This window comes from Microtus oregoni, unplaced genomic scaffold (assembly GCF_018167655.1).
Source record: "Microtus oregoni isolate MIOR12 unplaced genomic scaffold, Mior012 000004F_ref0000308, whole genome shotgun sequence".
Taxonomy (NCBI): Eukaryota; Metazoa; Chordata; class Mammalia; order Rodentia; family Cricetidae; genus Microtus; species Microtus oregoni.
The window spans coordinates 32,454,873-32,522,944 of NW_024543063.1; the positions used below are offsets into that span (position 1 = coordinate 32,454,873).

At 52.8% G+C, this 68,072-nt stretch overlaps 1 protein-coding gene across 1 annotated transcript; it reads right to left on the bottom strand.

Annotated features, from left to right (window-relative positions):
• Positions 1 to 7,855: 7,855 nt before the first annotated feature.
• Jph3 (junctophilin 3) lies at positions 7,856 to 60,125 on the bottom strand. Its single transcript, XM_041650136.1, has 5 exons — positions 59,126 to 60,125; positions 39,244 to 40,021; positions 17,068 to 17,192; positions 13,707 to 14,590; positions 7,856 to 9,284 (listed from the first exon to the last, which is right to left on the bottom strand). Exons 1-5 carry the CDS (start codon positions 59,505 to 59,507, stop codon positions 9,204 to 9,206), a joined length of 2,250 nt encoding a protein of 749 aa, XP_041506070.1. The 5' UTR covers positions 59,508 to 60,125; the 3' UTR covers positions 7,856 to 9,203.
• Between the last annotated feature and the right edge of the window lie 7,947 nt (positions 60,126 to 68,072).

The window sequence follows — 68,072 nt, forward strand, 5'->3', positions numbered from 1 at the left end:
TGTTTAAACAAAAAAAAGGCTTTAACTTTAACATAGCAAAATTACATATAACAAAACAGTTATCAAGTAAAAGTTACAATAATCTTTATCATAACTAAGGAAAACTATAACTATTATTAACTCCATCAAAGACTCCAGAAAGATATAGTATTACCTAAGTAAACAAGAACTAAGAAACTTCAAACTCTAGAAATGACAAAGACATCTCGCTGCCTGGACAGTCACCCAAAGTTCTTTTGTACCGTTGGGGCATCCATCTTCAGCCTTCAGGCCCATAGTATCCAGCAGACATTTTCATCAAGCAGGAAATTCCAAAGGCAGTCACTATCTGCTTGTCCTGAAGAATGTCTCGCAGACTCTCTCATGAATCAGGAACCCCGAAAGATCATCTCACCTTTAGGCAAGTGCAAGTTCAGTAGTCCTCTCTCTCTGCGGGTTCTCTGTTTCCAGTTTATGCAATAGTCCAGGCAAGAGCAGTTTCTTGCCCAAATGGCTATCAAACTCCATAAGGATCCTCTTCGATGCCCATCTTCCTCTTGAAGTAGATTGGTGATGCCAGGAGCAGAGTGTCTCATTGTCATGAAAAGTCCTAAGTTATTAAATATTTTAAATGCCATATTCTGCAGCCTTTGAGAGATATGAAGAATGCCTATCTGAAATATATCTCTATATGTCTAGAAAATCTAACTAACATGACTACAAGCTTTACTATTATCGATGATTATCCATTAACCTATATTTCTTAATTATACAGTACATATTTAAATGAACTACACAATCACAATATCTTAATCAAAATCAGAAACACTTATACATATAACAAAATTGACCTTAAATCTCTATCAATAAAGCAAAATCTATACTAATGCAAATTATTCATACCTATATCATATCCCCCTTTAAATGTAAAAGAACGTTTATAAACCATATTTGGGAACATGGGCGCAGTTTTTTCTCTCCAAACTGCTTCCTGCTGAATGGGGGCATCGTTAATTAGGTCTTTCATGGTATAACCTGTGTGCTAGTTTCATCTCAGTTGGCAGTTGAGCGAAGCAATTTTCTGAAGATGTTCACTGCAACCCTTCAGGAGGGCGTGGTCCATCATACCAAATCGGAATAGAAGAAATGAACAGCGTCTCATCCTCTGTGAAAACAAAATAAGAAACTCCTTTCCAAAGCATCATGTCCTTAGATCCAAATTTCAAACTCAAGGCATCAAAATATCTATGTTGGATTAGTTCAGCAGCATTTATAAATAAATATCTTTTAGCATCTGTTGCTCCTTCCTCAGCATTTAAATAATTTTTTTTTTTTTTTTTTTTTTTTTTTTTTTTGGTTTTTCAAGACAGGGTTTCTCTGTGGTTTTGGAGCCTGTCCTGGAACTAGCTCTTGTAGACCAGGCTGGTCTCAAACTCACACAGATCCGCCTGCCTCTGCCTCCCGAGTGCTGGGATTAAAGGCGTGCGCCACCACCGCCCGGCCAGCATTTAAATAATTTAAAGAGAGCATAATAGCATACAGTATCAAAAGTCTCTGTGTATTTTCCATCTTTGTGCAGCTTTGTTTTAACCTCTATTTTGTTTATTTTTACTTTTAACTTTTTGCTTTTTGAGCGTGTATCTTTGATCTGGAATAACTCTGTAGACCAGGCTGTTTTTGAACTCTCAGAGATCCGCCTGTCTCTGCCTCCCAGGCATTGGGATTAAAGGTGTATGCTATTACACCTTGAACTCACAGAGAACTGTTTGTCTCTGCCTTGTAGGCACTGGGATTAAAGGCGTGTGCTACCACACCTTGAAGTCACAGAGGTCAGTCTCCCTCTGCCTTTCAAGTGTTGGGATTAAAGGTGTGTACTACCACACACTACAACTCTCTTCCTTTTCTTTTTTTTTTTTTTTACTTTAAGAACTTCAACTTTTAGCTTGCATATATTTTTAACACACAGTAAACCATTTAGAAATTTTTTTTGTCTTTGAATCTCTCTTTACTGTATATCTTTCTTTTTCTGACCACAAGAGCCTTTAATTTACCAAGCAATCTCAGTAGGACTAAAGCCGTGGCTTTGCCAGCTAGATCCAGTCCATTCCTTAGCTTTCCACCCTCATGGTGGATATACAGGCTGCAGCCATGTTTATAGTCACAACTCTATGGCGTTTCAAGGTCCCTGCCAGCCAGCGAGCTACAACAGACAACACTCAAGTCCTCTCTCGGTAGCCGGCCCTCCTGCCTCAAATAGTCAGAGTTTGCCCTGGCAGGACAGCCCAGAAAGCTGGCATTTTTTTTAATATTTATTTATTTATTATGTATACAATATTCTGTCTGTGTGTATGTCTGCAGGCCAGAAGAGGGCACCAGACCTCATTCCAGATGGTTGTGAGCCACCATGTGGTTGCCGGGAATTGAACTCAGGACCTTTGGAAGAGCAGGCAATGCTCTTAACCACTGAGCCATCTCTCCAGCCCAAAGCTGGCATTTTTAAATGGCGCAGCTTTTTTCCTGCTACGGCTGAAAACCGAAAAGCATGCGTTCAGCTTTTCGTCAACACCATTTAAGTGTTTCGTGGCAGGACCTCTTAATGAGCTGCAGGGTTTTGCAGCTAAAGCTGAGTCAGGAAGCCTCTATTAAATGAGGCACTTGCTTGCCTCTAGCAAGCAGAGTAGATCTGAGAAATTGTCACTATCAAGAAAACATGCTTTACTCTTTCCCAAGCTTTTTCAGGCTTTCTGTGGATTCAGTTGTCCACGTGGGCGCCAATCTGTAGTAATAAGGGCGGCGGGGCTGCGTTCCCAGCACCCAGGCCGCCTGCTCGGCTTATGCCCAAAAAAACAACACACAAACTGTATTCATTTAAACACTGCTTGTCCCTTTAGCTCTAGCCCTTACTGGCTAATTCTGATATCCCGATCAACCCATCTCTAATAATCTGTGAGAACCGGTCTTACTGGGAAGATTCTAGCCTAAGTCCATCCTGGGTCAGAGCTTCATGGCGTGCATATTCCCTGGAGCGGGGAGCATGGCATCCCTCTCTGAGGCATCTGCTCCCGAGAGAAGAGCTGTGGAGTCTGAGCTCACTTCCTCTTCCTCCCAGCGTTCTGTTCTGTTTACTCCTCCCACCTCTGTTCTAACCAATAAAATGGGCCAAGGCAGTTCCTTTATTAGCCAATGACCTTCCTCCATCACAGCCTGGCTGCTGGAGCAGGGTCACCTGGAGTGCATGGCACCTGTGCCTTTTTGCCTCCTCTTGTCAGTAGTCTGTGGCCCCAGGTGGGTTTTGGGGGTTTGGGAATAGTATCCCCAGGAGCAGCTGAGCAAGTCGCCCACCTAATTCATGCCATTAGCTGAGGCTGGGGATCACTTAAAGGCCCTGGATCTTTTGAGGTTGGTAGAGTTGAATCATAACAAGGGAACCACCAAGCCGGCTGGAAACCCTTTTTTTGTTGTTGTGTTGTTTTGTTTTTTTGTTTTGAATGCAGGTTCTCGCTATGTAGGTCTTGCTGTTCCAGAACTCACCAGTTAGATCAGGTTGGACTCACAGAGATTCACCTGACTCTGTTTCCCTAGTGCTGGGATTAAAGGCATGTGTCACTACATTCGGCTGGAAACCCTTATTCTAAGTATGATTTTTTTAAAAAATGGTTTGATAGTTATTTATGTTTATTCTGAGTTTTCAGAGTGAATTGCTACATACAGGTAGCAAATCAGTATCCAGATGATGAAACAGAAATATGAAGATGTCAAGGCTAGAAGAAGCCTTCCTGCTAGAGCAACCAGTTCTGGTCAGAAGTTACAGTCTTGCAGGTAGAACCCCTTTCTGACATACTGTAGGAAAGAGACATGGGTTTCCAGGGAGGGACAGCTGGTCCTTTATATGAAGGAACTTTAGGTCAGTGTGCCGTCTGTCACTCAGATCCGTGTGCCAGTGAACTGAGTCCTGCTGCTGTCATGGGTCGGTTGGCACTGTAGAGCAAAGCGCTCCCCAAAACAGAGCACTCAGCATTTGGTCACGCAGTCTGACCCAGTGTTCTGATCCAGTCGTGTCTTGTGGAAACCTGGGTAGCTGTCAGCACAGGCACAGTGGTAGGCACAGTGGAGCATCTTTTGAGCTTGACTATTGGTCTCACGTGCCAGAGGCAGGACTCAAAGCACTGGGGCCTGTCCAGGATGAGGGAGATGGGTGCCCTGCTCTGATGGAGGAAGCTCAGGCTGTAGGAGGCCTCAGCCCTGTCTTTACCGTCTTTCTGCCCCCAAAGGTGGAGTGCATCATGAGCGATTCCAGCACCTTGTGCTCCCACCTGGTGCTGGAATGGGGTATTAACAGTATAGAACTTTCAGGCAGGGTGTTCTGTCTGGGATCCTGTTCCAGGCTGAGAGGGGCTGCACCTGTGGCTGGGGGGGAGGGGCTCGGAATGGTTTGTACTGAAATGAGATGAGCTTCCTGTGGTTTCAGATGAGTTTATTAAGTAAAGGAGCAGAAACTTGTGACTCTTTAGTGTTCTTGCTTCCTGTGTGAAATCTGATTGAAAGTTACATTCGTTAGGATTTGTTTCCAGTTTCTGATTAACCAAGCTGTTTCCAGCTGAGGCGGCCAAGGCCAGAACAGCCTTGCCTGCAGAGCAGTTGCATTAGCATGGTCTGCATGCAGCAAGGAAAGAGCAGAGAAAGGTAAAGCGGATGAAGACTGTTGCTTGCCTCAGTCACAGAAAAGTCTACACCAGTGTTGTGGTCTCGTGAAGCTCAGCACACAGTCCTCAGGTCACCTGGGTGGCTTTCCTTTCGGGAGTGCTGAATGGTGCAGTTGGCCTGCTGGAAGGGAGGGCTGACCCGTGGGCAACAGCAGGCTCAGGAGTGCCAGCCCAGAGAGCCACTGTGTATAACGGTGTTGTCCGTGGACCTGCGTCTACAGCATCTACAGATACCTGGGCCCCGAGTGGGGCAGTGAGCGGGCTGGCGGCGTTTGCCAGCCATTGGGTCTCATGGTTGGAGGAAGGAGTGATGCTGTATACACCTGGTGCCACCCTGTGCCCTGAGTCTTCAGCCTCTATTCAGTGTCTGCCCACCCACCCTGGATAGTAGTGGACTCAGAATGGCCTGTGGTGGGAGGGAGAGAACAGAACCCTTTGATGGGCAGAGTTGAACTGTGTACCCCACAGACTGTGCTTGTTTCTGTTTCTGCACAGTTCAGGGGAGGCTGCAACATGAAAGCTACTATGTATGCCTTTAGAACATGATTCTCAAGAGCCTCAGAAGGTACCCATAGAGAGCTCTGGTGCTGGGATGACCTTCACCAAAGTTGAGTCAGGGTCACCAAGGTAGACAGAAAGCCGCATGCTAGCAGGCACTGTCAATAGGGAAGGGGACCAGCACCTGAGACCTATCTGCAGCTGGGTGGGTTAGGACAAAGGGCAGGATGAGTCAGCCTCAAGTGTTTACCCTACACATGGGTGTCTGCATCTTGACGTGCCGTCTGGGGTGGATGGGCTACAGGCCAGCCCAGAAGTGACATAGATGTGTGTGGCCTCACCTATTCAGACAACCTTGGAAACCTTCGACCCGTGTCCCCACAGTCCAGCTCCTGTGGTATGTACCCACCCCCACCTTGATGTAGTCCCAGTATTTCTCTGAGGCTTGGTAAGGAACTGAGCATTTTAGCTTGGCCACACTGGGGGATGGGTGGGTGAAGAAGCAGACTCCAGAAGCAGTGCCTACTAGGGCTGGAGAGCTCTTGGCCACATGAGGGCTGCCAGTGCCCTTGAAGGGCTTCCCTTCCTGCCACATACCTGGACCCTTGTTCTCATGCTACCATGAAGGCCTCGTGTAGCTCCCCAGGGAGAAGGAGCTTGGGTCTTGTGGGCATGTTTCCAGAATTCACACTAGAATGCAGCTTAGCTGGCTTTGTAATTTCAACAAAGGCAGCTATACCTTTTCTTCTTTAAAGGCCAAGGTACATAGGACAGATAGTTCTTGGCACTTGGGGACATTTGATTGTCCTGGTGAGTGCTTGACTTGCAGCTGATCTCAGTGAGACAGCATAGCTAAGGGCTCACAATCCCTTCTTTGTCTGTATGCTAACTCACTGTTATGGTGAAGTAAAGATGCAGAACCTCTGGCTGTCCGTTGCTCGCCAAGTGTGGAGACATGTTAGACTCTAGGAGGTACTTTGTGCTGAGCTTCCGGAACCGGAGGCTGCAACAGTGGGAGGACAAGAGCGGGAAGTAAAACTGAGCTTAAGCTGGAAGAGAGCAGAACGTCCCACATTGTCTTGAGGACGGTTTTAGGGGACAAAACAAACAGCTAAGAGACCCTTGGAGCAGGGCAGGCGCAGATGTACGACAGGGCCTGTCTGATGTCAGTGGAAGGGTTCCTGCCTAGAACTGCCCAGCCATTCAAGGGCTGTAGAGGGCTGTGCGGGGCAACCAAGAGTCACCCCAGAACCTCTCGACTCCCTGAATGTTCATCTCTGATGCTTACTCTGTGGGCTCCAAGTAATGTCTTCAGTATCCCTGACGGTGGCCCTGTGTTCTGTCTAAACTGGACCTGTTTGGCCAGTGAGCAGGAAGAAACTGGAACTGGGATGTGTGGCTGTGCTCTGCTTACCCTGGGTACCGACCTGACCATAGGTAGCCATGGCTGTGGTTCCCGGGAGCGGTGTGCATGGGGAGGAGCCTGGTGTCAGGTGTTTGTCAGTAGTTGGGTTCAAGGCAGAAATTTTCATGGGAAACAGTCTGCTGTCTGTGCTCCCTGAGATCCTGTGTGTGACCCTTGCATTGTGGGTGCTGTGTGGGATTTCTGGTCATCACCATCATGATCAGTTATCCTGGGCTCTGTGCTGTTGCCTGGTCTGTGACATTGGGACTCCTAGAACTTGGTATTGTGATGCCAAGATTCATCCATGTACCCCATATGTGCCAGCATGAGCCTTCAGTGTACAGGACTCAATGCTCCCCAGCCGTACAGCCTTGCTACAGGCATGAAAGACCTTGAGTGTCTTCTGCCTCCTCCAGGAAGGATTTCTCATCATTCTGGAAGGAAGTGTGCTTGTCTTCTGAGACTGAGCTGGATCTTAGTTAAACCCCATCACATGCTGTGTACCCTGGGAGCCAGAGCGACATGCTGTTCTGTCCCCACCAGCCACCATCCTCTTGCTCAGCATGCTGCATCCCCTCTGCCTTCAGGGAGGAGGTGGGCTCTGCACAGAGGGGAGAACAGTAGCCTTAGGTGTCTCCTTCACTGCAGGGCGGCTTGCTAGAGCCCCCAGGACCCAGTGTGCATCTCGGGCTCCATTACCTCTGCCTAGAATCCACCAGGACTAGAGAATTGACTGTGCTGCGTGTGCTGCAGGCTGCCAGAGGAGTGCCAGGCTGTGGATTTGCTTCTGTGGTAACATTAGTCACAGCGGATGCGTGGATGAGTGCTGTGCCCTGGGAGAGCCTCTTAGGCACGTGCAGGCTGTGCATCTGCCAGGGTGACGTGAGTGACCATGCCACCTTCATGAGTCGGCACCCCTCTGGGTCATGTGGCTCCTGGGATGCACACTGAGCCCCTCACCTCAGCAGACAGAATTACGATTCACATAGTCCAGTAGGGACAGCTCTCGTGGCTGCAAAAAGCAGGAATCTTTATTTGGTTCACGCCAGATCTGCAGCAACCTCTTGATATTAAAAAAAGTGAATGGAAAAGTAAGCTGTACAAAAAGATGGAACCCTTTAGAAACACAAGAAATGCATCAGGGCCCCTGCTGAGCTTCTTCCCCACCTCGACCCCTGACCCCTGATCCACACCAGCCTGGAAGAAGGGACAGGCAGTGGCTAGGGAACAGGGTGGATGACGGAAACAATAAAGCTGAGTGTCGCTGGAACATGCTCTAATCTGTAGTTTATTTCTGGTTAAAAATATAGCAATCCAGTGCACTGTAGTAAAGAAATCTGCTCGAAAGGTAGCAGAGAACAGCTGAACACGAGCAAAGCAAGGCAGAGTCCATAAGACAGAGGGGCTGCACCCAAGAAGACTGACGGAGCCGCGGGTACCAGTCAAGCTGGCATCCCTTGTTCGTTTGTTTGGATGAGGGAACAACCCTGGTAGAGAAGGCAGAGACATGAGGAACCTGTTGTTTGACTGAAACAAGTTACATCGTACATCCGGGAGTGCTGGGTATGCAACAGTCTCCAGGACATTCAAGCCACTGGCTTCAACCACATTCCTGTCCCGGGACCAGACTCGCTCTGGAGTAGCACTGAGGCATCTGGAGGGAATATGCATATCTGTCGGGGTAGTCGAGGCAGGCACAGTGCAAAGATGTGAGACCCCGTGGAGGTCAGTGAGAGGTGACGTCCTCCATGGGGCGTCACTGCCAGGGACACGGAAGCCTGAATATACATCCTGCATACTAGGTGCAAAACGCCACATGCTCAGCCCAGGCGTGCTGTCAGGCTGTCCGGGGCATGTGGGCCACAGCCCCTTGTCATCAGGGCTTAGATGTGCCTGGCAAGATCAGGGTTAGCCCTGGACGTCTGCAGCATGGCCTCCCAGGGACTGGAGGGAGGATGGCTGGACAGGGCCAACAATGAGTGAGCAGAGGACAGCAGGGGAACAGACTTTGCCGTAAGACTCAGTGTGGGGAGGCAGCCTCCTTAGGAGGGCCGTGGGGCAGTGCCGAGAAGAGGGATCATGGTCTGTTGTGGGAAGAAGAGCAGGGGCTTCCCTCTCCCTCCACAGGTACGCAGCACAGACTCCATGGAGACAGGCCAGGATACCCTGTCCCTGTCCCTGGGCCCGGGCCCACACTCCTAGCAGCTACTCCAGAGAGGAGGGCAGAGCCACTGGCTTTCCACAGCTGTGCTACCTTGCTGCCCTCCCCCTCCCCCGGCTAGACGGGCACCCTGGTGAAGGCGCCCCCTCTCACACCTTCCACACCTGGCAGGAAACACGAAGAAGATCCCCGGGACCCTTTCACACCACACTGGAGGGATGGCATGCCGGCCTCCTCCTGCCATGCCACACAGCATCGTGTTATACAAGCAAAGAATTTTGGCTAATATCCAAAAAACATTACCCAGAAAAAAAGGCATACTGTGAGTGATACCCAGTCATGTTGTTCTTCCGTGGAAAGACAGGAGTCATGGGGCTGTCTGAGTCAAGATTCCCCTTTCTGTTTTGCTTTTAACGTCCCTTTTTACATCATTGCTTCCATGGTCACAACAATCTTGTCAGATGAAAAAGTTGATAAACAAAATGGCGACTCCAATGTTGAGCAGGATCACCATGACGACCAAGATGGGAGCTGAGCCCTGGAACAGAGAAGACAGGTGAGAGCAATGCCAACACGGGGCCTCCTTCCACATTGGTGCCTAAATGGGAGTAGCCCACAGCCGTGGTCGAGAAGGCTTACCTGCAGGGCTGCTCACTGGTACCCTTGCTGTTTACACTGATCTTTCTTGTGAACCTGGCGGGAAGCTCTCCAAGGGGTCACCTGGAATCTTCACCTGCTCTTCACCTATAGTACCTAGTTTCCCCCAGCATTTCCTGAAGCCCTTAGCTCCGCCTTGCTCACTGTCACCCCCATCACGCTGCCTGCTCCTGCACCTCGCCTCCACAGGCCCATCCTAGAGGAGGCTTTGCCTCTGCCCTGGACAGCCAGCAGTTGAGAGAGAAGCGCATTAGCCAGCACTGCAGAAGTCTCAGCCAGGCCTGCTTGTGCGAGGCCAGCACATCTGGCCCCACCCTCCAGCTCTGCAGTTCATCCTCTTGAGTAGACCGGTAGGTACCCAGCCTGCTGACCACACGTGCACCTTCTAGCTCACATCCCAGACCCACAAGACTCCACACGAAAGGGGTATATACGCTCCTTGCCTGCCAGAGACATTGGCTTATAATAGACCAAGGAGTTTTCTCAACTAGACGGTAGGCTTCAGGGCGCTTTCCCCCTTATTTTTTGCTGAACAGCTAGAGTGAACTCAAATCTTGAGTCTCCTGGCTCAGCCTTTTGAATGCTGGGGTTATTGGTGTATGCCACCTGGCTGGCCAAGTAGAAGGTTTCTTAAATGCATGTTTGACTTTGTGATGCTAACGATCACATTAGACAAGTGCTTTACTACTGAACCACCTCAAAAAAAAAAAAAAAAAAAAGCAAGGGCTTTAAAAATTTCCCTGGGGAGCCAGGCAAAGGTAATGCACGCCTTTAACCCCAGCACAGAGGCAGAGGCAGGCGGATCTCTGAGTTCTAGGCCAGCATGGTCCACAGTGTGAATTCCAGGACAGGCTCCAAAGCTAGACAGAGAAACTGTCTCAAAAAAAAAAAAATCCAAGTATTCGGTAGTGGCATTTCATTTGTATTTTAATAAATAAAGCTTGCCAGAGAATCAGAGAGTAAAGTAGCCATACTGTCCAGGCTTACAGACCAGGTCACAGTGACACACACCTTTAATCTCTGTAGCCACACTAGCTTGCCATAGAAACCAGGTGGTAGTGGTGCACGTCCTTAATCCTAGAACAAGAGAGGATTATAAAACGGGAGGAGACAGCTCTCACACACAGTCTCACTCTGAGATTCCTGGAGGCAGGATCGCCATTTCGGACTGAGGTTATGGTAAGAGCCAGTGACTGGCTGTTTTACTTTTTTGGCTTTCAGGTTGAACCCCAATTTCTGTCTCTGGGTTTTTATTAATCATGTAACAATAGTTAGTCCTGCCTGAGTTCAGTGCCCAGAAACCCAGCCCATTGTCCTGTTACCACCTTGCTGAAGACTGGATGGAGACCCAGGCTCTGCATGGCAGGAGGGGACAAGAAGGCTTGCCTGTCCTGCAGGACCTTGTTTTTGCTAGGGTAGAGTCACCTTTGAACTCTAGTGTTTTTATGACAAGGACTTACATGACATCTTGGCTGAGCCAGCCTTGCAAGGAAGTGGGAAAGGCCTTAACATTAGAGTCGGCCAAGGGTAGGTCCCACCCCGATGCCAGCCCACTGCTCCACATCCTTCTGGGATGTTTAGCCAAGCCCCAAGCCCATAGGTGTGTCACAGGGCAGAGGTGAAGGACAGCTTTGGGGCCAGCCCATACTCATCAACAAAGTGACTTGACCACCAGGAGTCGCCTGTAGCTGCTTCCAGGAATGTAAGTCTAGATCAGGAGACTCGTATTCTGCCTATCACTTCAGAGGAGTGTGAGGCTTCTAAGGTCTTGGAAGGTGTAGAGAGGACCACAGAGTTCACCAGGGCCAGGAACTTTATGAGCCAGAGCCCTGGGTCTCTCCTACCCATTCGCCACTGCCAGACAACTTGAAGGAAGTAGTGATGCTACCAATCAGAAGGCACCTTTCCAGACCAGAACACAGGATGTGCCATACTGTACAGAGCCCTGCGCTGGGAGGGGACATCCAGGTCTTGAAATGCCTGACAGTCAACCTCCCAGAGGCCACTCACAGTCACCACTGACATGTTCACCTTCCATCTGCCTTGCTTGACCTCCCTTCAGGCCCATAGGACAGCATGGCACCTACAGAGACCCTGCCTACTTTCTCACAATGTTGGGACCACAGAGTGGGGCTGAGTTCTTTCTTCAATTTCTACCCTTGGAGTGCGGGTGGCCTCGGGCAGTGAGAGAATGTCCCAGATCACTCATCCCAGCTGGAAGCCCTAGGGTAAAGGGACCCTGCACTGTAAGCCTCTGGCTGTCCCACCCCACACTTAAGGCCAGCCTGTGGCTAGTTCCTATGTTTTGCATATCTAGGGAACTCTGGGTACTTATTTTGGTTGTGCATGTATATGTGCATTGTGTGGATGTTCGCATGTGTGCATGTATGCGTGAACATCTATACATGTGTGTATGCATGAGTGAACATGTATTCACATGCATATGGAAGTCAGAGAACAATCCCAGGTTTCTTCAGGAGCCTCCCACCTCATTCTACTTGGACATAGGCACTCCCTGGCCTGGAGCTCACCAAGTGGGCTAGCCTGGCTGGCCTCAGAGGATCTGCCTGTCTCTATTGTCCCCAGTGCTGGGGTTACAAAGCATGTGCCACTGTGGCTGATGTTTTAAAAAACAAAACAGAAAAGACATCATTCCAGGGATCAAACTCATGCCCTGAGTCTCACGCAGCATCTCCCATGCTGGGCTCCCTCTAAAGACAGCCGTATTATGTAGCCCAGGCTGGTGCTCCTTCGTAGCAAGTTCCAGAGTGCTGTGGTTACAGATGTGGCTAAAACTTCGCTTTTCCTGTTCAGTGGTGCTGGGGCCTGAACTTAGGCCGCATGTACACTGGGCAAATGCACTCTACCATTGAGATATGTTCCCAGCCAGAGGCTCTGTCTTAAAGCACCCAAAAAAGCCGACACAGTGATGTGGGCTAAATATAGAACTACTCCTGAACCTCCCACCCCCTGCCCACTGCTGTGCTGCTCCTGAAATAGCCACACACTCCGCATGCGCACAACTGCGCAGACGGCTGTATGCCGGCAGGGTGAGGCCCAAGCTAGTGCTGTGGTCCCAGCAGCAACCAGAGCAGAGGAGAATCTTAGAATCGCAGCGGTGAGAAAGACAGTTAATCGGTGACTTCAAGGAGAATCGAGGGCCACAGAAAACACCTCACATGGGGCAAGTGACTGCTGGGGCTGTCAGATGAAACCACAGCATCCCCAGGTCCCTTGAGAGGGACAGCGGCCCCTGCTGCAGCAGCAACACGAACCCTGCAGTGGGTCCCTATGGGTCTCTGTGTGGACCCATACAAATACATCCCACAGAGCACTCCTGTGGGGAGCGCCTTTGCAGTCTCTGCACACACAGCCAGATACTCAGAAACCCAGTTTGTCACATAAAGCCCAGGCACCGGAGGGTGGTCATCTGTGTCACAGCAGGTAAATGGGGCCCTGTCCGCTGAGGCCACTGGTGCAAAGGGCACCAAGCTTCTGTGTCGCCATCATCCCTCCCATGCCTTCAGTCATGGAGCCAGTGGTGGGCTTAGCGATCCCAGGAGGCCCCTTAAATGTCCCATCCTCTCTGGCCCAGGGGAGGCTGCTGTTTTCCTTCAAAAGGCCAATCCTAGGGCAGGGAAATAAGGGGGTGTCTGGCCAGGCAAAGAGTTGTTCTTGGGGTCCAGTGAAGGGAACTCGTTTGGGAGTCTGACCTATATATAACTCATGGGATATGGATAAACCTCCAAAGGTCATGGGGCCCAGGAACCTCAACGCTATGGCTTCCTAACAACCTCCTACTGCTTGGATAAATTCAGGCCTACAGAAGCGGGGACCTGAGGGCCTGGCTGCAGGGCAGGCTTGCAAGGTTCCATCCCACTGTCCCACGTGTAAATCATCTTCTTAGGAGCTGGACCCTAACCAGTTTTGGCATCTGGCACACATGGAATATGCTCGGGGAAGAAAAGATGTCTGGACAGAGCATCCTATTCTAGTCCAGGTCCAGAGAACAAGCCACCGACAGCAGCAGGTCTGAACAAGTCAGGGGCAGGATGCCATCCCAGGCAGACCGGTTCCTCTTCAGGAGCTTTCCAGCGCCCACACTGCTTCTAAAGGGTCGATCCCAGGAGGAAGGAGCCTTCTCAAAGTAGACGAAAGCAAATGGGACCCCTATGACAGAGTATGTCTGCTACCTGTAGGTGCCCACACTAGCTGCATCCCAATCCCTGGACAGGACATGCACACAAAGCAGAGTGACCAGGAGGTGGCCCGCCTCTGTCCTGCGAAGGCGGGCAGCACTTACCGTACTGGACTTGAGCTCGTCCCCTGTCTCCTCATCAGACTCGAGTGCAACAGGCAGGGACTTCTGGGGTGGGGAAAAGGTCAAGTCCCAACGCAGCAGACGGGGCTCGGGCCGGTCCCCCAGCCGCAGGCTCTCTAGTTTCTGCACCGTGGGCTCTGCAGAGGAGGCTGGCCTGAGGTTCTCCTTATTTTGGGACTTGGACCTCAGTCTCTGCAGCCCAAAGCCCCGGTCCTCGGAGCGCCGGTCTCCCCCAGCACCCCGACTGTGACGCCGTCTCTGGGAGTGCGTGTCCTGTGGACAGGCGTCCATCCTTAGCAAGGGCTTCATCTCCAGCTTGTAGTTGCTCAGCTGCTCCTCGTCTGGCTCTGACAGTTTGGGGCCCCCAGAACAGGGATTGCCTGCCCGGTGGTGAGAAGTCCACGAGAACGTGGTGGGGGACTCCGTCCGCCGCTCCCGGGGCTTGGGGTTCCCAGGCTGCTTGTGGCCCGAGCCCCGGGTGCGGAAGTCCTCAGTGGGCTGGCCGCTGCGCAGCGCACCACTGCGGACACCCCTAGAGGCCCCAGCCTTCTCCTCGCCCCAGCTATTGCGGGCATAGTCCCCTCCGCGGCCCTCAAGAAGCATCTGGATGTCCCCGCTTCGCTCCTCATCTACGGAGACCTGCCTGGAGAAGTGGGCCATCTTGTTCCTGGAGGCAGGAGCTGGCGGAGGGGTGGCCGTGGGGCTGGCGGGAAAGCTCTGCAGGGGGCTGTCGTCTGGGGTCAGATCGGAAGGGGTAGTGCCCTTGCGGTACAGCTCAGGGCTCTCCTGCTGCAGGGGTGTCCCGGTGGAGAGCACCTCGATGTCATCGCAGGACATCTGGTGCTTTGGCCTCTGGTACTCAAGCCCTTGGGTGGAAGACAAAAGTACATGGGGTTACACGGAGCCCATTGCAGAGAGGCTTTGTGCCAGTGTGGATTGGGTCGCCCAGCAAGGACACCTGGCAGGACCTTAGAACCTGGGCACTTCTTGTCACCAGAGTCCCTTGGCTGGACATCAGGGACCTGGAAAGTCAGGGCAGGAGCCTGCAGGTGGCCCTGTGGCCTTCCTCACAAGGGTGAGGCCGCCTGCCCATTAGACCAGCACCTCAGAGGGAAGCTCGTGCCTGGCTGCCAGCACCACAGAGGTCATTTTCAGTTAAAATTAGCTGCAAAGCATGTGCTGTCCCTGGAAGACCATTACGAAGACCAAGAAGGAACCTGCGGCAGCCGCGACATAATCCTGGTACTTCTCTCCAGCCTGTGTCCTAGGTACATGGATACGCAGGCTTTAGGGATGGGTATCGTGGGTTCTGCTCTGGTCCATCTTGTACCCCCTTCCATCTCAGTGGCCTCAGGCAGTCTCAGAGGGACTAGTTAGCAGGGTCTTCCCCAAGCAGCCAGCCCATAGGAGGGTATCCTTCTGCCCCGAAGCACTTTGGTAATGTTTTTAGAACTAGAGGCAGCCATAGCTTGTGAAACAAGACCCATTGGAAACGTCAGTTCTGCCACCGTCTTCACAAGACCTCAGGCAGTCAGAAGCTTTATCTTTGTAAGAGAAGACAAGAGCTGCTAGCCTTGAGAACCAGGGAAGGGGACTCAGCACCCAGTCCCCTTCTAGCATGGACCCCACTGGCTGATAATGTATTCTTGGAAATGCCCCGATGTGGACAAGTGGCTCCCAGAAGGGATTTAAGGGCACCTGGCAGTCACACAAGCCTGGAGAGGTAAGGCCATGGCAGCCTCCCAGGCAGCAGGCGTGGCCAGAGACCACAGAGAGCAACAGCCAGGAAGGGGTCCTGCATCGGCCAAGTCCCACGGTCTGGTCCCATCCCAGTAAGGGGCAGCTGAGGTACTGCGAGTTGAGGCCTTCCTCATAGATGTTTCTCAAGGAGGCTGAACAGAGAGTCAGACAATCTCAGCTGAGACCTCCCTACAGAAGCAGCACCCTGGACCCGCCAGCTGAGTGCTCTGAGGCCCCCATACACGAGCGTAAAGAGACAACACATCTGGTCCAGCTGGGGCCAAGGCGGACTTCAGTGGGCTTTGCCCAGGCTTCTCAGAGCATCCAGTGGACAAATCCCCTGGTCATCGTTCCACACACAAGTGCCCCAGACAGTACTGCCCTCCCTCCAACCAAAGCTCCTTGGAGCAGTACAGTAGGACCCCAGGAAGGAATCAGCAGCATTCAGGGCCAGAGCTGGGGACCCATGGGAATCATTAGCACGCTTGTCCATCTACATATTCTACACGTGGCCCACCTGGCGTGGGGGTCAGTCAGGTGCCTAGCAGTCTGAACGTGGGCTTGTGGCCCGCCAACTTAGACAAGAGCCACCTCAGTCTCAGGTGGCAGGTCCTCCACTGGGGACCGTGGCTTTTTCTGACTTTCTCTTGAAGCTGGGAGCAGCTGGGTGAGAAGACTATGCAGAGCGTTGATGGCCACCTCCCCCTCTACATCAGAAACACCTGAAAGAGGAGGTGGTGGTCACAGCTGGGTACCAGAGTGGATCCTGGGTAGAGCCTCAGACAGAGCGGACAGCAAGGCTCATTTGACCTAGCTAGGCCCAGTACCTCTACGTGAGCTTTGACCCTCAGCCTGGACCCAAAGGCCTCTTCATGACTGTGTGAGAACACAGATGGGCATGACACACCCGAGTCCATAGCCTCCCTCATCTTTCTATTCCGACCCTTAGTATACAGGAGCTGGGAGCAGACAGGAGGGACCATGACCTCAACGCGGCCTTCAGGCTCAGTGGGACCAGGATGCTTCCCAGTGAAGTGGAGAGATGTACCGTAGAACTGGGTGTTCTGGGGATGGGTGCGCACAACACAAGCTCTGGGGCAGCTGACTGTCCCACCCCAGAGGCGCTGCGCCTCCATGTAGTGTTCACACAGCTCCCAGACCGGAGGGGCAGTGACTTCCAAAGGAAGCTCCTACTCAGATTCTCTAACCTGGAAGCCACCGGCCATAAGTCAATGTCTTCACTTCATCGAGTGCACATGAAGATGAAATAAAACTCAGCCCAGAGGAGGAGGAGGAGGCAGGAGGATTGCGATGGGCCAGCCTGGGCTACAGAATAAAATCTTGTACTAGAAACAAGCAACAATAATTGCTGAATGAGACTAGATTCAGCCCTCCAGCCACCCTTGCAGATGGCTATAGAATCGCACCAGGGACCCAGAAGAGGAGCGGCAGTGTCCACACTGCTGGGGGCTTGGAATCAAGACACTGACATCCACACACACCCACGTGTTTGCTGAATCGGCTTCAGCAAGGGACATCACAATCAGCCCTCCGGTGGCACCAGGCCCTGCCCCTCAGAGCCACCGGCTCAGGCAGAACTCACCATTTTCCCTGTGCTGGAAGGAAGGCGAGAACTCTTTGGCAGTGATCCTGGCGATCCGCGCTTCCTCCTGGGCTTTTTGAGCGGCCGTGAGTGCTGCCTCAGCCTTGGCCCGGGAATGGGAGGTCCTGGGGGAGACAGGAGGCAAAAGGTGAGCATCGAGCGGCGGCACAGAAGGGACCCTGTGCAGTGATCCGAGGTGTCTACCCTTGGATCCTGTTCATTAAGTCACTCAACAAACATGGCTGGCACCAACCAACCAGCCTTCGTGCAGCAGCCTCTGGAGATAGGGTGGCATATTTCCTTTTCATTTTTTATTTTATGTATATGGGTGCCTTTTGTGTGTGTGTGTGTGTATGTTGTGCATGTAGTGCCAACAGAGGCCAGAAGAGGGCACCGGATCCTCTAGGGCTGGAGTTGCAGGCACCTGTGAATCATGTGGTTGCTGGGAATTGAACCTGGCTCCTCTGCAAAGGGCAGCCAGTGCTCTCACCATCCAGCTACCCCTACATCCTGTTTTTTTACATGTGTGTATGTGTGTCTGTGTGAATGTATGCTGCATGTTGGGGAGGGCCCCTGGAGGACAGAACAGGGTGTCAGATCCCTGGGGCTGCAGGTGGCTGTGAACTGCTAGACATGGGTGCTGGGAATAGAACTCAGGTCCACTGGAAGGGGCAGGACACATTCTTAAGCACATATTTTTATCAACGAACACGCCACACTGTGGAAAGCTAAGCTGGGCAGCTCCTGTCTCAGGGTGGAAGTGGTAACAGGTCACCAGTGAGTCCATGTGACATGAACCGTTTGCTCCCGCTCCAGGGTCCAGGGGTGGGGAAGCTCCTGTTGTGGCAAAGAGGACACAGGACACTGGGGATGGAAGACCAGGACCTGTATCTACTCCTCCAGCTCTGCTATGCTCTGCTGAGTCCCACAGGGCCACCCTGTCCTTGTAAGAGCAGAGGCTGGAATTCCAAGGCAGAATGGAGAACTCCTCATCACCTCCTCCTTCCTCCCTTCCGGAATACTGACTCTAGGGCTGGATCAGGCCACACATGAATACCACCTCCCCAACACTGGACACAGTGGTCCCTAGTCCCTGAGATAAAGGTGGCATTCTCCTCACATGTCTCTGGAGCAAGCAATAGGGGACAACGGCTTTCAATCAGAGTTAACTTTCTGCCAGTTCTGGGGCTGTATGTCCAAAGTTAGGATGCTATCGGGGAAGACCCACACAGATGGCACCTTCTGGCTGTGTCCTTGAAAAAAGAGAAGGTCCCCTCATGCTCTGTCCTAATGCTGTTCTTGATGGCCCCACCCCAATAATCTCATCATCTCCCAGAGATGGGCGCCCAGAACAAATGCATGGAAGACAGCGTTTCCTCACACAGCTCTGGGGGACAATCTCTGTTCAGTAGCCGGGCTCCCATGTGTTACACACCGCACCTGTGCCTTGGAGCCTCCACGCTAACTCCTGAAACACTCAAAACGTTTGCAGCTTGATGCTTCATTTTTCAAATGATTGTGTTAGAAGAAAATGTGCTACCCAGATACAGACGTGGAAGGCCAAGCCATGAATACGTGCCCAAGGGAAGCAGGCAACTTGGATGCTAATCCTGCCCATAGGTTCTCCTCTAATGTGACTCCAGAGGCATTACGACCTCCTGCTCTCTGCCATACACCAAGGAGCCTGTGCAAGGCCAAGAAAACCCACCATGCTAAAATGTAGTGTTAATAAAATTCTATCCCTTAAAGCACTTTGGTTCCTAGAAGTGGGAAAAAACAATTGTTTCTCAACAAAGCCATGACCTCATATCTCATGGAACATAAGAAAACTACACCTTCTAGAATATTACTTGGGTATCTGGTAATTGTCATTGCAACCGAGAAGGACCCACTAATATAGTATAACATAGTATATAATAACCAACACCTGATTTATTACTAACAATGGATCAGGACAGCTGCTGGCTTCAGGACTCTTTTGCAGAAACTGCCCAGGGACCTTGGAGGACAGCCTATGTCCCCTAGCTAGGGTCCCCTTCTGTCCTGTTCTGTGATCCCAACATAGCTCGTGGCACTCTGGAATGACCTCCCCGAGAATCTGTGCAACCTTGGAAACTGTCCCAAATTCTCTGCAAGGTTCCCCCAGCTCCCACAGAGGGTCTGCAGTGTCCCAGGGCAGAACATAGCCTCGACAGAGCAGCTGCTGAGTTGAGGTGTCCTGGGGAGCAGGGGAGAGTGCCTACCCCCAAGGCCCACAGAAGGCAGCTAGGATACGGGGCTCACTCTGCGCAGGTGCAGCTTCTGACAGCTGTAGTTCAGAGCTTGTCGTCCAGTAATGTTGGCACTCACAACACAGCTCCATTCACCCTTCTGGGCTCACAGTGCTCCTCTGGTGATGCTCAGTTTCCTGACATACCTGTGGGCTGTGATTGGTTTCCACATCCTCACTTAGTAAAAACACCATTAATTCACCAACCGTGTGAATATTTACATATGTATGTCACACATACATAAAAAGAATATACCGTGCCAACCCCAAAATAAAATCAATTGGGATGAGCACCGGGTAGCGAAGACTCCACCCCACGCGGCAAAGGGTAATTTTAAATAAGACTCGCAGGACCTGGCCCTGAGGGAGTACTCTAGGGGACAGCAACCTCCAAAGGGGGTTCCCACTGTCTAAATTCATGCCTGTGAGGTCTGGCTGCAGTGTCAGGATAGGATGCTCTCAAGCTGTGAGGGGCTCTCCTGTACCCGACATCACTTGCTGGTCCCTCTGCATGGTTGTACCCACATGTCCTCAGCATGGGTGCCCTGTGTATGGGCGTAGTTGTACCAGTGGCCCTCAGCATAGGCTCAGACACCCAGAGAGGAGGTGGCAACTTAAAATCCAAAGCAACTGAGAGGCAGCTAATGTGATCCAGGACTCGTGAATCCAACCTGGAGAGAGGAAACCAAGATCGACCAGAAGCCAGGAAGGGCCAGTCATCTGACGGAGGGGCCGGTGAGGAGCTAGCTGCAGGAAGGAGGTGGGGTGGGGATCGAGGGAAAGCCTTGGGACTGAGGGGCAGCCAGCAGGCGATGCCGGACTCAGGCCATTGAAGTAACAGTTGTAGGGCTGTGCAAGCTGGTGGCACACTCACATTCCTATCACAAAAAACATGTATGATGCTGAGGCAGGAGGATCACCGGGTTACATGGGTGAGTCTCTCTTAGAAAGAAAAAAGGAAGAGCGGATTGCCAGGAGACCCAGGCCGACCGAAAGATGCAAACCCTTTGATTCCTCAGCACGTGTTTCAATAAGGCCTTTGACCCTCCCCTAAAGGCATCTTTGGAGCCTATGCTGGGTGCCCAGGACACACAGGTGATCAGTCAGATCACTGATGGTTATCCATCCAGTGTCACGAGTAAAACATGCCTCTCCTCTCCTCTGGCCAGACTCATCATGGATGCTTGGACATTGAAGTCAGACCCTGGAAGGGCCAGGCAGGCTTTTGGGGACCACAGAGGGAGTGAGGGGGAGGGGGAGAGAGAGAGAGAGAGAGAGAGAGAGAGAGAGAGAGAGAGAGAGAGAGAAAGCAGCAGGAAGGGCTCTTATTCTGTAGCCTAGGCTAGCCACAAATTCATAACCTTCCTACCTCAGTGTTACAACTGCTTGGCTTACACAGGTGTACCGCTATGCTGGGCTAACAGGGGTGCGCCCACCATGCTCTGAGACAGAAGGCCTCTGAACTCTGGTCCTCACGATAGAACAGGAAGTGCTCTTAGCCACTGAGCCATCTCTGCAACACCTACACTTGGTTTTATGTAGTACGAGAGGTTGAACCCAGGGCTTGGTGTGTGGTAGTTGGGTTGACTGTCTGTCTGATGGTGTGCTGGTGTTTGAGCCCAGGGTTTTGTATAGGTAGGCACACGCTCTACAGGTGAGCTGTATCCTCGCCTTAAACAGGCTCTTGCTTTGTGGCAAGGATCTCGTTGGTCTCCAACCTGCAGTCCTGCCTCAGCATCCCCAGTGCTGAGACAAAAAGTGTTCACTGCCACGGTCGGCAGTTTGAATTCGGAGCTAGGCTTCATGTAGTCAAGAATCGAGCTCTTTGTGCTTCATACACAAGCATTGTGCACACCTGGGGTTCACTTCTGAGTGAGGTGTGAGGCAGAGATTTCCATTTTCCTGTGCCCCACATGGAGCCCAAATTGGCCCTGTCAATGAACACCATACATGATCTGCATCAGCTAAATGCCACCATCTGAAAGTCACATCCCCATGGCCTCCTCGCTTTCCCTATTAGCACGGCCTCCTGTGGACACCTCCTTGCTGTCTGGAATCTCACCAGTGCCACTGATGCCGAGATGAGGAAGACCAAGGCTGGCTTCCGAGGTGGGCTTAGAAAACCAACTTTATATACACAGTCCAACAAGAGAGGACAAGGATTTACTGGCAGGAACAGCAGTTAGCGGCTGTGAGGTTCCTCGTGGGCAGGGCTCTGCTCAGAATATTGCTGTCATAACACACAGGCTGCAGGGGTCACCCCGCATCACAGGCAGAGAAACAGTTACTAGGAAGGTAAGCTGGGCCAAGGCTCATCCCCTCCAATGCTGAGTCTGCCTGGGTCAGAGAGCTCTTGGCCAGTCAGAGAAAAGGCCCCACTCACACCAACCAGTTTCTGTGTGTGGGGAAGGATGGAGAGGATGTATCTCAGTTGTCATGACAACCCCAGGGCTCTAGGAGCTCGGAAAGCCTGAGAAATGCAAAGGCAGGTCGATTTTTAAGCATTCTTTCACCCTCCTTCCGGTGCCTCCCCTCACCTTCAGGCCTCCTATCTATCTTTAGATCCAGCACCCCCTCTTTTCCCTCACCCCACAGCCCACCCCCGTGCCCAGGAATAGCAGGAAAACCATGCAAACTGTACGAGGAACAGCCTAGAGACCCACTGAAGAGGGCAGTCCTCCCACCAGGCTGAGCTCAGGGTCTTCCCCCAGGGGACAGCTAGGTGGATCCTGGACGCAGGAATACAGGGGAGGATCAGGCATGGGCTTACGTAAAAGCAGAAGCCTCACGTGTGTGGACGGAGCCACAGTAACCTAGACCTGTTTCCAGCCATTTCTAGTGCCAAGTGTACATCTAATCTTGGGTGACTCTGCTCTACTCAGTTAAAAGTGGAATCGTGTGTCAGGAGAGAGTGTGGGGGGGCAGAGGGGAGGGGGAAAGGAAGGCAGTGCCCGAGCAGGACTGGAAGGCCTGTGGCTGCCCTGGGCTCCACCACTCAGATCTGGATTTGAAACACAACTGTTGACAGAAGAAAGGAAACCAAGGACCTCAGAGGACCTCAGGTTATAGCAGAAATGTCTATCAAAGCTTTGACTCTGTACCCAGGCTTCTGGGGAAAAAAAAAAAAAAACAACTAATGTCCTGAACAGGGTTTGCCAGAGACCCGGGCCTGAATGCCACCTGGTACCCAGTTCTTTCACCATCGGAGCAGCACGAAGCAGGGACAGAGCTCCTGACACTTCCAGTAGTGTCAGCTTGAGTACCGTGTCTGGGTCACCCCAAGAACTATAGGGGATCAACAATGGCTCAGATGGCAGACAAGTAGCCAGAGGGGGATGGGGCTGGGGTCCAAAGTCCCAGAACCCTGCTCCCACAGCACAGGTGTAGCACTGAGTAGCCATTCAAATGTGACCAAGGCCTTTTCCTCATTGACTCCTTGCCCCACAGCTGGACATGGAGGTCATTGTCCCTCCTGTGTAGGACCTCAGCTCCCTGCTCATCCCACCCATGAGGTAGACACTCAAACACCAAGCCTCACCCACATGGAGCTTCCTGAAAGAGGAAACAGGGGCTGCCAGGAGCCATTTCTTTGTGATTTTCGAGTCCTCCAAAGGCAAAGTCATGGCGGCCTGGCCTCCAGGGGCCTCTGAGAGGATTAATGAGGTGTTTGTAATGTGCACGAGGTCTCTGGAGACCAGAACCCAGAGCACACTGGAGTTCATGCCAGAGTTGAACTTGACATCCAGGGAGTGGAAGGAGTGGGGTGTGGAAGCAGGGCCGGGAGGCCCAGTCACAGCCCATCCCAGTCTACTGGGCCAACGCCAGAGAGAGGGCTAGGGACCATGGCTGGGAACGACTCCAGCATCACTAGGTGTCACCCCATGCCCACTCTCCTCATTCAGTTCCTACTTGACACCAGACGAGGTGGCCCCCCAAAAGATACACCTTCCTCTTCCCCCATCCCTGCAATGAATGACCTGCAGTATTCAGAAGAGAGTTTGTATATATGATTAAAGGGAAAACCTAGAGAGGCCAGAAAGATGGCTTAGCAGGTAAAAGGGGCTAACTGTCAAGCCGGATGACCCAAGTTCAATTCCCAGAACCCACATGGTGGAAGGAGAGAATCACCTCCTCCAAGCTGTCCTCTGACCTACACACACACACACACACACACACACACACACACACACACAAACAAATACAAAAAGGGAGAACCTTAAGGTGAGTTCACCACCAGTGTGCTTAAAAGAGACAGATTTCATTCCAGGCATGGTGACACATACCTGTAATCCCATCACTTGGGAGGCAGAGGCAAGAAGATTAGGAGTTCGAAGTCAGCCTCAGTTACAGCAGAATCTGGTTAGCCTGGTCTACACGAGACCTTGTCTCAAAACAAACAACAGAAAAGAAGGGAGGAGGAAGAGGGTGAGGAGGAGGGTACCTTTCAGAGATAAGCCATGTAAAGACAGTCGGAGACTGGATTGGTATGGCCAAGAGCCAAAAGATGCCAAGGATGCTATGGATGATGCTGGAAGAAGCAAGAAGGACTCTCCTGAAGCCTGAGAGGAGTGTGGTCCTCTGTGGACCTGCATTTCCTACTTCAGCCCTCTAACTGTCCAGACCGGTTTGCACTGAGCCTTCGGCCAGCGAGCCTCTGCTACAGAGCCCCAGGAAACAACAGGGACAGCTGTGGGGTCCCTGGCACAGCACTGGCTGCTGCAGTGTGCACTGGCACTGCCAGGCTGCAGACGGGCGACCAGGTGCATGCCTCAGCCTTCTAGCTGGTGTGACAGGCAGATGACGAGGCAGCCTACCTCACAAGGCCTTATGGGCATAGGGAAATCAGGGGTTTCTACACACTCACACAAGACGAAACTCACGTTCATCAGAAATCAAATTATCTGGCTTTCCACGTCTGTAGACGCTGCCTCTGTCTGCAGATCTGAGTTGGGCACCTGAGGATGGACCAGGTAAAGAGCTGAGGGGTCAGAGACATGAGTGAGTAGGTACCCAGGGCCACTTCAGAGCTGATGATAGCCCCCATGACAATCAAAATCCACGTCCACCGACAGGGATGGAATTTAGGCTTGGGGTTCACAGGGGTAAGAGCTGCTGTGGACTGTGTGACAGGGTGGGGCATCAGGCTCTCCGTCACTGAGTCAAGTCCAGTTTCTGCAGGCCCTGCCCCTGCACATGATGTCTGAGCCTAGGGGAAGAGGGCTGGCTGGGTTCTGCCTCTCTGGCTGGTTCAGCATCTGCAAGGTGAGGCCACCTGCAAAGTCACTGGCAAAGGAAGCTCAAAGAAGGTGTCTCAGAACCCGATGACATGAGCTGGCTGTTGGGGCAGCACTCTGAACGCAAAAGGGACTCCAAGGGGGCCCCGGGGCTCACCCCCCCCCCCGAGACCTTATGTGTGGGACCAGTCAAAGCCTTCCTGGACTTTGTGTGGTCACCAGCCAAAGTCATCCAGGCAAGGCAGCTTTGCAACTCACAGGCCTCGGGCAGCTAGTTGACTCAGGTGTCCTGGATAGGCACCCAAGTATTACCCTGGGGAGGAAGGTTCTAGTTGGTCCACTCTGCGTGGGACGAGATGAGGGCCAGACGGGGGCAGGAAGCAGAGCAGCATTGGCTGCTGTGTGTCTGTCTGAGAGGAACGGCATTGGGCGCCACCTGCTTGCCAGGGTCAGCAAGACAGAAGCCCAGAGGGGCTGATGTGTGAGTGTAGGTGACACCTGGAATCCCTCAAAGTGCAGGTCTGGACTAAGACTCACCCTGACACACAGCACTCAGCTGGCTGCCATAAAGCGCACACAGACACCAGGCAGGGGTCCAATTATGCCAGTGAGGAGCTGCGAGCCTGGCTAAGCCACGGTTCTGCCCTGGGAGTCCTGGCTTCCCCATGTGTGATGGGAGAGACTGGAGTGAACAGAACTTAGGGGTGCTGCACTGGACTCCTCCCCGCAAGCTGACTGGCCAAAGAATGACTGTCAACTGACTCCGCCCCATCCAGCCACGAGAACACTCTCAAGATTCCTGACCAGGCTCCACTCTTCACCCCTGCCTTCAGGAGACCTTCATTTCCAACTTGACCAGTCTGCAGGTGCCCACCAAGCTGCACACCCAGTGATGGGCAGAAGATGAAGATGAATGACATGGCTGTAACCATGAGCAACCAAGACTCAAGCCACCTTCCTGCCCTAGCTGTGTGTCTGCCTCTTTATCTACACAGGACGCAGGACACACACGGAGGAGTGGGGAGAGCAAGCGCTTGCCCGAGATGGGTCTTAGACCCTACAGGCCCATGCAGGATGTAGGGGTGCCATAAGACACAGACGGGGAACCTGTGTCAGAGCCTGGGGTCCCGGTTCTGTGGAGGAGACATGCAGTCCAGGCTAGATGAGCACCAGCTAGGTGCCTGCCAGCTGAGCTTGCCATCTCCTGGTCATCCGTTAACCTCGAGAAACAGCGTAAGGACCCGCCAGGTGGGGGCACTACTGAGCCGGCAGAGGCAGGGAGGCTGGCTTTATCTGGTTTTGTCTGTGTCTAAGAAAGTTTAACTCCTCTATTATATAAAAGAGCAGAGCATCTGGGAGGATGAAGGGAAACATCACAAAGATTGATTTTGACAGCCAGGCATTCAGGAAGCTGAGGCAGGAGGATTACTGTCAGTTTGAGGCTGGCCAGAATGACATGGCAAGAGTCTGTTTCAAAACTTAAGCAGCTAACAAAATGAATGAGTGGACACAGGCTTCAGGTGAGCCCCACAGGAGGAGGCTGGGAGGTGTGGGGAGGGCCCAGAGTGCCAGACAAGGTCTGGCCCTTTACCCCAAGCTCAGCCTTCACTCCCCGCCAACACATGGACAAGCCCAGGCAGGCGAGGGAAACAACCTTCCATGGGGTGTATGCCTAGGGTAAGCCCAGTGACAGGCCCTCACCTCCCTGCCTCATCAGCCCACCTCCACCTGCCTCCAGCTCCTCATCGTATCCCTCAAGCGCTCCAAGACTTGGAAGGAGTCCAGGTCTGGCCAGCACCCAGAGTTCAGGTCCCTGTGGGAGGCATTTCTTTTCAACCCCTGACACTTCCATGTGACTTTACAATGCAAGGCCATTCCCCCCACATGCCACAGAACAGGGACGCTGCTAAAACAGATGTCTGCACATCTGGACATCACAGCATGGACAGGTGAACAACACCATTCAATTACACGGCTGTGTGGATGGGGCTGGAGAGACACAGGAGGGCAAGGAAGCTGATAACAACACAGCAGGGTCAGCCAAGTGGGGGTGGCACACACCTTTAATCATAGCATTTGGGAGGCAGAAGCAGGCAGATCTCTGTAAGTTCGAGGCCAGCCTGGTCTACAGTTCTGGGACAGTCAGGGCTACACAGAGAAACCCTGTATGGAAAAAACAAAAACAAAAACAAAAAAATCCAGCAGGGTTAGAACACACCCACGAAAGCAGCCACGAACTTGGAAATGACACTGGTTTGTGGGGGCTGCTGGGGAGCTGCTGTGACGGGGCTAGACGGAAAGCTGGGCTGGGTGGCGAGTCCTAGTGCCACAAGAACAGGGTGCAGGAAGCCAGGGGTGCAGAGGTAGTGAGGGACTGCTGGAACTTGGACATGGGAAAGGCCAGGATTCTCTCCTGTCTGAGCAGGTGTCCCACCAGTCATGACTGAAGGGAAAGAACATTTTCCTCAACCCTGCCATCCCATAAGAACCAGCTTTATGATGGCCAGCAGGTTGGGAGTGAGAGGGGAGCCATGTTCCCTGGGCACAGAGACGCCATTCTAAAGAAAGATGCTGGCGATGGTTGCATGTATTTGACATCATGAACTTAACAATGGCTAAGAGGATAATTTTGTTCTGTGGGTTTTATATTTATGTGTACGTGTTCACACATGTGCACATGTATGTGGAGGCCAAAGATCAGCCCTGGGCCTCGTCCTCAGTTTCTGTCCACCTTGCCTTGTGTGTGTGTTTGTCTGTCTCAAGACAGGGTCTCTCTGTGTAACAGCTATGGCAGTCCTGGAACTAGCTATGCAGACCAAGCTGGCCTCAAACTCACAGAGATCTGCCTGCCTCTGCCTCCCAAGTGCTGGGATTAAAGGCGTGTGCCACCACCGTCCAGACACCTTGTTTTTTTGAACAGGTTCTCTCCCTGCCCAAGAGTGCAGATTAAACTGGGCTTGCTGGCCAGTGAGCCTCAGGGACCCCAGCCTCCACCACCCTTGTGCTGGGAACAAGTGTGAGCCACCACGGCTGCCTTTTTAATGGAGCTTCTAGGGATTGAGCTCAGGTTCCCGAGCTTGCGAGGCAAGGGCTTGGCCAGCTGAGTCATCTCCCTGGCTGCTTTCATCACAATCTTTAAAAATCGCAAACAAAATACCATAGAGTTAGGGAGATGGTTCAGGGGTCAAGAGCAATGGAGGAAGATACCATTGACCTCTGATCTACACACACACAGAGGCATAGATGAGCACACTTGCATATACATGTGAACACACATGATACTACACACACACACACACACACACACACACACACACAATGCTGGGGCATCTGGGAAAACCTACCTCCGGAGCTTTAAGCCAACAAAGTGCAGACAACAAACAACCTCCCCTAGAAACAGGTGAACCTGTAACAACAGAGGCCCACCTCCCACCCAGATCTGGCCTTCTAACCCTTCTCTAACCAGTGCCTTAGGCAGCCACTGCCGTCCAATCAATGATAGCCTTGAGCCCAGCACCCTAGCCTCCCCAACAGCTGGTCTCCACAAGAGGCAGGCTGCGACGCCAGGGCGGGGTGTCTGGGCCTGCTGTGGGCGCTCCAGCTGGGCACAGCTAAGTGGCAACTGAGGTCACAGCAGCTGTGGCGCCCTGCCGGTAATAGCTCCCTTCCTCAGCCACTTCACCTAATTGCTTCTCAAGGCACCAGCCATCAGGCTGCCCTGCTGGGAAAATCACTAACAGAGCCTTGGGGCTGGGGAGGGGAGGCCTCGGGACTGTGGAAGGTAGCGGGCTCCCATGGCAGCCCAGTCCTGTCAATGGGCCTCAGTTTGGGGGCTGGGGAAGTGAGGCCGTCTCTCAGCCAATACAGAGGTGACACGTTCCTCCACGTGCTGGGAGCCGGTACCTTCTAAAGGCCCCGCATGTGTCTGTCAGTCGGGTGGTAAAGACTCTGACTTAGTTCACTGTGTCCACCCTGGTTCCATGGCGGGAATCCACAGGTAAAGAAAGAAGGAGAAAAGGAGAGGGAATGGAGGGACGAATTGACAGAGAAAGCTAAGGAAGTTGGGATGAAGAGTGCAGAAGGGAGAGAGGGAGATAAAAGGAGAGAGAGGCAGAGGCAGACATGAAGAGACACAGTAACAGAGACAAGGGTTGGTGACAGGCAGAATATCCTAACCGCCATACTCAGAGGGAAAAGCCAGAGTACAGAAGGCCTCAGCTGTTCATCTGCCCTAGGTTTGGGGACAGCAGGCCTTGGCTGTCCCTTACCTCTGTGATTTGGAGAAATCTAATACAGCCACCCACAATCACTCCTCACTGTGGAACATCTACCTGATCCGGTCTGGACCAACCTGGAGGCCCCAGGTGACATATGGGCAGACTCTGCTCAGCGAACAAGGGGGCTCCACAGGGCAGCTGCCATGCAGAGGTGTGGCAGCCAGAGACCCAGGGGAGACGGTGGGCTGAGGGACACAGGCCCTGAGAGTGACTGCCCCAGTCAGGGTGCAAATGTGGCTGTCGATTCCCCATTGTGCTGACCCCTTCTCTCTCATTAGACTAAAGCCACCAACACTTATTTGGGCCCCGTGGCCCGGATCAGGACCATGTTTCCCAGCCTCTCTTGCAACTGGGTGTCCTCTCAATGTGACTGTGCCTTCTCTCTCCTCCCTCTTGAGAGCACGGCATGAGCTGAGATCATGTTTAGTGGGGGGCTACTGAAGACCTGGGCGCTCAACCTCAGTGAGCAGCTCTGCCCAGCACGAACAGGTCCTGCGCTGAAGCAGCCTTGGGCTGCTGTAGGAATGGCTCTGCCTGCTGGAGCATCTGCCTCCTTCCCCTTGCCTCGTGTCTCAGAGGTCACTAAAGACAGGCCTGCATGGAGGGTTCCGAGTTAGGTGAGTCAACACGCGGGATCAACTGTATGGCTCTGTTCCTGAAGGAGCCCTCCTGCCAGTGTCCTCGTGTGTGCTCCAAGGCACCATCTTGGGCAGCACTGTGCTCTTGAAGAGCTCAGCCTCATGCCAGGGAGCCTAGCTGCAACTTGCATGGATTTAACGTTCAAAGGCTGCAAATATTTACTGAAAAACCAAACTGAGCGACTCCCTCAGGTAAGGTATAAAGTGATCCATAAACACAGAAAAAGACTTAGCACCATCTGTTATCAGGGATGACGAGGAAAGCTGAGGGATGAGGATCACAGTTCAAGGCCAGTCTGAACTACAGACCCACAGAGAGACACCACTTCCCAACCGCTGGAATGGTCGAATAGAGGAGACAGCCAACACCAAGCGCCGGCAAGGAATAGAGAGATCCACGCCACGTCACCCAGCAGCTGTACAAACAGATCAGCAAAGTCACCACGGAACTCGGGAAAACGGCACATAGGTCCATGAGCATCCAAGTCAGCCTTATCCACAGCAGACAAGAGTGGAGACACACCAAGCATCCACGGGATAATGAGCGGGTAATTAAACACATGGACTATCACCTGATCACCAACAGGAATGGCCGCTGAGAGTGTGATAGGAACGGAAGGCCTCGTGGGGTGGGATGCTGGTTATGTGAGAAGTCCAGGGACAGGAAGCAGATTCTAGTTCTGCGCTGAGGACTGGGAACAGAGAGTGGGGAGGACTGGGAACAGAGAGTGGGGAGGACTGGGAACAGAGAGAGAGTGGGGAGTGCTGCACCTGAGGTGATGAGGTTGTTCTGGGAGTGGACAGTGGAGGCAGGACGCACTGACACCATTGACAGGGCACTAAGCAGGTGGGTTGATGGCCTTGGCTTTATCTCAGGGTTGGCTGAGGTGCTGGGTTTTCATCAGGCCCCTGGACAGGGCACTTCCCACTCTGCCTCTCCCCCCCTTAGGACACTTGATCCCTGCTGCTTGGGTACTTGGGTTGTTTTGGAAGACTGTGGAACCTTCAGGCGGTGGAGCCTGGCCTGGGGAAGTGGGTCACTGGTGATAACTCAGCCCCACTTCCTGTCTGTAGACATGATGTTCCCCTGGCAGCCTCAGGCTTTTGATAGCTACCACCACCATGACAGACAGTGAACTATGCAACCAGCTCTTCTACCCTGGAGCTCTGGGAAAAGCGACTAATCCCAGGCTGTAGAGGAGCCCGGGAGCTTCCAGGTGATGTCTCTAAGGCTGCTGGGAGTGAGCGGGCATCTCCTTCCTGCAAAGGTTGAGAACTCTCAGGTGCATGAGCAAACACACCTGCCAGGCTCCGCTACTTCCCGCTGAGAACTTTCTGGATAGTAACATCGAGGACAGAGGAAAGCAAGACCATGGGGAGAGAGCCCCAATGCTGTCTGTGCCTGCTGTCCACTCCAGCAGTGGGAGCTAGCTCAGGGACATTTAGATTGAGCTAACCTTGCAACCACACCTGACTCCATGGTGGGCTGTGTGCTACACAGACTGGAGAGACCCCAAGTTATCAGTTATACTTCAAAACACCCTAGAATCAGGCATTACACAACACACACACAGCTTTAAGCCTTGGAGGCCAAGGTCGGTGAGCTGTTTCCATATCCTACTCGGCTCCTTTTATCACTGCCTCTGTTTCTCCCTTCTACCTCCAACCTGGGAAAGGGAAGCCTACGCTTGGCTGCTTGATTCCAAGGCAAGAGGTGGCAGTAGGTATCCCATAGGGAGCAGAGCCCATCCTAGTCTATGAATGACAACACAGGCCCCAGCGTTGAACCTGGAGGGGGCAGGAGCACTAAAGACACAGAGGGTGGACACTTTCAAAGGCCAGGACCAGAGGCAGTGCTGCGAAATTCCCAGGGCTGAGCTGAACGTGCTTCTCACTCCACTGAACCATCTGTACAGCTGCAGACACACACGCACGCACGTACGCACACACACCTTCCGTAGGGAGATTATCATGGAATTCCACCAGCAAAAATTCCATGAGTAGAAACCCTGCATGCTGGAGCCCATGCTGAGGACACAATCATGGCCTCCTGTAGAGTGGAAGGCCTGGGCCAGTACCTGGCAATGAGACCTAGGGGTCACTGTTGTAACAAGCACCTTGGCTGCAGAACTCAAAGCCAATGGTGGAGGGTTGGCCCTCTGCACAGAGGAGTGCCTTGGCTGGCCATGGAAGAGTATCAGGCAGCGGGCAGGCTCCATAGTGTCCTGCTTCCTGCCAACCTGCAGTCTCAGTTCAGTCTTCCTGGGACACGGTCCTTGTAGAAGTTACTAAGGTAAGATGAGGCCACTATGGACTCCAAGGGCCCGTATTCAATGGCTAGTTTTTTGTTTTTTGTTTCTTACAAGGAAAAGAACACAGGGCTATGACGGCTCAGCAGGTGAAGGCGCTGGTCAGATGGTCCTGGTGACCTGAGTTCAAACCCCAGAGCTCACGTAAGGGCAGAGGAGAGAACTGACTCCACAAAGCAGTCCCCTGAACTTCATACATGCACCACGGTAAACTCTCCATGAAGGGGGAAAAAAAAAAGGAAGAAAAGAAAGTAAACACAGAGGGACATAGGCAGAGGTCAGAGTGATGGGACCACAAGACATGGAACTTAGGAATTTCAAGAAACCCTACAAGCAACCTATTGGGACAGAAGTTTCTACCCTGGTCTTGCGGAGGAGAAATGACTCCACCCACTGCAGCCTCCAGAATCCCACACAGGACAGATTCTTGCTGCTGTGACTGCCTGGTCTATGGCACTTTGCCACAGCGGCCATGAGGCTTTTTTTTAGCAGGATGGAGAGGTTCCCAGAAGAGTCAGTGTGGCTGGAGCCATGGTGCATGGGAAGACCACAGGACCAGGCAGCTATGTCAGATGTCACAGCAAGGTCTAGCATCGACCTCACAAAGAACCAGCGCAAAGCAGTGGGTGCGCCGAGCCCGGCAGTGCACACCCATCACTCTGGAGACTCAGGCCACGGCAGGAGGCTCGAACACAGCCCCTTTCTCGGGCATGTGAACCGCCTGAGCAAGCAGGCGCTGTGAGCTCCCTGCAAAAGGTACAGGTGGGCCTAAGGAAGGCAGAGGAACAAAGAACAAAGACAGCCCGCTGGGATGACAGCCTGTCACTGAAAGATACAGAGACCCTGTACATGCATCCACCGGTGGGAGCAAGGGGCACAGGAGCTGAGGCTAGGATAATAAATGTCTGGATACCCTAGGCTGAGTCTACTGGGGTCAGCTTGACCCTGGGATGGTCATGCGGACACACTAGCGACATGGTATATGTACGGCATGTGGTACAGGACTCCACTTGCCATCCTACAGACTTTAGACACCTGCCGAGGTCACAGACAGCAGAGCCACTTAGCACTTCTGCAAGAAGATGGGGAAAGAGTATTTAGTGAGAAGGTCAGACTGGATTCAGAAGACACACCATGATGTTGCCAAATCCCAGGACAGACCACTAAGATCCCATGGAGGCCCATTCCAGGGATCTTCTAAACAGCAACAGGCTCATTTAGGGAAAGGAGAGTGCTATGGGCCTGAGTCCCACAGATTCTTCCCCTGATTGGGACTGAAGGACTAAGGCCCAGTGAGCTGTGGACACAGCAGGCCCCAGCTGACTTGTTTCTCTTCTGAATCCTGCTGAGCCTCTTAGAATCCAGGTGACAGCTGCCTGAGACTGTGCAGCCATCCTAGACTACCATGTGACCAGCAGTTCCATAGGAAGGGCATGTGACAGCTGTCCTAACTGTGGCTTCCAACCACAGGGTCTAATTGTTTGCAGCAAGGTGAGAGCCCTTGCGGTGGAGACCAGGAGGCAGTGCTGGCATGGGCAGAGGCTGCCCACATTCCCAAGTTTATGGGCCTATGAGAAATACCACAGAAGGTGCCAGACAGCCAAGGTCACGATCTCCCAGCTCACCGAGGCAGAACTGAGGCTTCTGGGTAAACCCAGAACCTTGGATGGTGTACACCAGCCATTGGGCTCCAGTATCCCCTCAGCTGCTCCTGCGTCTAGTCACTTCCCAGAACCCTAAAACCCGTCCCCACCCACCCTGTTCAGTTTCAAGCTGCAGGGCTGAGCACACACAGATGGGTCTTTGCCCACCAGAGGTGTGCCAGCCTCCCACAGGGGCAGGAGCCTAACCCTGGACCAGGAAGTGCTATACTGTGAGGCAGAGCTGCCAGTGGGGGAACAAAGGGACTTGAGCATTCTCTGGGGTGCTCAGAGGCAGGCGGGACTGTGGCCAGATTAGTAAGCATATAAGTAAATCTCCCGAAATTAATGTAACAAAGCTCCACCTGCTACACAGATTTTCCAAAACACAGAAGAGCCGAAATCAGGGTGTGGTCTGCGTCGAGCCCCTCTGGATCGGCTCCAGGAAAACCCCTTCCCTTAAATTCCCTAATGTCTAGACGTTGCTTGCATTCCTTGGTTCCTGGGCTCTTTTTCCATCTTTGTACTTCACAGCTCTAACCTCTGCTTTCACAGCCGCCCTCGTGCGAGGACCCTGTGATGACACCAGGCCACCTGAGGGGGGGTGTCCATGATAATCACCCACTTCCACATCCTCAACAACATCTGCAAAGTCCTTTTGTCATGAGAGGTGACATAGTTGCTGGTTCTGGGCTTGAGAAGTGGGTGCACTTCAGGGGTCTCTGTTCAGCCCCTTGGAACACATCCATAAACCCAGTACCCCTCGGCCTCTTCCTGGGAGCTGCATCTGTCACGGCACAGGCTCACAGCCTGCATCTCTCAGCAGACCATAATGCTACAGGGGAGGGCGGTGCAGAAATGGGATGGGTAGCAGGATGTCCTCTACAGCCATACTCCTAGACTGCTAGATCAGAAATGCCCAGAACATTCCGACCAAGGAAGGGCTTCAGAGCAAGGGCTCCAGCCACATCGACACTCACATCTCAACAGTGAAGAAATGGGTACACCGGGCTGCACCAGTGGGGAGACTCCTGGGACAGGAGGACAAGAAGGGACAAGCTCAGAGAACCAGACACAGTGCAATGCTAGCATCACAAGGCAAGTGTGGCACATGTATAGCAGGTCCCCTTGTAACAAGGAGGGCTGAGATCTCAGGTTCCATCCCTAAACCTGTTCTGTCCACTTATTTCAGGCACCCACCATAACTATTAGTGACAGGACAGCCACTCTATTAAGTCAAACATGGTCGCTTGAAGACAGCAACTCGGTGGCACTCGGGTGAGCATCATCCATGGCATAGTTAGGATGGACAAGACAAAGTCACAGGATGAGTCACAGCCTGGGAAGGGTGGGGTGGGGTGGTGCCAGACAGCACCGCTCACCTCAGAATGGTGCCCGGTGAGAGGCCTGTGAGAACACAGGGAAAGCCTGTCCCAAAGCTGGGGGGTGGGGAGACTCATGAATTGTTTACTTATGGGATTTATGGAGAGACCACAGTTGACCACAGGAAGATGAATGGATGAGAAAGACCATGGCATTTGCATGCAGTGCTGAAGGGACAGCCTTAGCTCAAGATGGTACACAGGGGCTTCCTATCCCTTAACAAGGGCATGCTATTTCAGCACCTTAATGGGGAACAGCAGGGGATGGACACTCTCCTGAGTGGGCCTCTTCCCAGGTGTACACACCCACTTTCCTAGAGGTAGTGTTGAATAAAGACTCTTATCTTATTTCTCACTTAATGGCTTTGTGTCCATGTGTTAGTGTGTGTGTGTGTGTGTGTGTGTGTGGTGTGTGTGTGTGTGTGTGTGCAGTACCCACGGAGACCAGAGGAGGGCGTCTGAGTCACTGGAGCTGTATAGGTGCTGCCTGATGTGGGTGTTGGGAACTGAACTTGAGTCCCCCTAACCACGGAGCATCTCCCCAGCCCCAGCGCTGTCTTTAAAGGGTACTTGAAGGTGCCAGAGCTCTCTTGCCCTCACCAAGATGGGCCTCAGGAGGGGTTCTCCAAAAGTGATGGCACCTCTCAGAGTTAACTCTCCTTGTGCCTGGCCCCAGCCTTCCTGGAGCCATCACCAAGACAGCCTGGAATGTCTGATAAGGATGCCATGGGAGTTTCTCACTACACTTATCGAAGGAGCCCTGACATGCAGGCTTAGAATGGAGCAGCATGGCCCCGTGACTCTGTCATCTTAATGGTAACTGTGATGACCCCAGAGATGGACGCTCTGCAGCGGCAGCTCAGCTACTTGTGGCTCTTGCTGGACTCAAGGCTCCGTGAGTCACTTGCCATCTGCACCCTATCAACACTAGCCTCTGGCTCCCCTCCTTGGTTCTCACATTCTAAGCCCACTGGGAAGATGCAGGAGACACGGATTCAGGCTCACAGCCTGGGGTGGTGGCTTGCCTTCTAGATGATGCTGCACTGCCTCCCCACCTCCAACAGAAGACTCTGGGTACCAGGAGTCAGCAATCGGAGCAGTGCTGGGGTGACACCGGCGATGATGGGACCAGCCGTAAACTGGGCCCCACATCATGGGCTCCACTACCCTCTAGTGCAGGGGTTCTTAGCCTTCCTGCTATGGTGACCCTTTAATGCAGTTCCCTGTGTTGTAGTGACCCCCTCCCAACCATAAAGTTACCTCCTTGCTACTCACAACTGTAATTTTGCTACTGTTGTAAACTGTATTATAAATATCTGATAGGCTGGATATCTGATAAGTGATCCCAAGAGGGGTCATGACCCACAGGTTGAGAACCACCGCTCTAGTGGGAACCCTTGCTTATAGAGCAGCCTGCCCTGGCCATTTGGCAGTGACAATAGAGTTTAACACAGGCCCCTGCTGTTTTCAATGCCAGAGTCTAAGAAGCTGGTTCCTGACTGCTGGTGAGGGTCTGATGCCTCTTGTCTTTCCTATCAGTCACAACCAGTCCAGACCCCACAGTGTGGCACATGCCAATAACCTAAGACTAGCCTGGAGGGCACCCAGGGAATTGGCAAACCTGTACACAATACATGTTATAGGTCCCATACTATGTGGGGGTAGAATGGGGGACCCTTTCATCAACTGGCTTCTTTCTCAAAAGACTCTGAAATCGCATCTGCGTAAATGCAGAACCAGGGTCCATTTCATCTCATGGTCATGCCACTGGTAAGGAAACAGGACTGGGCCATCTCTGTAGCCTTAGCCATGCAGAAAACAAGCCTGGGGTCAGGCAGTCATTGGGGGTTTAGCACATGGATGTGCTTCATGGTTTCAACAGACTAGGTTACTAGGTTGGTGCCTGAGGGTGTGTGTGTAGGTCTGTTGGTGCCCTGGTGCACAAGGATACACACGTCTCCTCCTTGCCTCCTTCCTCCACCCGTCCCTTTGCCCACTAGGGAAAACACAACAGAGGAACCACAGGAGACAGAAACACTGGCTGACTGGCCAGGACCCAAGGCCCTGGTGAGTGACTCAGAGCTCACTCACACCCAGGTTGATCCCAACTGCTCTGAGTCCTTCTTGTCCTCATATGCCTACCGCCGGGCTTTCCTGAGGTGTGGAGGCCACTGTGTGCCAGCCTATGTCTATCTTGGCATTCTCACACTCTGGGGAAAGCAGGCCAGGGGCAGGTGCTGGGAATAGTATGGCTCCTTTGCTATAGATGAGGAAATTGAGGCACAGAGAGAAACACCGACTACGAGGGTTGAGGGCTCTCTCCCCGCATGGGCTTGGGTCCAACTCCGCCTCCCTGTTCCAGGGAGACCAGCTTCACCCAGGGTCCCATGGCATCTATATAGAAACTACCGTGGGTCCCCTATTCTCATGCCTAACACTGGGGATCTGGTGGTGGTTATATGGGACATCAGGTCTGTGGAAGGTATCCTGTGATACTTGCTCCTGCTTCTCAAATCTTCATTCGTGAAGTCTAAAGCCAAGCACGGCATCATGTGCCTTTAATCCCAGCACTCAGAAGGCAAAGGTTGGCAGATCTCTTTGAATTTAGGGCCAGCCTGGCTTTCACGGTGAGCTCCAGGGTAGCCAGAGCAATATAGAGAGACTTTGTTTCAAGCAAACACACAAACAACAACAACAACAAAAAGAATTCATCTGGGAACTAACAGGGCTGTGGCCAGCAACCCTAGCCTCTGAGCTGTCCCTCATCCACCAGGGTTCCAAAATACAAGGGAGACAGTAAAATGAAACAAAAGTGGAGGCTAGTTCATTGGATGCTTGGGGGTGCTTGGGGGTGCACACATCAGCTTTCAGCCAGCGCCGTGGCCTTTCTGGCTGTTATTTCCCAACTTTCTGCATGCGGTAAGGGCGCTGCCTTTGTTCACAACAGTAAAAACACCTACAGCTGAGCAGATTCCTAAAATCCCAGGTGAGCGGCCACACTTGCCACTCACAGCCATTTCCAGGTGGTCTTCAGGGCAGTGGGAGGGGCTAACACAGGGTAGGCTCAGACCTCAATACTGAGGTAGAAATTCTGCCTTTCTTTCAGCATGTTAGAGCTCTTGTGCTCCCTTCTAGACCACAGACACCACAGGGGGACAGGTGTCCCACTAGCTGACACCTGTGCCCTGGACTGTGGATCAAAAGTACATACCACTAAAGTTTACCTTGGGGAACCAACAACTTTTTTGGGTTTCCTTACAGAGCCTGGGCGGAGGTTACTGACAGGAATATGGGTGCTTCCCCATAGCCATACAGATGGAGCCTCTGCCCCTAATCCTTCCCCCACCTATAGCCTCTAGCCCTCCCCCAAGACCACGTGCAATCAGGGCAGAAGAGCACACAGCTATTTGGAATGAGAGAATTGGCTACTCAGGTGAAGGCTCCCCACCCCACTTCTAAGGGAAAGTCCACAACCAATAAGCTGAGTCATGATGATCTCCTGCAAGCGGGCACAGGTGATCTGGTGAAGCTGGTGGTAGATTGGCTCAGTGGATAACCCTGTAAACACCCTCACAAAGGTACGACACTAGTCTAATGGGTGTACCACTGCAGAGCGCAGAGGCAACACACAAGCAAGCTCTGGGCTTCCCACAGGGCAGCATCCTCAAGCCTGAGACTGTGGCTCCCCTGTCTGCTGCCTCCTGACTCTCACAGACCAGCCCAGGCTCCCACACTTGCCTGTGTGGTTTCCAGGGAGCCAGCCTGGGGCACCTTCTCTAGCCCTGAGGCTAGCACAATGCACTGACACCAAGCAATAAAAAACACAGGATGTTCCCTGGGGCCCGATGGCCCCTCTGAACCCCAAGTTTAATGCCGCATAGTCTGAGTGGGGCAGCTATTGACCCAAAATACCAAGTCTTATGTGAGTCCCTCACTGCCCCCCCCCAGCTGTTCTGCCCATTGGAAGAGATGTCTCTTGGGGGCCCAGGTGAGTCCCCCAGCCACAGATCTGGGCCACTGAAGTAGCTTCCAGCGTCCTCCCATATCCCTGAGGCAGAAGGCACCAGCCAGCGGGAGGCATGCCCACAGAACAGCAGCCTTCTCTGTCCATCAGTGGTGCACAGGAACAAAACACACTTAGACACATATAAAAGAGGCATCCCTTCCCTCCCTGCAGCCTCTGGACTGCCTCCTAGCCTGTTTAATAGGAAGCTGCAGGTCCTCTAGCCCTCTCAGATCATTTCTTTGCCCCACTTCTGCCCCTAATCACCTGAGGACCTCCAAGGAACACTAAGACTCTGTGGGGGACAAAGAGAGAACCCCTGTGCAGGCCTCACACGGGACACTGCACCTATGGGCAGAGCAGGTCACGAACACCTACTTGGTGACCAAAGACAGGTCCTGCAGGACACTCTGCCCAACCCTACCTGGACGCGGCGATCTCGGCCTTCTGCTTGGCGATGGTGGCTGCCCGTTCGGCTGCCTCCACGGCCCGGTCCACCTTCTCCCGGATCTTACTGGCACGCAGCGGGATGAGGTTCTTGCGCTTGCCGCTCACAAGTACGTTCTGCTTGTATTTCCCCTCCTCCTTGGTGCCGTCGGGGAACGTCATGCACCCGTAGCCGTGCCGCCGGTTGCTGACCCACTCGCCCTCATACTTGAGCCCATCTGAACGCTGGCTCACGCCGAAGCCTGAGCGTTTGTCGTTCTTCCACTCGCCCACATAGGTCTCAGTGGTGGTGGCGTCAATGTCGTCCTCGATGACGGCCAGCTCGGCCTCGGCCTCACCCAGGCTGATGGTGGAGTGGATGTCGCTGGCCGTGGAGCTCACGGTGCTCATACCCGCCTCGCTGCGGAAGGAGCTCTGCTTGCTTCGCTGGCTGGCCAGGCTGCTCTTGGATTCAGACTTGCGCAGCTTCAGGCCGCTCAGTAGGGAGCGCCGGAACAGCCCCTTCTTCTTGCTCTTTAGGATCTCCGAGTCACTGTGGACCACCAGCACGAAGCCACCGCGGGACACGGCTGGGCTGCCGGCCACTGCTGGGGAGGCATCTGGGTGCAGCGCCGCACCATTGGTGTGCTCGCTGCGCAGGGAGTTGATGGACGTCCTCAGGGGCGAGCGGATGACTGCGGCCATGCCATAAGGGACACTCTGCCGCACACCATAGCCCTGGCGCATGCCACCAACCCATTGGCCCTGGTACGTCCCTGGGGAGACAGAAGAGAGAGGGGTGAGCTTTTGGGGCAGGATTTGGGTGACAGGTGTGTGGGACACCCACATCCATCTGCCCCTCAGAACCTCTTCATTGAGGGTGAATCCCAAGTGGGTTTACCTGGGCACAGAGGCAGGGAGAGGAGCCACAACGAGGCTATAAATTGACCTCATTGGTGGTCATGTTCAAAGGCACACCTGTATTGTTTCCCATGGCTGGATTCTGAGACTGCAGTGGGGTATGATACAGAGAGGCAGAATCCAGAGTGACCCTGGGGAGCCTTCAGTGGGAGGTAAAAGAGGGGAGGAAGCGTGGCCTGTGGAATGCCGAAGACCATGAGTCTACTGAGGGCTCCCCTTAGGGAGAGTGAGGTCCCCACTGCCCGTCTACTCGGTGGGCACACCCTAGATGAGCATCAGGTGCATGGGGAAGGGACAATGAGCAGACCACAGACACACAGTAGGACCAGGAGCACAGAAACATGCCACCTCTATACTGCCCTGTCCACAGGAGTCCAAAACAACTCCGTGTCAATAATGGTCAGCCTTGTAGCAAAGCCATGACATGGAAAATTAGCCAAGAAAAGTTGGATGTATTGATGTCACCATACCAAGGCACAACCTTTGCACCATGAAAGTAAAAGCAGCCAGGCATCAAAGAACAAATCCTCCTGGTTCCACCTATAGGGATAAAGCCCCAGGGGTGGGAACAGGAGTTCATGGCTAATGCCCCTCCCTGGGGGCCATTTTTCCATTTGGGGTGACGGAGAAGTTCTAGAGTAGATAGTGACTACATAGTGGCACGTTTAATACCACTGAACAGCATGCTGAAAGGTGCCACGGTATGTGCTTCGGAGGCTGACGCAGGAGAATTATTTGAGCCCAGAAACTCAGAGCCAACCTGGGTAAAACAGCCAAATTCTTTCTCCAAATAAGAAAAGGTGGTTAAGCCGGGCGGTGGTGGCGCACGCCTTTAATCCCAGCACTCGGGAGGCAGAGGCAGGCGGATCTCTGTGAGTTCAAGGCCAGCCTGGTCTATAAGAGCTAGTTCCAGGACGGGTACCAAAGCTACACAGAGAAACCCTGCCTTGAAAAAAACAAAACAAAAATGTGAGAATGTGTGTGTGTGTACAATTCATGGATTGTGCAAGTGTGCACATCTGTGCAGAGGTAAATTGTTGGTGGCTGTATTCCTCGATGACTGTTCTCCACTTTGTTAAGACTTAAAATTTTTAGTTAAAGTATCTTAACTAAAATGTTCTAAAAGGTTTAACTTTTAATTTCACTTATGTGTGTTTTCCTGCATGTACGCAGTGCCGGCAGAGGCCAGAAGAGGGCACCAGATCCCCTGAAACTGGACTTACAGGAGGTTGTGAGCCACCTAAAGTGGGTGATGGGAACTGAACTTGCGACCTCTGGAAGGGCAGTGCACACTCTCTGCCACTGAGCCATCTCTACAGATGTTCCACCTTATCTTTTGAGACAAGAGTTCACTAAACCTGGAGCTCACCAATTCAGGTAGACTGGTTGGCCAGCAAGCATCAGGGATCCACCCACTCACTGCTGCAGTTCCAGGCATGTGCCATGCACCTGGCTTTTTACATGGGTGCTCAGACTGAACTCAGGTCCCTGCACTTGTGTGGCAAGCACTGTACTGACCGAGCCATCTCCTGAGCCCCAAGAAGGCACTGACAACAACAAGGGGACAAGGGGACATTCAGACCCCCACTCCCCTTCCTGTCAGGCTCTGCTATGACTGTCTGACTGGAGGCAAGGTCTGGGACCCCTTCAGCTTCCCTCTCTGCAGACCCAGCAGAAGGGCTCATCACCCTGGGAGGGGCTCTTCCAGCCCACGACAGCAGATGCCCCGAGGCGGACACTGGTATCATTCTGAGGCACAAGGTGTCAAACCAAACGATTTCAGCACAAACTTGGTTCTCCCACGCATTCTAAAGATACAGCAGGCCAGGACCTTTCTTTTCAGATGTGACATGACCGGGACTCCATAGTAGTTGCCTCCTCTGGTCCCTTACCCCCCCCCCCATCACCCAGGACCCCTTCCTCATTTACAGACCTCTGAGATAAATGCATGCCATTGTCAGGTGTGAGCCAGGCGACCCCACTCAGGGTCCACTCTCAGCTGTTTTCTCCCCTCACAGCCCCCAGCCACGTGGTCCCAGCCAGATCAGACTTAAGGAGATCGGGTTAACTGAGGCTGAGTTCACAGAGTGTCTCCCTAGTCAAACCCAAGCCCTCCAGGTCAACCCAGCTCATGTTTCTCCCTAGCCACTAGTAACACACCAGTCACTTGAACCAACCATCCACATACTACACTGGCCCAGACTAGTACCAGGTCCCTGAAGGGCCCAGAGTGTCCCTTCCTGGCTACCCAGGCACCAACCTCACACTGCAGGCACACAGCTTTTACTGATGCGTGGCTCTCAGCAGTAACAGATGCTCAGGGCTTTGAACAAATCTGCCCAGAGCTGCAGATTTGGTCCTTGGTGAAACATAACTGGTGGCCGACAGCACAACCCAGTGACAGAACACATACTTAGCACATGCGAGGGCCTGGGATCCACCCCAAGTATTACACAGAAAGAAAAAGTCCGGCATGATGGCTCATGCTTGCAATCCCAGTTCTGGGAAGGCTAAAGAAGAAGGATCATCATATATTTGAGGCCAGCCTGACTACCGAGTGAGACTCCTTGACAAAAGCAAACAAAATAACAAAACAGGAGGAGAAAGGAAGAGAAGAGAAAGTGGCCAGCAATATAGCAAGGTTGGCTTCTTCAGAGCTGAGCCTGAGATGCAGCTACCCATGGTGGTCACATAGGTGGGGTCAGGGAGAAGGAACAGGACGCAGAGGGTCCTACAGAGAACACTGGAATCCACCCCACCTGGATGCAGGGGCAGACCTCTCTGTGTTCCCCCATGGGTCATTGTGGTCTCAAAGCTGGGCTGGGACAGAGGCCTGCAGGAAAGGCAGCTGATCCGGGGACCAGCCCTTCATTCCATTGCCACAAAGGTTGGAGGCCATTGGTCTGAGGACCAGGACAGGCACCCTCCTCCAACCTGATCTGTAGCCATCCTCATCCATAAAGGACAGGGAGCCTGCTGCCTGGCAGCCCTCTGCCCACAGCAGCCAATGGGATGCTCTAGGAAGCTGGGAGGATGGGAGTGTCAGCTGTCTTGGCCAGCGAGTGCATGGCACTGAGGGTTCAAGCTGTGCCTCGTGGGCTTCAGCCAAGAAGTGATTTTCCCAACCATTCTGGGGAGCAGGCTGAGTCCATGTCACCCAGAGTAAAGAAGGTACCGGGGCACTGTCACGGTAGGGGACTGTGCCAGGCAGGCCTCTCAAGTGACCATTGTGGACACGGTAGTGCTGCCCCTGAGGATGGAAGTCACCTGTTGAGCTTGTGTTTGAGAGGAGAAGCGTAACACTCCAAGGTCCCGATGGGGTGGATCCTACCATCGCAGAAGTATGCCCCAGTGTCTTAGGCATAAAGGCAGGACAGGGAGGTAGGGAAACGGTGCCTAGCATAGCACATAGTGACAGCATGTTCTAGAACCTTCTGTGCTTCACAGAGGACCTCTTCCCACTGTCAATAATGGCAGTGTAATAATGCATTGCATGGGTGTCTCTTACCACAGAAATCACCACTGGGTCCGACCTGTGGATCTTGCTTTATTTTTTGTTTTACTTACTTCATATCTATTTATTTATGGTGCAAAGGACTGAATCCTGGGCTTTGCACACACCAGACACAGACTACAAACCGAGTTAAACCCTCACTCAGCCACACGTTGCCTATTTATAAGGGCTGATATTCATACACAGTATCAAATTTGTCCTTACGACATATCCCCAGAACTAAATATCTCAGTCACAAGGAAGGTTTTCTCAAGGTCTTTGGCAAGTGATCCTTAGAAAAGGCCATGAGAATGACCACATCCTTGTCATCACCAACCACAGAGTGACATTCTAAAGCCTGGCGCGGCTCTGGAGAGCAATGGCTACCAGAGAAGTGTGTTCACCTGATCCCTTCGACCCAGGGATGGAACTGTGTGGACACACGCTCTTCCAGGAGATGAAGGTGGAAACAAAGTGGGCAGGACACTGAGGCAGGCACCAAAGGTTTCATCCAGGAAGCCCTAAAATGAAGTCCCAAGAAAGCACAAAAAGGAAAAACCAAATACTGAGATGATAGTCTCCCAGAACAGGAAGGGCCTAGGTGTTGACTGAGGATCCATATCCCTGCAGAATGAACGGAAGGACATGGCAGCAGGAAGTTTCCAGAAAAACACAAAAATGGAGCATACAAGATATGTATACTAGTGGCGCGCGCCTTTAATCCCAGCACTTGGGAGGCAGAGGAAGGCGGATCTTTGAGTTCAAGGCCAGCCTGGTCTACGTCGGAAATTCTAGAACAACCAGGGCTACACAGAGAAACTGTCTCGAAAAACAAAAACGAAACAAAAGAAACACTACCCAACAGACAGAATGACACAGGACTGCACAACAGCAAGGCTTCCCTGACGTGAAACTGAGCCCCCCACAAGGCACAGACTCTGAATAAAAATGATTTTTCATCTGCAGTCTACACCAACATGTTAATCAAGCGATCAAGACACACAAACGTGACCTTCTAGGCATCCTTTCTCAGAAAGCTACTGCAGGATGCGGTCCACCAAAACAAAGGAAGAACCTAAGAAAGAGGAAGACAGGGTGAACAAATGGGGATGATGATGGAGGGGCACTGAGATGAAAAATCGGCCTGGAAACAGACTTGGATTTGCATGGTTACAGACAGAGACCTGACAGGTGTGAGAGGAAGGGCTGCATTGAGAGGTTTTCTTATTGAGCATCTGCAGGGTGGGGGGGAAACTGACCAATGATTTAAATAAAACAATACAATTAAAAGACAGTCGATTGCTAACTCAAATTGTGCACGGAAAATGTACATTGGGGAACATTGCTTGGCTCAGCAGTAATCTAGCTTGCAGTGGCAAGGATGAAAAACACCAAGTATGGATTCCACTTTAAAGTTGTACTCCAAGGCTGCAGTGGCCAGGGGAGGGGATGGGGACGAGAATCCGAGGTTCTCCGTCTTCTGGGGTAGGATGTTGAAGACCTGACACCAACCGCATGCTTACAGAGACAAGGTCAGCCTCTGGAGGAATGTGGTATCTAGTTGTGGAATGTGGCATCCCTGGTGGCGTGGCTTGCTTGAACTCTGAGTCTACCACACACAGTCTTCATAAGCTGTGGGCACATGAGTTCTCAGACGGGATTAGGGACAGGAGAAGACAGGACTGACAAGAGGGAAAGCAGCCACCAGGGACGAGTCAGACAGCAGATGGAGGAAGCAGGAAGGTGACCAGAAGGTGGCCACTTTGGAGGACACATGCATCATGTTTGCATAACACAAACATGGAGTCAGGAGAGGTCAAGAGCAAACCCAGAGTCCAGCAGAGCTGTGAACACAACCCCATCGTCATCTCCACACTGCCTGAATGAGAGGTACCATGAGCAGCATAGGGTCAATGCAGCTTGAGGAGCTATCTGCGTGGTCCACCTCAGCCTGCGAAAGAACAAGCCTGATGCAGTCAGCTTTGTGAATGACAGGCTACACCCTAGTGGCCTGACCATGTGGACTTCATAGTAACACTTCTCTTGGCTGACCACTGTCCACACTGGAGCAGCATGGGGATGCTCTTCATAGTCCTAGTAAAATAGTTAATGTGACTTTCACAGCAGTTAGGGTTTAGAGAAGTACAGTGTTTCTTCACAGTGGTCCCCAAAGTCTCTCTGTCTCCAGAGAGGTTCCTTGGGTCTCCGTGAGTCCCCAGGGAGGTCCCCAGCATCTCTGTATGTCCCTGTATCCTTACCACCTTTCTCCAACTTCCCTCTACCTGATGGAGAGCAGGTTGCTGGCAACTCAGAACCTCGGGGATGGAGACGTGACCTTGGTTCTGCTCATCATGCACACGGCAAGCTGTGGTCCTCAGCACGCAAGGTCCAGGGACTCTCAGTGGGTAGCTGGCCTGCCTCAAGGGTTGGGCTGCAGGGCATGGAAGGAGGACAGGAAGAAGCCTATGCCAGAAGGACGGAGCTGAGCACTCAAAACGGGTTTCCCTACCATGCACCACGTTCTTGGCAACCCCAGCCGGCCCATCACCTTACAGCTTCTGCCAAACATGGTCCTGGGGCAGGTTCAGCTTCCAGAACATGAGATGTGACTGGAGAAGCTTTTCAAACATTCGGCCTCATGTCACCCCGCAGTAAGCATTTCCTCTAGTGTCACGGGCTGGATCGGATACCACCGGGGCCAATCCCTAGCAGAGAGCTATAGGGAGGTGGCAGGACCTTTAAGGCACTGGGGTGTGCCCTTGAAGGCTATAATGGGGTCCACCTGCCCCTTCCTCTTGTGTGTCCACTATGGTATTCCCACCATGGTGTGCGCCTTCCCACAAGCCCAAAGGCATGGAGGCCAATCTGGCCTGGGATCTCCAAGCCTTCTCTTTCTCTATACAGTTTGATTAATCTCAGAAATTCATCACAGTCACAGGAAGTAAACCACCACACTTGGAGAAAAGAAAGCAAAATGCACACATCTTCCATGTGAATGTTCACCATGACGGTCCACAGCGATGATGTCCACACAGCCCAAAGACAGAAGCCACCCACACATACACCACTGGAGGAAGGACAAAAACAGTGCGGTCCGTCTTGACAACAGAATATTACTCAGCTATGGAAAGAAACAACACTCTGACACCATGTGCATGGACCTTGGACACATGAACGTTGGTGACAGAAGCCAGCTGCTCAAAGCCACCCCCAGCTTGGGCAGATCCAGAGGATTGAGAGCAGGTGACCTTCGGGGGCTGAGATTGAAAAACAGAGAAATGATCCTTAGGTGCCGGGTTTCTTCCTGAGACGGACAAACTGCTGGACGACAGACAGCCTGTGCTGATGATTTAGGACTTCAGGACACTGTAGAAACCACCAAGGTGCACGTGCTTCATTTTTTATTGTTGTTTTGTTTTGTTTTGAGGCGGGATTTCTCTGTGTAGCCCTGGCTGTCCTGGAACTTACTTTGTAGACCAGGCTGGCCTCAGACTCACAGTGATCCACCCGCCCCTGCCTCCCGAGTGCACGGATTAAAGATGGATGCCACCACTGCCCAGCAAGCAACATGTTTCAAACGAGTGAACTATGAATGGTGTAGATTTTATGTCAATAAAGTTGAGTTTATTTTTTAGATTAATTTATTTTACGCACATGGGTGTTTTTCCTGCAGGTCTGTCTGTGCACCATAGGTGTACCTAGTGCCTCTTGAAGTCAGAAAAGGGTGTCAGACCCTCTGGCACTGGGGTTACAAACAATTATGAGCTGCTGCCTGGGTGCCAGGACTGACCCTGAATCCTCGGCGAGAACAAGGGCTCTGTGTCTGTTTTGCTTCTAGGCCATGGGTCAGTGGGAAACCTCCATCTGCACCCAGAGGAATGCTGGGCCTCTGGTGGGCTTCACCAAATTTGGGGAGGCAGCAACAGCCTTCCTTTTCCCTGACCATGGGGTGAAGGGGTCCTGCTCCCTTCTGCTGGTCATCCAAGTCCTCCATCTAGCCTAGAAGTGGGAACAAACAGGGATGTTCTATTATCGTTACGCTCAGAACTACTCAATCCGTTCTGGGGCTCTGTGGAGACCACCCATGACAAGGACTTCCCAGAAAGCTGTGCTGCGGGCCAGGGGTATGGCCCAGCTGTACCCCTAAACCTCCACGAAACACCCAAAACCAACTCAGAGGATCCACGTGTCCCATGCAGAGAGGAGGCTGGGGCTAAGGCCAGCCTTGGTCTGTGATTCCAGCCCTGGCCTTTTGTAAGGAGAGGTAGGATGGGCAGGGGCTGACCAAGCAAAGTGGGTAGAGATCACATTCTCTTTTCACTGGCCTCAACTTGAAGCCAGGCCTGTGACTGTCCTCCATGGAGATGGCATGCCCAGTCCCAATGAACACAAACACAAACAACCCTGGACAGCACTGCACAGGTGGCCTGCCCTGGCTGTGAAGTTGGGGATCAGCCTCCCACCCACTCTGCCGGACACTGGAGTGGCCAGCCAAGGAGGCCCGGGGACAAGGACAGCAGAGGTTGTACCCCTACATCTGCCCCTGCAGCCCCCAGGGACACCAGTCAGGGAAAGGGACATCCATGTGGAGAAACTGAGGGACAGGGTGGCTTCGATGAGGGAGGGCAGAAGAAAGCCCAGCTCTCAGGAAGCCCAGGTCAGCCTTCTTGGGTCCCCCAGAGGTCTCTGGGTACTGAGGTTCTCTCTGGCTATTGTCTGACAGGCTTGGGGGCTTCAGTGTTCACTGGGCAGCTGAGCTCAGACTCAAGCCAGGAAGAGAGGAGACAGGTGGACTTTCAGGAAACTTCTTTCAGTTATGAAATCGGAGCACACAGACACAGGCTGAGGAAGGGTCAGCAAGGGGACGGGAGGCAGAGCACAGGCCTGAGGTGGCCCTAACGCCATCAGCGCAAGAGAGCAACTGGCCACCTACGTGCCTGTGCTACTCCCACCCCCGCGCCCCTGACCCCCATCAATGTCTTTCTAGGTGTGAACTGCCTTCTAGAGTGTCAATTGCAGGCAAGGTCACCCCTAGAGCAGGGTAATGAGGTCACTGTGCCACCCACAAATGCCAACCATCCCTCTCTAGCAAAAACAAAGGAGAGATGCTTCCAGGTAATCACAGCCCTGTTCCCACAGTCCCCTCCCTAGAAAGCTGCTTGTCTTTCAGACAGCACCAGTGTGGAGTGGACCCTAATGCTTAGGGCCTCCCTCAGCACCTGCCCCCCAAAGCCCAAGTCCTTCATTGGCTCCTTACAACACATCTTCACTTCAGGAATGAGCCCAAATCTTCACTACGTACATGCACCCTCATGCACACGCAGAGACAAATATGAAGTAAAAAAGTTAGACTAGTGATGAGAACCCAACTATGGATATACTCAAAAACAAACAAAATAAGCCGGGCGATGGTGGCGCACGCCTTTAATCCCAGCACTCGGGAGGCAGAGGCTGGCGGATCTCTGTGAGTTCGAGACCAGCCTGGTCTACAGAGCTAGTTCCAGGACAGGCTCCAAAGCCACAGAGAAACCCTGTCTCGAAAAACCAAAAAAAAAAAAAAAAAAAACAAAAAACAAACAAACAAAATAAAAACCCAAAATACTAACGCATGCATTGGAAGAGAATGAACTTTTATGTGAATTATATCTCAATAAAGTTATCACCCAAAACGTTATCAAAATGTCATTTTCTCCCTCTCGGGTGCAAAGCACAACACACACCGGCTTCTGAGCATGCCCATGGGGCTGTGATAGCGACTGCCGTGGCTTCCTTTCTGTTACTGTGGTAATAACTGACCAAGAGCAGCTTGCGGGGAGGAAAGGCTTCATTTGGCTCCCACTTCCTTGCCACATCTATCACTAGGGAAAGTCAGGGCAGAACCCACGGAGGAACACTGCTTACTGGCTTATTCTACATGACTTGCTCGGCCTGCCTTTTTATAGCATCCAGGACCACCCGCTCAGGGATGGCACTGCCCCCAGTGGGTTAGGCTTTCCCACATCAATCGTCAATCAAGAAGCTGGCCCACAGACTTGCCCACAGGACAACCTGATGGCGGCAAGTCCTCAATCAAGGTTCCCTTTTGTCAGGTGACTCTAGTTAGAGCAGACAAAAAAACCGAACCATCACGCTGGCCTCAGAGGCTGCTCCACCCAGAAGTTCTGGGAGGTCTCCCCTGGCCTTCCTCTGTGTTGGAAACTCTTTCTGTGGAAACCGGTCATGGCTCTTCCTGAAATGAACACTTCCCCTTCCCAGGGACAATGAGCAGGAGACGGGTGCTTCTTGAGGGGTGACGGTCCTTGGGACCTCAGCACCGCCGTAGTAATCTCCATTGCCCAACCCTGCACATAGTGCAAGCAGCCTGTCCAGATCCCCCAGATGGCAAAGGCTGTGTCCCTGACCCAGCCCTCCTCACTTCCATGGCTTCTCGGAGCAACAGCTGCACATTTGCCCAGTGGGGTGGGGGAGCTCCGCTCTCCCTGCCTGGAGACTGAGCAGTCAAGGTCTGGGATGTTTGCTAATGCAACCCAAAGGAACATTTAAGTTCATTCTGCCGAGCTGGGGGCCAGGTTCAGGCCCAAGAAAGACGCTGGGTACCCTATGCTGTGGAGAGGGAGTCGGGGTGGGGTGTCCAGTGGAGGTAGCAAATGCAATGGGTGGCAAAATCTGCCTCTGCCACATGGCCTCAGCCCCCACTTTCAGATTTACTCTCCTGAAGAGCCCTTCTGGCTCTGGCCATCTACCTGTTCATGTCCTTGCTGTGCAAGAGGAGACCCAGCAGAGCAGGTCCAGGCATTTGTGGTGAGCACAGTGTTCCTCTCTGGGGCTCTGTGAACACCTCGAAGGGTGCAGAGCACCACGAGACTGCAAAGGCCTTTATGTTTCTGCCAGAGAGTGAGTGGTTTTGTCAAGGGGCTTAGCACTTACTGGGCAAAGCCCTACCAGAGATCAGCCTGCTGCTAAGCTGAGACCACAGCCAGAGCTCCTCACTGCTCTGGTCTCTTATCTATAAAGGAAGGGGGTGGCTGACACATGACCTTCCGTCAGGAAACTAGGGGATGGTGGCGAGATTATGGACGCCATTTGGGTTCTGCTGTCCATCAACCACATGACCTCAATAAGTCACACACATACACACCATGGCCCCCACTTTTCTAATCTCTTTGAAGAGAGCAGTATGTAAGTTATGTATTCTGGATTACAGTTTGGGGGGGCTCTAGGTTGTGACTGTCAACTCTGTCCCACTATGGGCGAGGCAGTGCACATGGTCACAGGTCTGCAAGAGGGAGGTCACAGCTGTGGCAGTGGGAGGGGGAGCTGCTTTCTCACAGTGCGGGGGGTGGGAAGAGGCTCACTTTAATCTGTCCTTTTCCTTTTATTCAGTACAAGTTTATGGTTCCTACATTCAGGGTATCTTTCCAACACGGTTATTTCTCTCTAGAAATGCTCTCACAAACACACCCAAAGGTGGTCTCACCAGTGCCCTAGTTCAATCAACTCTCCAATCAAAATTAGCCATCATAGCCACAGAAAAGGCCACCTGAAGACAGTGGCAGAGACTACAACATCACCACTGAGCTTGGAAATGTCTAGCCTACTTTGCATATATTTAAGGAGGCCCCTGAGCAGCTTCCTGAAGCACTGACCCAGGGTTTGACACTTGCCTCTGCCACAACCATCCTGGGGTCCATCTGCTTTTCTCAAACACCAGCCTGGGATGCCACTCCCTAAGAGTCTCGTTTCCACAGCCTTGAAATACTTGAAACAAGACCAGGGCACCAGCAGAGAGGGATGCACGCTCAGGGTTCTGATGTAAGCTGGAGTGTTCTGGACCAACAGGGCTTCTCTAGAGGCAGGAATCAGCCTCACCTGGGGAACTCATGGGGCATCCCCAGGGCTCAGCTGCCCCTTCACCTGCACTTCTGGGTGAGCCCAGGTGTCCCACAGAGTGCTCCAGACACTACTCAGCTGAGATAGGGGTACACCAGGACCACACAGAGTGGTTCTAGTGTGTAGTGGGTTGGGAGGGACCCAGTCAAGCCACGGTTCTCAGAGCACTCCCTGGACTGGCACCGGCCTCACCTGAGTCTGTAAGATGTCTATGTTTCTGAGTGATATCCCAGCCCAGAAATTCAAGAAGGCTAACAATCTGTGTTCAGGCTCTCCTTCTGCATGGTCCTGTCACAGATGCTGGCCTAGACTCGGAGAGGCAGCCCATGCCTTGCTGGCTGGCAGGAAGCACCAGGTCTTAGTTCTCAGGACGGCGTTTGCACCTTAGAGCCCCTCCTAGACTTGGGTGACCAGACAGCACCTGCTGCACAGGATGAGGTCAATGCCCCACCCCAGAGACTAGGAAACTGAGGTAGAGGCTGGAGTGGAGGATTCTCACGAAGTTAGGAACCTGGGGTGAGCTTCCAGACACAGCTGCCCCCCCCCCCCTGCCCTGGGAGGTCTCTGCTGCTCCTTCAGGATGCACGTGAAACACTGGCTTGTGAGACTTGCCCTCAGCATCCCTAAAGTCTGGCAGGACAGACACCAAGTTATAGTACATTTTTTTTTTTTTTTGCATCTGTATCCAGACGGCCTGCTTTTCCAGGAGACCATGTCACCCTATTTCTTGTTTCTTTCTTTTATCTGGTCTCCTCTGCTCCTGTAAACCAGGCCCTGCACACAGTAAGGCCCAGGAAACAAGCGCAGGCAATTGCAAGGCGGGCCCTGTGGCTGCACTGTCTCCTGAACACAGTAGCTGCTCTGTGAGAGCCTCTTGATGTCCCAAATGCTTCCATCTGAGGAAGGCAGCAGCCGAGAGGTGGTTCTCCCGCAGGCAGAGAGAGGGCCACGGACCACCTCTTTCCAGCACCCTATATGGTCTGTGCTTGCTCAGTGGGGGTCCAGAACCATCTCCAGACATGAGGGCATCTCACTGTTAGGCCAGTATCACAATTAAATGTCTCAAATGCTGATTGTCCACGTCAGTAATAAAATACTATGGCAGGGATATAGCAGAAAGAGGCCAAATGGGAGGCTGACCACAGACATACATCGTATGGAGATTTTTCCAGCTGTCCAGAGGAAATGGACATCAGGAACAATGAGGAAAGTAAACGTTACCTTCATTTTCAAGTTCATGGAGTAACCACCACATGCTGGCAATATTTAGTCCCTGGCCACAAGGCAGTGCCCACCAGCAACACCCCTTCCTGCAAGGGGAGCACACACCAGGCCATCACATCCTGCAGGCCTTTCTGCAGTGACAGGAACAGTCCCTCTGTCTGCTGTGCACCACAGCAGCCACTGCTCCACAAACCATAGAGCATTTGAGATGTGGCCGCTGCACCAAGGAGCTGACTCCTTACATTGCCTTGCATTTAATTAGATTCAAATGCAAATGGTTGCACGTGGCTAGAGGCCAAGGCCAGTGGGGTGGGCAGTCCTGGCCTAGGTGATTAATCCATTAAGGCCAATCTAAAGAGAAAGCACAAGACGCTCTCTCGTCAGCCACCAGACAGAACCATTCCTCCGTCTGCCTTCAGCTGCACACCGGCCACATGCCATGACCCCAGCAGACAACCGAAGAGGGTCGTAAACCTTGGACTGCACTTAGGGCAGTCAGCCTTCCTGAAGCTTCACCCAAACCCATCTCAACAGCACTAGAAGGTGAGCAGGGCGTAGCATGGGATAAGACAGACCAGCCAGTAGACACACCGACTAGGCACACAACAGACAGGAGAGTTCAGGGCCAAGCATTTACTCTTGAGCCCAGTGGGTTTGGCCCCAGAATGTCATCTGCTTGACTTCTGAGTCCACAGCAATAGGTGAGCCGGGGCGCTGTCCAAGGTGCTGAAGATCCTCGGTCCATCTCAGAGGAGCCACCCACCCAGATGTTAGCCAGCTCAATTTGAAACCCAGGTCAGAAATGGCTCATTGGGTAAACACGCCTGCTGATAAGCCTGATGATTTGTGTCCATTCTGCTGGACCCACATGGTGAAAAGAGAGAACCAAGTCCTGCAAGTTGTCCTCTGACCTCTGCACATGGAGCTTGGCACACAGGAGCCCAAACAAATCAACACATCAATCCCTTTTTAAAAAAATGGACCCCAGAGCTGGGGATGTAGCTCAGTTGATAGAGAGCTTGCAGAGCACACAAGAAGCCCTGGATTTGATCTCCAACAACACGTGTGTGTGGCGAAGCACACCTATAATCCCAGCTCAGGAGGTCAAGGCTGGATGATAAGAAGTAAAAGTGGGGCGGCCAGGCGATGGTGGCGCACGCCTTTAATCCCAGCACTCGGGAGGCAGAGGCAGGCGGATCTCTGGGAGTTTGAGACCAGCCTGCTCTACAAGAGCTAGCTCCTAGACAGGTTCCAAAGCTACAGAGAAACCCTGTCTTGAAAAACTAAATAAAGTTAAAGGGTCATCCACAAGTACATAGAGAGTTCAAGGCCAACTTGGGCTACACAAGACCCTGTCTCAACAACAACAAATGGGCCAATGAGGTAGACAAGTGGGGAAAGGCACTTTCTGTGTGAGCCTGAAGAAGAAGGTTGTCCTCTGACCTCTACACACACGACGTGGCAGGTTCACACCCACACATCATACACACAATAATGACAAATTTAAAACTTGCTAAGCATTTTTAAAAAGGGATCTCTACTTAAGAGTGGAAGCATAAGGATATCTGAAGGATGCAGGCCAGCCTAGGCTACAGAGTGAACATGAGGCCAGCCTGGGCTACAGAGTGAACATCAGGCCAGCCTAGGCTACAGAGGGAATATCAGGCCAGCCTGAGCTACAGAGGGAACATCAGGCCAGCCTAGGCTACAGAGGGAACATCGGGCCAGCCTGGGCTACACAGTAAGCCCCTGTCCCAAAAGGAATAAAATACAACAACTATGCCAAAAAAAGCCCAGAATCTTATCCAGTGGCATCTCCTCCGCGGCCAGCAGGGAGGGGCTCCTACGGAGACCACGGGCAAGCATAGCCCAGGAGCCACACCAAGAACTGTGGAGTCCTAGGGTGCTGAGGAGGACGTGTCCTCATCTGGGACACTGGCACTACCTCCTCCAGAGTCACCCTCTCTCTAGCCCAGGTCCTCACACCTCAGGTCACCAGACACTCCACGCTAGGCGCTCTTGGATACCACTCTCAAGGGAAATGCTGACCCTCAAGGCTGACATCAGGGCCCCAGTGCCAGCAGCTGGGGCTGGGGTCGGGGAGGGAACAACTTCTCACCGACCCCTCTCTCTCAGCTATAACTGGAACACAGAACTAGTCATCGGCTTTCTTGCTCTTTCCACCTGACAGAGTCTGTCACCATCCCCCTGCCTCAGCAGTGAAGAGAGACACAGAGTCCAGGGGAGAACATCTGTGGGCATGGGCTGATGGGCTGGTTGTGGCCCCTTAGTCTAGAGTTTTTCGATCAAAGCTTCCCTCACAGTCCAGCATGGAAGGTAGTTTATGTAGCCAGGCACGGTAACACGGACCTGGAATCCCCAGCACTCAGGAGACTGAGGTTGGAGGATCACCAGTTCAAGGCCAGCCTAAACAACTTAGCATACCCTATCCAAAATAAAATTAAAAAAAAAAAAGTGAAAAGGGGCTGGAGACAGAGCTCGGCGGCAGTGTCCACTCAGCACAGCAAGGCCCTGGGTTCTGTTTGTGTTGTCTGATAACAGTTTCTCTTCACAAGGAGCAGCAATGCCAGAGGCTTACGTTTAAAATGGAAGCAGCTGCACCACCTTTTCAAGAGAACTCCACATTTACAGGGCGGCAGGGACTCCCAGCCCTCAGCTATGGCAGAGCAAACAAAGCCAAGAGATACATGTGGCTGCTTTGGGGGACGGGGTGGAAGATCCGAGGGTGGCAGGTGTATTGTGCGCGTGTGTGTGCGCGCGCAGGCGCCTGGGTGGATCTGAGTTCTTACTGTGGGTGTGTGTGATGTGTGTGGGCTGTGGAATCTGGGCCGGTGAACGGGACCTGCTCGTATGGGGAGTGGGGAGGCCGGGGCGTACAATGACTCATCTCTCAGTGTGGGAGGGTTTATGGGGGGGGGTGACTTTTTGGTCCAAGGCATCCAGAGGAAGCCTTGTTTACCTTCAGAAAGAAAGGAGGTCCCAGGGTCTCAATGCAATAACAGTGATGGGTGCCAGAGCAGGCATCTGCATATACCCAGGGTGCTGCCCCCAGCATGGGAAACATGGATGTAGGAGAGGCAGCCAGCAGTTCACAAAGGGAGTTTATAAAAAGGCAAAGCAAATAAAAGCTAACTTAGAGTCCCAGCTCTCCTCAAGGCTCCTGGCTCCGAGTCTCTGTTGCCCAGTGTGTGACATGGGAAGTGTAAGAGACACGGTAAATATCTCCTGTCACCTCCGACTGTCACCTGTACCGTGACCTCAGACCTGCCTGTGTTGTTCTCCCAGGAGCTGTTCACAGATAGGTTCTCTGCACATGAACTGGAAAGATAAAACGAATGCCCACTTTGTCCCTAGCAGAGCCTGGGACTCCACCCTCAGCTCATCCTCGCCCACTCCATGGTACTATCCTTTTGCAAAGACAAAGGGACAGAAGCTCAGAGAGGTTAAGCCACTTGCCCAGAGTCACAAAGCAGATCCTTGGAAAGACCAGGACTCAAGGCCAAGTGGCCAGTGCCCCAAAAGCTTGTCCTCCTGTGGCCCCCACCCTGTCCCTGGGGCCTCATATGGACTCACATCAGGAGCGATGCCTAACTGTGCCTGGGGGAGGGCAAGCCGGAGGAGGACTTGGCAGAAGTGTCCCTAGTTGAAGCGGATTTTGTACCAAGCGCAGCTGAAGGCAGAGTACATTTTCTGCTCGTGGCAATCACTGCTTCTCCAAGTCAGCCTTGGACACGGAGCAAAAGTTGTGGAGTTATGTTGCTCACCTCTGCCCCAAACTCTCACCTCTGTAGAAAGCCCGAGGTGTGCTGAAGTTGGGACGATTCACTCAAGAGAACCAGTCATCCTCAACTGAGGACAGTGTGCCCACCAGGTTAGAGGATGTGGTTCCCAGGCCTTGACCCTCTCCTGCAGTTGATCACACCCCAGCCAGAGTTCACAAAAGGATTTCCTCAGGGAAAACTGGGTGGGGATGTCCCCAAAATTACCCCTTCCTAACAAAAAGCTGATCATGCTCAGAAACTTGGATCTGGACACCTGTACCTGAATGTACAGAGCAAGAAGGGCCGGCTTGAGGTCAGTCCTGCTCTGCCAACAGCCAAGAGTTGGGGAACTGGCCCTGAAGCCCAGACCCACATGCCTGCCATGCACTCAGGGAAAGTGCTAAGAACTGTGATCGTCTTGAGGGCTGCAGGACAAAAGGAGCCACCCGGGCAAGGTCGGATCATAAGAAACAAGGAATCGTGGTCCCAGACCCATAGGACTCTGCTACAAGGCGAGGCTCTGAACCTCCACTCACACACAACCCTGGACCGACTGACTTCACCTTCAAAGCAGGCTGGATCAGGGAGGATTTGGGAGCAGGGAATACTACAGGAGGCCAACGGCTTGGAAAGCTCCCAGGAGAGGGCCAAGATCCCCAGGAAGTCATCTATGGGATGTTCTCAGTCCACCAGGCTCTGAGTCTCTGGAGGACCCAGTGCCTGCTCCCAACTCCCCATGGAGAATCGCTACCATCCTCCTAAGTGAACACTTGGAAAGATCATGCCTGCTTTGTCTGCTTCTGAGTTCCCAGAGCTTACAGCATCTGGCCATAGTAAGTGTTCAATAAACATTTGTTGATGGGAAGGTAAGAATTCTTTAAGCCAATGGAGATAGATGTGGGTGTGGGCAGGCCTGGGCACAGCCCCCCCCCCCCCTCAAGTGCTCTGGGATTCTCCCTTTCTGATAGGTCCAGTCACCCCAGGGCACCAAGACAGCTGCTCCAGAGCAGAAACCCCTAGAAGACAGTTTTGCAAAACAGTCTATCCAGAGCCCTGAGTGTTGACTGCCCTGGGCCACAACTGTCTGTTAAGGATCCCTGCTGGGAACACCAGGCTGCTTGACCACCCACTTTGGCCACCCACACCTGCTGCAAGGACCTAACCAAGACTGTGTGAGTACACGTGCGTGTGCGCACACACACAACACACATGCACGCACACACACACCTGGAACCTCAGGAGGGCCTCAATGCCCCAGGGTCAGGGAAACTCTCCAGCCTAATCCACGAAAACAACAGTACAGAAAAGGCCACCTGGGACCAGGGCTGGGCAAGGCGCAGACAGGCAGGAGCATTATATAATTAACTGCCCAGACTCCGCCTCCTCTTCGGGTAATAACGAACCCTGCCTTTCAGTTGCATAAGCCAAAATAATAATTACTTTCCAGCCCTGATCACTCCTTGATGTGTCCGGGAGCAGGTGCTGGCTTCAGGCACCGAGAACACACACAGGCTCCATCGGATCCCCGGCAGAAGCCCAAGTCATTGCTGCATCTCACTCCCTTCCCAGGCATCCATGCCCGAAAAATCCGAACCCGCCCAGGCCCAGAGGGAGGCAAGAGAACAGCCTCTTGGGATGAGCGCCAGGGGGTGGGGGCGGGCTCCAGGCAGAGTCGGCTTTGGGGGTCTGATTTCCAGGACCTCTAACTATTGCGGAGGTCTTAGCACTGCTGAGGAGTGGGCACGGGAGTGTCCAGATAAGGTGGAGGCTGCCAAGCCAGCCAGGACTTCTGAACAGAAATCACCACACTAGCAGTTTCCTGGCTTTCAGCACTGGCTCAACCCGGACTGTGGTGGCATCTTACACCGGAGGCGCAGAGCGAATCCCCAAACTAAAGGTGAAAATGATTCAGCCACTGAACGGCCAGATTCCTGGGCTCCCGCTAAACAGATGGGCCTTCTCCCTCCCTCCCTCCCTCCCTCCAGCAGCCTGCTTCGACAGCCTGTGTCCAACCACCTAGAAGTTTATTGCCTTGCTGTTTGGTTGGCATCCCCCGCCTCCGGCGCTCCCAGCGCTCCCTCTCCATTGGCTTGGGTTGCTTTAGGACTGAGGGAGGCCCTGGGCACCGCAGGAAAACAAGAAGCTAAGCGGGGCCTGACTTTGGGGACACCAGGCGGGCAACACTACAGGGAGGGGAAGGGTCTATCTTCAGACCCTTCCTGCCTTAGCGGGTCCCAGAGGTGGCAGAGGGCCCGGCCTGGCCTTCCGGCAGGTGCACATCTCAGGCCTGCTCCTCAGGATATGCCGAGACTTTGGCTCAGCTGCTGCTGCAGGGGCCTGGCCCTGCTGCTGGAGAGCCCCCAACCCTTGGGTTGGCACGGGCCACTGTCCCCATCAAGCGTGGGGCAACCTGTGGCCAGGGGCCCGCTGAGGCCTCCTGGGAACCTAAGAAATGCCCCAGGAGCCCATAGCCCAATTGGAAGGCGAGGCTCAACTTCCCGGGAGATAAACAGAGGGAGAAAGAGGGGGACGGTCCCCATTCCTCCCCCGCCCCCGCTGCCCTCACCTACCTCCATCCGAATAGGTCTCCGTGCCGTAGCCATCCTGCAGTCCGTTGCTCCAGGTCCCTTCGTATTTGGCCCCGTTGCCCGTGCACTCCCGCACACCGTAGCGCCCCTTAAATCCGTGCGTCCACTCGCCCTTGTACACCCACTTCCCCTTGCTCTCCAGGCCGATGCCGTGGCGCTTGCCCTGCGCCCAGGTGCCTTGGTACGTGTTGCCGCTGGGCCAGGTGTAGACGCCCAGCACCTCAAAGCCGTGGCTCCACGAGCCGGTGTATTCGCCCTGGCCCTTTGGGCCGGTGCAGACGCCATGGCCGTGCGCCTTGCCGTCCTCCCAGCCTCCGCAGTAGGACCCTCCATCGTCAAAATTAAACCTACCCCCACTGGACATGCATGTAACGCGGTTTGCGAATCCCGCAAGCGGTGAAAGAAAAAAAAAAAAAACCAAAAACAAGGCGATCAACAAACCGGAGTCTTGGTTGGCTGGCTGGCTTTTTGTTGCGATGCTCTTTTCGGGGGGGTGGGGACGGACGGAGCACGCCCGCGACCCCGCGCGCGGACCGGCGGCGGCGTCTAGGTCCGCCCGCGGCGATTGTTCATTTTCGAGCTGCGCCGGAGCCTGACCAGCGTCTCGCGCTCCCGCTGGAGACAGGACCGGGAGGAGGCGGGGGAGGGGCGGCGCAGGGCGGGGGAGCGGCTGGTGCCCGCGGCTCCACCTCGCCGCCAGGGCCCCTCGCCGCGCGCCCCGGGAGCGGGAGGGCGCGGGGCGCGGCTCAGGCCCGGGCGGCGGGGCCCGCGGGCGGCGGCGCGCGCTGCTGCACCGATCCCGGCCGGGCCGGGCGGCGGCACTGCGGCGGCGTGCGCTCCGGGCCCCGGCAAGCGCGCGGCCGCCTAGAGAGGGGCGCTGGCGGCCGCGCGCGCGCACGCGGGGACCCCGGGGCGCCCTACCCCTCCCCCGGCCCGGGGTCCGGCCGGCGCGCCCCAGCCTCCCCTGGCAGGGGTTGGGATTTAAAGGGACAGGAACTGCGTAACGGGAAGGAACCGGGCACCGCGAGCGCACGCCGCGGCCAGGAGCCGGGAGGAGTCGCGGGCGCCGCAGGCAGTGGAGGGCCGCGCGGTCCCCACCCCGTCAGCTCAGAAGATGCCAGCACCGCGGCCCGCGCTGGCCACGATTTGACTGTGAGGCTCCTGGAAACCACAGGTGGTTTCTCCCTGTGACACGCAACTCCTTCCTTCCTCCTTCAGGGCACTGGTGGTCCCTAGGGTGGCGCTCACCTCGGAAAACATGCCTTTAGCAACAGCGTTTAGCCCCCTCCAAAGATTAATAGAAAGTTGGGCCACACGTTTGCATCTTGGAGCAAAGCCACCCAAATCCTGTGCACCCTGTACCCTGGCCAACAGGTATTTCCCCCCACTCCAGAATCAGTCGCTCGTTGGGGTCCCTACTCCGCGTCACTAGGTCACTCTCCACTCATTACCCACCCCCATCAAGAGATGCTGTCTGATTCTTGGACCTCAGCATCCTGGGACTAATTGAAAGTGCATTTCCTGGATCATCAATCCGAAGACAGGAGCCCGCATCCCCTGCACTCCCGGAAAGCATACAGGGAATGGCTGCGGGTGGTGCAGTGTGCTGAGGGGGGGGGGGGGTCGAATGGCTTTACAGCTTCACAAAGTAAGGGTTAGTTAGGAGCTGGTGGTGATAGGTGGCCCTTTACAGCTTAGGCTCAGAATCGCTGCCCAGGCGGTGGGGTCCCAGGCTGAGAGCAGAAGCAGTAAGGAGTGGCACCTGCAGCTAGCCAGGGTCTCCACTGGGAGAGTCGCCAGCGGCTAAAAGAGAACCCCAGATTTCAACCCCAACCTCCTGCTTTAGGCACAACATCCTCTCCTTAAAGACCACCAGCCAAGTGACAGTCTCTCTTCTTCCCAAGACTTTGGGAAAGCGCCAGTTCCAGCTCTGAGTCCATGGTTTTCTGTCCCTCTGGTCCCATCCCCTTCAGGGGGTCCTCCGAATGCCTATGGTGGGCGGCTGGGTGCAGCACATCTTGGACTTCATCAGAGGTTGGCAACGTCCTACCATGCGCCTGGGGGGCACAGAATCGCCGTTCTTCCAGACAGCACTTGCTATCCTCAGGTTTAATTTTGCTTCTGTATGTTTTGTTCATCTAAGTGGGTACGGAATAGGATGCTGAGTCTGTTAGCTGTAAATGAAAAACCATCAATTGTGAATATGTGGTCAAATGAGGTGCAGGTTCAAATTCTGATTCCAGTTTCCAGGCTGTGTGGCTTGGGGTAGCCACTTTATGTCTCTGTGCTCAGTTGCCTAACCTGTAAAGTGGGGCTAGCAACAGTTCCGATAGGGTCGCTGTGAGGATCAGGTGTCCAGCATCTAATAACTATGAGGGAGTGTGTCTCTGTGGTGTGGGGATGGGATACCTGGCTCTCAACCTGCTCCCTTCCCCTCCATGCCACCACTCTGGCAACACACTGCGTCTTCTTCATTTTATTTCCTGCCCCCTTTTGCTGACTCGGCAGCCCTTGCTTGCACAGCACTGCATGGCAAACACATTCCCTCTGGGAAGAGGTGATGGCCTCAAGCCAGATACAGGGCACTGCTCCCCCAATCATGTATGCCTTTTGCTCCCTGCCATTTTGTCCACTCTTCCCTGCACACCCCACCTCCTCCCCCACTCCCAGGGTCGCTCAGGCAGTGACCTGCTCTCCTCTCTGGAGTGCAGATTTTTGAGGCATGTTTGTGCACTTTGAAACTGTTTTCCCCCATAAAGTAGAGCTGGAGGTATTGATTGCATCTAAGAGGAATTTTGCCAAAGTGATTTAAACACAATACCACCCAGCAACTTCAGACAAGAGCCAAGGAAGAGGCAAAGCTCCCCCTCGCAAGCAGGATTCTGCAGCCTCTCCCTGGGTATGAAGCCAGGGCTCTGTGTGTTTGTGCTAGGCAGGTGCTCTACCACTGAGCTGTGGCCTTAGTCCTCCATGGACTCTTTGGGTGCTGAGCTTGGCTGGAAACAGAACCTCCGTGACCTCCTGTGGAGTCACACACTCCTTGTCTAGAAGACTGCCTGGCCCTCCTGGGTAAGAGCTTTGCTAGTGGGAAAATAGTGACAGTTGAGGTCCCAGCACTCCTCCTAGCTTCAGGTATCACTGTTTATTTTCTGGTCTCTCCCAAGCCCAGGATGCTTTCTGGTTGTAACCTGGTGGTGGGCGCTCTGGCTTCTCTGTGTAGAGAAAGTCCCCTTTTTATCTCCACATGAGCCTCTTGTCTCCTTGAAAGAACTCGAGGGACTGAGGAGTTAGCTCAGTGGTAGAACGCTTGTCCAGTATGCAGGAGGTCATGGGTTCAAGATCTGTTACCTGCTCGTCCCCAGAAGGAAATTCTAATTAAGGTAGAACTGAGAACTGACAGGAAATTATTTCAAACTGTCGAGAAACACCTATTAAAATGCAATACTTTGGGTATGAAGAGATGGCTCAGAGGTCAGGATCTCTTGCTGCTCTTGCAGAGCGCCCAGGTTGAGTTCCCAGTATACTTACTGGATGGCTCACAGCCACCTGCAACCTCAGTTCCAGGGACTCAGATGCTCACTTCTGGCCACTACAGGTACTGCACACATATGGCAAATATACATATATACAGATACTCAGATGCACACACACACTCACACAAAATAAAGGCATAAATATTTTAGAAAAGAACTCAGCCACCCTCTAGTGTCACCTGTATTTACCATGTCCATACTCTTCACCCTCGAAGCAAAATCTCTTTTATGAAGTCTTCTTTGGTGTGTGATCAGCCCTCCTCCCACCCCTAGGTGGGTTCTGCCTTCCTGTCCCCTGAACCCCAACTGGCTTGCAAACACAACAGAAGTTAGCTCTTGAGCAGTGAGTGGCAGCCTTGGACTCTTGGAAAGCTGCTGGGGCTCAGGGCAGTTGCCATTGCTGTAAGACAGCCGAGAGAGAGAGAGAGAGAGAGAGAGAGAGAGAGAGACCCAGAGACAACCAGAATCCAGGAAGAACCATGCACACACACTGTCCTGAGAGGAAATCTTCCTATTCCAATCTCTTCTGATTCACAGTCTCTGAATAAACTGAACTGCTGTTTTAAGAAAAGGGTCACACAAACTCTAACTTGTTTTTATACAGTTTTGTTGTGTTGTAACACAGCTATGGCCATCCACTTAGGGTCTCCATAACTCTCTATCAACACGGACACTCAAGCAGGCTAACTGAGCAGTTCTATTAGACACCACATAGTTCACAAAGCTGACCTCATTTCCCACTTGAGTGATTTTTGCTTGTTTGTTTCAGACAAGATCTCACATAGCCCAGGCTGACCTTGAATTTCTGATCCTCCTTAGTGCTGGGATTACAGGTGTGCACACATCTGTGTTACCTGCTGCTGGGGATTGAACCCAGGCTTTCTCACATGCGAGGCAAACACTCTGCTAATCAAGCCCCCTTCCCTGCCACCTACTCACGGCTTGCCAAGTGACCGGGTTGTGGATCAGCCATAACTAATGTTCACAGACCAAGGGGCTTATGTAGTGGTATCTATTGCTCAAAGTCAAGGTCCCAGCTGACTCAGTTTCTCCCCCTGACCTGCAGTCATGGCCACCTTCTCACTGTGTTGGAGCTCAAGTCTGCCTTCTTCTGAGTCCTGCAGTCAACATTTAATTTCTGTGCCCTCTGTGCTCTTGTTTTCTCTATTGCAGTCTTCTCTCCCCATCACAAGCATTGCTTATACGGACTCCTGAATCGAATCCTGTGAGACAGATTCAGCATGGGCCAGCGAAAGCCAGATGTCCACTCCTGGCCCAGGAACCCCAGTCAAGGAATGGTGTCTTGCCTTGTGATAGCAGGAAGAAAGTGTGACCGCTCCTTTAGTGCACCTGGAGGAAGCACAGTACCAAGTCAGGGTGGGCATCTTGTGGATGGCAGGGTTGATTACAAGTTGACAGTAATGGTGATGATGGTGGTGATGGTGGTGACTATGATGGTGATGGTGGTGATGACTAGGGTGGTGGTGATAGAGATTATGATGACGGTGATGATGGTGATGATGACGGTGTTGATGACTAGGGTGGTGGTAATGATGATGGTGATGATAATGGTGGTGGTTATGATGATGGTGATGGTGGTGATGACTAGGGTGGTAGTGATAGAGATTATGATGATGGTGGTGATGACGGTGGTGATGGTGATGATGATGATGGTGATGGTGATGGTGATGATGATAATGGTGGTAATGATGGTGATGATGATGGTGATGATGACAGTGATGATGGTGATGATGGTGATGGTGGTGATGATGCTGGTGATGGTGGTGATGATGGTGGTGATGGTGACGATGATAATGGTGATGATGGTGGTGATGATGCTGGTGACGGTGGTGATGATGGTGGTAATGGTGATGATGATGATGGTGGTGATGATGGTGATGGTGGTGATGATGCTGGTGATAGTGGTGAGGAAAACTTAAGCTTATGTCCTTGACTGTAGTCAGTACTTTACATTTGCTGTTATCTTTAATCCTAAAATAACTTTATGGGGCAGGTATTATTATTACTGTTATTATTATTATTACTGTCATTTTCCCCTTTATAGATGAGGAATCTTGAGGCTCAGACAGGCCAAATAATTGGCCCAAGGCAGACATGAGCCATGGGTGTCACAACACAATTCTGCAGCCACAACTTCCCTGTCTACTCCCTGGGTAAGGTGAGTGTTGCCCTTGGACAAAAGCATATTTGAATAATTAGTAAATCATTGTAGAGTGAATGCCCATGGAAGGACCTCCCAGGTCTGGGAATTGAACCTTATCTTTGAGATCCCAAACCCCATATAACCTACTTTTATAGCCTATTTTTTGCTCCTCTCAGACAAAACTATGAACCTAAATTAGTGATTTTTGCTTTTCTTTAGCATTCCACAGCCTGTGCTAGTTGGCTTTGTCTCCCTTGCTTCTGAATTTCATGGTGTGGAATCATATCATATCCATTCTTTTTGCCCAGCCCTGTGCTTTAGATTCATCTGCACAGCTGTACCTCTTGAGTTCCCCATTCTGACACGAATATTTTTTTTCCTAGTGTTTGGGGCTGTGCTACTCACCTTTAACAAAACCACTATAGCATAATACCTGAGGCAGCTAACATTATCAAGTGAAAAGGTTTGTTTAGCTCTAGGTGCTAGAAGTTCAGGGACATAGAGCCTGCTTCTGCTCAGCTTTGGGGAGGACCCTCTCACTCAGCATCATATCCCAGTAGAGGTACACGGATATGTGTGAAAGAGTTTACATTGCCAGATGTGTGATAGAGAGTCTGAGCCATAATTCCCCTCCAAAGAGCACATTCCCAGTGGTCGAGGACCATCCACTGGACCTTACCTGCCAAAGATTCTGCCGCTTCCCAACAGATTCACCCTGGGCACTAAGCCTTCAACCACAAAGAACCCTGGGGAGGCACACACTCAGGCCACAGCTGTTCTGCTCACACCACTCCCATAGCCTTGCTCAAATGCTCAGCACTTGGGCACTCATCACACACTGAGGTTCACCTCCAGTGCCAAGGAGGATCCAGGTCAACCTGGTCTCTCGCTAGTCTCTCTTTGCTGAGCTGGGTCAGCGCACTGAACCATGTCTATCACTTTGTCATGTGACCGTCTTTTAAGTCAGGGTCTCGTCCACTCCCATGGGGACTGGAAAGCATGGCCAAGCAGACCTGACACATGGCACTGAGCCCCATGCCTGGCACAGATGGTTTAGACTGAATGGTAGATGAACAGCAAACAAGCCAACAGCCTGTGTCCCTGAAAACAGGCTGAACTGAAGCTTGCCCTACAGTGGCAGGCGCAGCTCAAGGTGCTTCGCAGGCTACGTCTGACCCACGTTTCATAGTTGGTAGACTCCAGCTGGTATCGTCAACAAGACACTTTGGGACACTGCGTACGGACTGTGGGGAGACTATGGGGGCCCTGCTCACCCCTCCTGCTCAGCAGATGGTGTGGGGGACATACAAGCCATCTGAGGAACCGCCTCCCTGCCGCTGCTCTCAAGCACGTGACTTTTACGTACTCCCTCTGCCTTGCTCCCACCGCCCATCAGGTGCTCGTGAGGACCAGCGGCCAGAGGCTCTGTATGCCACTCTCCTGTCCACTGAGGGTCGGGTCCATCTGAGAGAGGGGAACCATAAGAAAGAGGCCGAGGAGCCTGAGGGATCATCACACATGTGGAAAGGCTGGTTTGAGAGAGGACTGCAGGGCACGGTGGCTGCTGCAGGCTGCAAGGTGGATCCAAGAGTCAGGAATCACAATGGCAGACTGGGGCCTGGTTGGTACGGGCCAGCTCCATCAGACATACAGTCGCCCAGGGGAGCTCTTCAGGGAAGGGCCCACCGCTCCCTGAATCTAGGACGACATCTGGCCCTTTCAATGTGACCCCCCACTCCCTCTATATTTAAATTCCTGTTTCCCCCTGACTCCAGCCAGCTTCTGCCTTCTCTTACTGGGTTCCTTCTGTTGGTGTTTCCTTTCAGGTGCCAACTTGTAGCCCTCTTCCTCCAGGAAGCTTGCCCACTCTCCACCTCTCCATTCTTCCCGCCCAGTGTCTCCATATCACAGTACAGGGTTCTCTGCATGGCCCAGTCTGGTCACCATCAGCATTGGGAGACTAAAGACACAGCCTGAGTTCCCATGTTTACATCTACCTCCAACTCAGTGTCTATGCATACCAGATGCTCAATAACTGTGTGTGAGCCTCTGAGTGGGCAACAACAGCTACTGAGAGGGAGTGAGGGGCTGGGGACGCCCCCTTCCTGTGTCACACCTCTTCCCACATTGCCTTCTGCCTACACATTGAGGAAAGCGCCCCCTCTACCTTTCTGTGCCATTTGCCCAATCTTCAGGACACAAAGGGACCAAGCCCCTTAGGGCAAAGACGACTCATTCAGACTTCTCTGTCCTCAGCTCACAAAGCTCGGGTGGGCTTTACCCATGTTTCAGAGCCTGGATCCATCAGTACCCCAAGTCAACTGACTTCTGAAAGTACACCCCACACTTCAGCCAACGCCAATAGGGACTCCTGCTTTCGTTCCTGGGGGTCTTGTGTCAGTTAAAAGGATATTTGGGGGAATTCTTGCTGGAGATGAGCTGTTAGCATTTTGTCAACTAGACAAACTAGACAGATCTGAAACGGGAAAACCCTAACTGAGAACACGCTTGCTTAAGATCAGCCTGCAGGCAAGTCTGTGGGGATGCTCTTGGTTGATGTAAGGAGGGCCCAGCCTACTACAGGTGGTACAGGTTGTCCTGAACGATATAAGAAAGCTGGTTGAGCAAGCCACGGGAAACAAGCCAGAAAGCGCATCCTTCCACGGCTTCTGCTTCAATCCTGCCGCTACGTTCCTGCCTTGAGATCCTGTCCTGACTTCCTTCAGTGATGGACTGTGATGCAGAAGTGTAAGCCCAATAAGCCCTTTCCTCCCTGAGTTGCTTTTGGCCATCATGTTTACCACAGAGACAGAAACCCTAACCAAGGCAAATGTGACCCACTTGCTGTATCCGTCGCCCATTTCGAGGGCGCTGTTGATGTTTATGGTGATTCATACTGCGTGAGCCACCATGTCACAACGTCACAACGCTTAGCCCCTCTATGACCCTAGACAGAAACCCTGTCTCCGTGAGCAGCTATTCTCCGTGTTCCTTCCTCTTCCTTCCAAGAATCCACCACACTGTTTTCTGTTTCTATGGTCTTCTGAACACCTCACATAAGTGGCACCGAGTGGCACCTAGCCTGGTCCCCTGGCTGCTTTTGCTCATCACAGTGTGGTTGAGCATCACCTACATTGTGCGTGCTTTATTCTTTTCTGTAACCGCATAACATGCTGTCGTGTGGACAGGTTGCGCGCTCTCTCCCTCACACAGCTCGAGTATGCATTTGTCG

Excerpts from the sequence above, each read along its gene's own strand:
- Jph3 (XM_041650136.1), bottom strand. The coding sequence starts at position 59,507 with ATGTCCAGTGGGGGTAGGTTTAATTTTGACGATGGAGGGTCCTACTGC. Across the intron at positions 40,022-59,125 it reads GGAGACCTATTCGGATGGAG|GGACGTACCAGGGCCAATGG; the intron begins GTAGGTGAGGGC and ends CTGTCTCCCCAG. Across the intron at positions 17,193-39,243 it reads GCCGAGATCGCCGCGTCCAG|GACCTCCCATTCCCGGGCCA; the intron begins GTAGGGTTGGGC and ends TGTCTCCCCCAG.